The 72,089-nt window shown below is 42.9% G+C and overlaps 2 protein-coding genes across 6 annotated transcripts in view; one reads left to right on the top strand and one right to left on the bottom strand.

The window, feature by feature from the left end:
* TAC1 (tachykinin precursor 1) overlaps positions 1–477 on the top strand; it is a 9,274-nt gene extending 8,797 nt beyond the window's left edge. For all 4 annotated transcript variants that reach the window (XM_054018858.1, XM_054018859.1, XM_054018856.1 and 1 more), the window contains one exon: positions 1–477. This exon is cut by the window's left edge and continues 165 nt beyond it. The gene's annotated coding sequence lies outside the window, so the exon portion shown is untranslated.
* A 35,013-nt stretch (positions 478–35,490) lies between these two features.
* ASNS (asparagine synthetase (glutamine-hydrolyzing)) lies at positions 35,491–71,629 on the bottom strand. Of its 2 annotated transcripts, XM_054020380.1 has the most exons (13): positions 71,485–71,629; positions 59,651–59,845; positions 57,892–58,187; positions 50,704–50,941; positions 48,267–48,452; positions 47,833–47,934; positions 45,035–45,162; positions 43,810–43,936; positions 42,176–42,282; positions 40,650–40,750; positions 38,326–38,407; positions 37,897–38,052; positions 35,491–36,570 (listed from the first exon to the last, which is right to left on the bottom strand). In XM_054020380.1, the coding sequence occupies exons 3-13, from the start codon at positions 58,138–58,140 to the stop codon at positions 36,361–36,363; spliced, it is 1,686 nt and encodes a 561-aa protein (XP_053876355.1). In that variant the 5' UTR covers positions 58,141–58,187; positions 59,651–59,845; positions 71,485–71,629; the 3' UTR covers positions 35,491–36,360. The 2 variants fall into 2 exon arrangements, with proteins under 2 accessions (XP_053876355.1, XP_053876354.1); XM_054020379.1 differs by lacking the exon at positions 71,485–71,629 and having other exon boundaries at positions 59,651–59,915.
* Between the last annotated feature and the right edge of the window lie 460 nt (positions 71,630–72,089).

The following is a 72,089-nucleotide window of genomic DNA, read 5'->3' as shown; positions in this document are numbered from 1 at the left end:
GTAAATTCAATAAAATGATTATTTTTCATAGTATGGCAGTGATACATGTTGTATAAGTGTGTTGTAGGTCTAAAATGAAGACGCCCCATGGAACCGAAATCAGTGACATTTCACAACAAAGCACATTATTTGAAATGACCTATAAAGATATGTTCACCAAATAACAAAAAAAGGAAATAAAATTTTGTTAATTTAAAGCAATCATATCAGCTTCACTACTAGTGCAGAACAGAACTAATGTACAGTCTAGTGCCTCAATTTCTTTTCATGGTTTAAAATGTACTGTAATTTTCGTATCAAAAATATATTTGTATCATTGCAGCATGTTTTATGTTTCGTGACTGTGTGTATATATATATATCTATTTAAACAAAAGAGGTTTGAATGTGAATCCAAGGTCTTCAGTTCATAGTCTGAAATTTTATGATAGTAACATTTTAAATAAAAAATACTTTTGGGATTTTGCAACATACCTTCCTGGGGTAGAGTGATGGAATTATTTCAAACCCAGAATCATCTGAAATAAGATGCAAACTGAAGAAAAGATATTGGGCTCTAGAAGCAGAAGAAAGCCAGTTATAATTACAGTACTTCATTTTGCAGGGCAAAATATAAGCTTTCTAATACTGGGGGGAGGGCTTAAAACTTTGAGGATTCTTTCTAATTCTGTTTTTAGTGGTAGGGCCAGCCACCTGCCCCTGAGTTAATCTATTATGGGCTCAGTCATACAAGGTGCTGAGACCCTTCCAGGGCCAGCTCTGGCTTTATTGCCACCCCAAGCAAAACAAAAACAAACAAACAAAAAAAACACCACAACCCACGGGCGGCAAAAAATGGCAAAGCAAAAAAAAAAACAAAAATAAAAAAAAACCCTGCGGTGCGGCCGGAGCCAGGGTGCAGGGGGACTCCCTGTGCTGCGGGGGGGAAGGGAGCAGGGGGATAGAGAGAAGGGGGGCGGCCAGGGCTTCAGTGGGGCACTGCCACTCGGCCCCTCCGGCCGTGCTGCCTGCCGGGAGGGCTCTGTGCCGCTCCCGTGGGCTGGGAGGGAAGGACGTAGGCTGCCCTGCTGGGCTTGCTGCAGGGTGCTCCCGTCCTCCAGGCCGCCAGCCCCACCGCTCCCTACAGGGCAGCTGGAGCGGAACACACACTAAAAAAAAAAAGCGGCCATGCAGCTGGCCCTAGGATTGGGCGAAATGCTGCCTTGAGCAATCTGCCGCCCCAAGCACCACCTTGCTCGGCTGGAGCCGGCCCTGGACCCTTCAATTTCTATTGAAGTAAAGCTCAGTACTGTGTAGGATCGGGTCCTATGACCAAACTCCCCTGGATTCTGCAACTATGGAGCCACAGCATTGTTCTGTCCCAAGGGCCTAACCAAATCAGAAACTGTAAAATTGTGAATTATACAGAGGAAAAACGGCTATTTGGCTCTCTCAAGTGTTCCTCTTCTCCAAAGCACTCACCTTCCTCTCCACAAAAGCAAATGCTGAAAAGCCACTCACATCAGGGAAAACAATACACAGCATTTTAGTTAGTGTTCTACATGTTCAAAGTATTGTACAGCCAATAACTAATGCCACCTTATAGAGCTGGTCAATCATTTTCTAACTAAAGGTTTACGTGTTGGAACATTATTTAAATTGAAACATTGCACAAGAATGTATCAATTTTGACAAAATTTGAGTTTGAAAAAAATTGAAACAAAGCATTTTTGATTTTTTACTTTGAAAAGAAACGTCACCTTCTGAAATATTTTGTTCTTTTTCTATTAAAATAGAATATTAAAATGGAAGAAAAATGTTAAGTCAAAATCAAAATGAAACATTTCAATTCTGTCGATTCAATGTTTCTATTGATCTGAAACAAACTCTCTTTTTTAAAGTTTAATTTATTAGGAAATTTTTAAAAATTGACATTTTTTTCTGATGCTGAATGAAAACAAATTTTGAAATAATGGAATTTAGGATAGTTGGAAATGCCATTTCCCAATGACCCCTGTCACTAGAGAGGTGGGTAAGTAATATTTGCCCCAGGCACCACAGTGAGTCAGTGGGAGCAGTAGGAGATCCTGATTCCCAAACCTGTGCATATTCCTCTAGCCCAACATGCTTCTATCACATAGCCTGGAATCTGGTGTCTTGATATGCCTTTCAAACATAGTGCCGTGGTAACAAAAACTGTCTCCTGGATTTCTGTTTACTCAAGCAGGTATATACAATGATCATTTTGCTTCTCTACCACTACCATCAGCTAACTTATTCATTAGTAGTAGTAAGTGAAACAACGGGACTATACATTATCTGAAGCTTAATCTAAAGGAGAAGGGAGTTTTAAGTTTAAACCACATACTACCTGCTAGGCTAAACTGCCTATTGTCTTCACTCACCTTTACTGGGCAGCTTTCCATGTTGCTTTTAAACATAATTTGACTTTGGACAGAACTACTTATTGCTGCTGTCACTCTGTATGATGTCAGCTAGTGAGAGCAACTAGAGAGCTGTGCCTGTATTGCAGCGTGCTTTGCTTTATAATTAATTTCCTACTTTCTGCAAGACTCATGGCAATATACATAAAGCTACACAACTGTTTTGGGGGTGACAGGCTGCCATCGCCCAGGCAGAATTGGATAGTCAATAAAGCTTCAGCAAAGGCATTACCCAATAAAATGGAAACAAGCTAAGGAAACTAAAGAAAACTGTACAGGAAGGCAGCACTAAAAGAAGTCACTGAGTGAGAGTCAAAGTCATCCCCATTTTATCTTCTCATTCAACTTTGTGCAGTAAAATAAAAAGAAGAATTAGGAAGTTCACCCTTGTAAAAAGGCAAGTTGAGATTGGAACAAGAACAGAAATTGAGGCCTCATCATAGCATGTACAACTCAGAACTTCTAAATATTCAGAGTATTGAAGTCAAACTCTTAGGATTAGCGTGTCCCTGCCCTAGCATGGATAGATGTGGGGAATGCAAGAGTCTTTCTTCTCATCTTGAGCACCCTACACAAGTATCAGGAACAATCAGTTCCTGTAATTGGGGAACTGCAGGGACTGGTCCTTCTTTGCACTCCTCAGGCAAAAATCATTCTAAGGGGTCATAGCCAAAGAAAGATACACTTTGCACATTCTCCCTGCACACGGGGGAATTGGGAGCGGGAGTGGCTCTCTTGAGCAGGAGTGGCTCTGCAGACCCCCCCTACCCAAGACTGTGGCTAACTGCCACACTTGAGCCTTTTCTGTTTACCTGTTGAGTTTGTGTTTAATATCAGGTCTAATAAAAGGAGGGAAACAACACGGAAATGCCTGAGAGCTGAGGCAATTTAAAAAAAATTAATTACAAGAGTGATTTAAAAAAAAACGCTTGTTATTCAGAATACACATTGAATGGCTCAGTCTGAGCTGTTGAGGGCTATTGTACATTTGCATGCTCTATTTAAATTCTTTTTAAAAACTTTTGTTTATACACTTGGTGTAGCATAAAGAAATATTGTGTAAATTCCAAACATCTTAAAGACCAAATTTTGTCTTGATGAGCTTTAATAGCTCCCTTAACAGCAATATTGGCCATTGAGTTAACGAGCACTAGCACACATTTTAAGCTGAGCATTACTGACAATAGGTCATAGCAGCTCCTTCATAATTGTATTTCTCTGTTATGTATGTGCAGATATTAGAAATGCATTGTTTGGATAAAGCTATCCATTTGGTTATTAATGAATCACTCATACTCTTATTCAAAATAGGTGCTACTGGAGTAGAGATTGCTAGGGTAGGATCTTGCTCCTGTCAGCAGCAGCACTGATGTCCTTGAACCAGTCTACTTCTTCTAACAATATTGAGCAAACCTCCTCAAACTGTTTCCAGAATGTTTTTGAAAAGAGTGAACTGACGTGTTTGTCCAGAGAGTCTTACAAAATTATTCATTATGACATTCAATAAATATTATCATTTATGCATAACAAATTTGGCTAATAAATTTGATAAGAAGATTAAAGGAATACAGGCTCAGAAACTTTTTTTAACCAGATACTAGGTTACAGGTTCAAAATCAGGAATCCAGAGAGGGACACCGAGAAGAGAACCCTGGACAGTGCCCACTACTCCTCGAAGGCATCCAGGGAGCCAGTGGACATGGCCCAGAGGAACTGTGCCCAGAAACGTGACTGCAGAAAGGATTGGAAATAGGCCCTGTAACCACAGAGCACTCCCCATCCAGCTTCCTCCTCCTGGTATGCTGGAAGGCCCCCTGGGCCATTGCCAGGAAGAAGTTGACAAGAAGGCTTCATGACTTTGTAGGGCCACAGATGAGGTATGCATAAAAGAGGAGGTGAGGGAAAAAAATGCAGTCAGAACTGGAGGAGTTTTGGAGGAGCTGGAAGAGGGGCTGCAACCTCATGCACTCAATATTAAATGTGTACCATGGTCTCCCTCTCCCAGCAGAAGGAGCAGGTGTCAGGAGAGATCTTGTACCACGCCAGGTACATGCTGATGCTCACAGCCCCATTCTCTTAGAGTGGCAGCTGAGTGAGTAGCCCTGGTTTGGCTGCAGATTTGCCTCACAAGACCTTAGGAATATAATTTTCAGTGTATATATATAATGTCTTACACAATATCTGTCTATACATTTTGCAGTGATTACGTTGACCAGTGTGACATGGGCATTCATTAGAGACTTTACATGACATTCTTGGGATGAACACAGGGGATCCCTGTACCTCTGTCTAACCCTGGGCCCTATACAAGTTGGCATCCAAAGGTCCTTGGGTCACTGTACCGTACATCTACGGACAACAAGATAGTTCCTGCCTTTGTTACCTAGTGGTCAGGGCTTATGCCGTTTGACCTGCAGAAGGTGTTTTGGTAGGGAAGTCTGGGCCCACCCACTCCACCAGGCTCCAGCCCAGGGCCCTGTGAGGGCAACAAAAACACAATCTTCTAAGTTAAATAAAAGCAGAAAAAATAAAAACATAAACATAACTATCAGACAGTCTTTATAAATCATAAAGCTCTGAAAAAAGGGCATAATCCTAATTAAAATAAAATTCTGTGCAAGTTGCCTTTAAGTCTTATTTCTTTTTTACCTGAGAAATATCTGCAATGCTATGACTGATTTTTCCTGGTTTTGTTGGGCCTGTTGTCAGTCTCAGATTTAGAGCATGTTCATTGTGGGCTCTAATATCTGAAGGGTTGAATTTTTAACAAAAATAGCCCTTATCCAAAATGTTATTTAGCATTTAAAGTTTTGTGATGGGAGGTGAACAAATTCAGGGAAGGGTTGATGAGCTACTATGGGCTCAATCTGTCCTGCTGCCCTTGCCCTGCAAGAGCCATCATGCTTCAAGGCGGTGTTCAAAAGGAGAGAGCCAGTTCAATTGAGGGGAGGCTGGAAAGGTGAGCTGAAGGGCAGACAGGCTGATTTAGAGGGAAGGAGGGAGGGAGAGAGGGAAGGAAGGTGAGATGGACAGACCTGAACCCAGACCCAGACCCAACCCTAATCAGAGACTGTTAGATGTTAGAGCCTCCCGGAAGGAACGTAGGCCTGGTGTGGGCGTGTTGCATTCGCTTTGTTGCCTGGGAGTGTGTTCCCTTTTTGACCTGAGGTATTGTGTTTACTGTTTTACTTGAGACTTACACGTTATCTGAATGGGACTGCTGCAGTCGATTGTGCTGGGTCCTGAAAAGGAATGACTGCCCTCAATAAACCTTTGTTGGCTTGCTCCCTACTGGAGTCCATGCATTGATTTCTTTCCTGAACCCTGAAGTAACATAGTCACATAATTAAATAAGATTTAAGGGGACCAGATTTTACTTTGGTGCTCAGTGATTCCCATTTAGACTCCTGAATAAGTGACCATTGGGAACAATGGGAACTGGTGGGTACTTGTCACTTTTGAAAAGCTGGTAGCTTCATTTAGGTGCCTTAATGGGAGCTAAATTCTTCTACCAAAAATCATCTCCAACCATAGGTGCTGAGCTTTTCTGAAAATCTGACCCCTGGAAAAAGTCTGCCTAAAAAGCCCTTCCCCCTCAACTGCTTAACTTTCATACTCTTGTGATATAACAGTTTCACTGGTTTGCAAGTCACTATTTAGTCTTCCAGCTTAGACAAGACCTGAACTTCTAATGTAAAAAACAAGCAGAACAAAAACTTTAAAAAATATTCCATCCGTACCCTCTTTGTACAGCACAGAGAAACAAGAAAAGATCATAAGCCCCATTTTTTTTCTTTGTAGGCCACCTTTAATATTTTGACCACTTCATAGAATTGTAGGACTGGAAGGGACTTCAAGGTCATCTAGACAATGATGAGCTGCCAAAATCTTAGGAACCGGTTCCCTAACGGGTCTTCGGCAGCACGGCGGCAGCGGGTCCTTCAGTGCCGGAGCAAGTGAAGGACCTGCCGCCGAAGTGCCGCTGAAGACCTGGTAGGGAACCGCCCGGTGAGTACAAGCCCCACCCACCTCCCAAAACAGCCTATCCCCCCACCATCTGACCCCCATCCATGTCCTGCCCCCGACTGCTCCCCTCAGAACCCGCAACCCATCAACCCCCCCGTTCCTTGTCCCCTGACCACTCCTTCCTGAGACTCCCCCACCCTAACTGCCCCCCAGAACCTCACCCCCTACCCAACTCACCCTGCTCCCTGTCCCCTGACTGCTCCAACCCCATCCACCACCACCCCGACAGATCCCCAGAATTCCCACACCTACCCAACCCTCCCCCCGTTCCCTGTCCCCTGACTCCCCCCCCGAGAGCCTCTGCCCCCTCTAATCCCCCCATCCCCAGGACTCCCTGCCCCTTATCCAACCCTCCCCCCCGGCCCTGGCCTCCTACCATGCCGCTTACCCCTGCCTACCCCCTCTCCCGGAGCCTCATTGCGCGGCATCCAGGAGTGTCCCTGGACAGTACTGCAGTGGCGTGATGGCTCCACCAGGGTCTGAGCTCCCGCCGCTCAGCCCAGAGCTCGCAGCCCTGCCCCGCCCTTACCACGCGGTTCTGAGAGGGATAAGCGGCATGGTAAGAGGCCGGGGCCGGGGGGGTTGGATAAGGGGCAGGGATTCCCGGGGACAGGGAGAGGGGGTTGGATGGGGCAGAGGTTCTGAGGGGCGGTCAGGGGACGGGAAATGGGGGGGGTTGGTAGGAGGGAAGGCAGAGGCGGAAGCGAGGCTGGGGGGGAGTCTCAGATTCTCGTGGGGGCCCCTGTGGGGCCCAGAGCAAATTGCACCCCACCCCACCCCACAGGCAGCCCTGGAGTTCACAGCCCCCCTTACCTTGCCAGCGGCTGCTCAAAGCGGCAGGTCTGGGGAACTGAGCTGCCAGCGGCTCGGCACGCTGCGGCTCTGGGGGAAGGGGGAAGTGGGGGAGGGGCCAGGGGAGGTCCGAGCTGGGAGCTCAGGTGGGGGACAGAATGGTCCCGCGGGCCAGATGTGGACTGCGGACCAGAGTTGTTTGCTCACCCGCCCGGCCCTTTAACAGCCAGTTCTCCACCGGCGTCTAATTTTAGCAACCGGTTCTTGCGAACTGGCTCCAGCTCACCACTGCATCTAGACCAGTCTCCTGCACTCAAGGCAGGACCATGTAATAATTAGGCCATCCCTGACATGTGTTTGTCTAACATGTTCTTAAAAACCTCCAAAGACAGAAAATCCCTAGGCAATTTGTTCCAGTGCTTAACTCTGACAGTTAGGAAGTTTTTCCATTGTCCAACCTAAGCCTCCCTTGCTGCAATTTAAGCCCATTGCTTCTTGACCTAGCTTCAGAAGTTAAGGAGAATAATTTTTCACCCTCCTCCTTGTAAGAACCTTTTATGTACCTGAAAACTGTTATCATGCCCCCCCCTCAGTCTTCTCTTCTCCAGATTAAAGCCCATTTTTTTCAATCTTTCCTCATACGTCATGGTTTTCTAAACCTTTAATCTATGGACTTTCTCCAATTTGTCCACATCCTTCCTGAAATGTGGCACCCAGAACTGGACACAATACTTCAGCTGAGGTCTTATCAGTGTGGAGTAGAGCAGAAGAATTATTTCTCGTGTCTTGCTTACAACACACCTGTTAATACATCCCAGAATGTTTTCTTTTTTTTTTTTTTTTTTTTTTTGCAAGTGTTACACTGTTGACTCATATTTAGCTTGTGATCCACTATAACCCCCAGATCCCTTTCTGCAGTACTCCTTCCTAGGCAGTCATTTCCCATTTTGTATGTGTGCAACTGATTGTTCCTTTCCAAGTGCAGTACTTTGCATTTTGTACTTATTGAATTTCATCCTATTTACTTCAGACCATTTCTCCAGTTTGTCCAGATCATTTTGAATTTTAATCCTATCCTCCAAAGCATTTGCAACCCCTCCCAGCTTGGTATCATCTGCAAACTTTATAAGTGTACTCTCTATGCCATTATCTAAATCATTGATGAAGATATTGAAGAGAACCCAGACTCAGGACTGATCCCTGAAGGACCCCACTCCATATGCCCTTCCAGCTAACGACTCTCTGGGAACACTTTTCCAACCAATTATGCACCCACCTTATACTAGCTCAATCTAGGCTGTATTTCATGTTTGCTACCCATTAAGTACCATACTTTTGATTTAAGGTGTCTATTCTTAGTGTCTCCACTTGAACTTGAGAAACTGGGGAAGATGCAAGCAGCGTCTCACTTACCTGTCATTTCAAATGTTTTCAGTAGAAAAGATCATTTTATTATCAATTTGTGTATCTAGACCCAAGGCACAAAACTGCTTCAACTAGAAAGGAGGCAATTTACTCTGATGAAAATGGAGAGGGAAGACTTTTAAGCTTTATACAGATGGTTCTTCATTTGCAATAGCAGGATGAGTTTGGGCTGAAGCACCTTTTATCTCAAACTCTCAGTTACTGTCAGAGCAGTTGTAAAGATAACTCCCATTTACCAAATAAAGTTTTCTTAAAACATAAAAATACCGGGTTTCTGGTATTCTTCCAAAAGACATTAAACTACCCTTTGGTTAACATTGTGTAGCCTCTGTACTGGATCTCTGCCAACCAAATCTGGTCATTTCAAATTCCAAAATAGGCAGAAAAGCTTTGAGTGGTGCTTGCTTTCTTTAGAAAGAGGACAGTAAAGAAAGAAAGAGGACAGTTTTCCAGTCCCCTGCCAAGCAAAACAAATTTGTTATATTGTTTTTATATTCCTAAGGGTTCCAAGTACTTACCTAAGGAATTCTTTGGACAATGACAATCAGCATTGATGCAATATTGCCAATTCTCACTATATCTGATGTTTTTTCTTAAAGCCCCAGCTCCCAGAGTCATGTGATTATGTAAAAGCAGCAAGGGGTCTGTGGCACCTTATAGACAACAGATGTATAGGAGCATGAGGTTTCATGGGTGAATACCCACTTCTTCGGAAAGCTCATGCTCCTATACATCTGTTAGTCTATAAGGTGCCACAGGACTCCTTGCTGCTTTTACAGATCCAGACTAACACAGCTACCCCTTTGATACGTGATTATGTAAGACTCTCTTCTTTTATTTTTTTAAAGTACACTTCTAATCTAAATTATTACGAAGAAAAGCTTGAAAATATGAACCCTAAAGGCTCAAAAACCAAGAGACACTCCCCCCAAAATAGAGTATTTTTAAAATCTCATATTTAAATCAGTCTCGTGATTTTTGACACCTGACTCATACTTGGGATTGGCAACACTGTTAAATGTCTATTCTCATTAGAGGTCCATCACAGAAATTCAGGGCATAAATAAGTCCTGTGACCCACAGAGAATCACTTTCTTTTAACAGTGAACTTTATTAGAATAAAGAAACAGTATTATCCCTAAAAGTTCTACCCCTCTGATTCACTGCAGCATTTCTGCCTTGAACTTTCCACAGCCTTCCCTCATGCCTGGCCCTCTGTGTGTTAGAATGTAGCATAAAGCAACAAGGTTTCTTTTTCTCTAGACGATTAGTTCATAAGACTCATAGAACTGGAAGGGACCTCAAGAGGTCATCTAGTCCAGATCCTTGCACTCAAGGCAGGACTAAGTGTTAACTAGACCATCCCTGACAGGTGTTTGTCCAACCTGCTCTTAAAAATACACAATGATGGAGATTCCACAACCTACCTACGCAATTTATTCCAGTGCTTAACCACTCTGACAGTTAGGAATTTTTTCCTAATGTCCAACCTAAACTGCTCTTGCTGCAATTTAAGCCTATTGCTTCTAGCCCTATCCTCAGAGCTTACAGAGAACAATTTTTCACCCTCCTCCTTGTAACAACCATTTATGTACTTGAAAACTTATTATGTCCCCTCTCAGTCTTCTCTTCTCCAGACTAAACAAACCCAATTTTTTCAATCTTCCCTCATAGGTCATGTTTTCTAGACCTTTAATCATTTTTGTTGCTTTTCTCTGGACTTTCTCTAATTTGTACACATCCTTCCTGAAATGCGGCATCCAGAACTGGACACAATATTCCAGTTGAGGCCTAATCAGCGCAAAGTAGAGTGGAAGATTTACTTCTCATGTCTTGCTTACAATACTCCTGCTAACACATCCCAGAATGATATTTGCTTTTTTTGCAACAGCGTTACACTGTTGGCTCATATTTAGCTTGTGATCCACTATGACCCCCAGATCCCTTTCTGCAGTACTCCTTCCTAGGCAGTCATTTCCCATTTTGTATGTGTGGAACTGATTGTTCCTTCCTAAGTGGAGTACTTTGCATTTGTCCTTATTGAATTTCATCCTATTTACTTCAGACCATTTCTCCAGATCATTTTGAATTTTAATCCTATCCTCCAAAGCACTTGCAACCCCTCCCAGCTTGGTATCGTCCACAGACTTTATAAGTGTACTCTCTGTGCGATTCTCTAAATCATTGATGAAGATATTGAAGAGAACCAGACTCAGGTCTGATCCCTGAAGGACCCCACTCCATATGCCCTATCTGCTTGACTGTGAACCACTGATAACTACTCTCTGGGAACAGTTTTCCAACCAATTATGCACCCACCTTATAGTAACTCAATCTAGGTTGTATTTCCCTAGTTTGTTTATGAGAAGGTCTTCTAGTTCTGTCATCTCAAAAATAATGGACTAGTATAATTTTTATTGTACATTGTCATTCCACATTTTCCCATTGTCTATGCTGTTTCTTCAGTAGTTGTAACAGTTCAGACAAGTCCAGACACTTGCTATTGGTTGTAGACCCAGGTACATGCAGGAAATAATTGGATTTTCATTGTATGTCTGGAAGGAGGGTTTTGTCTGTATAAATCACTCTTGTACTGCTTTACCTTGTCTAAATTGTGCCTGAAAAGGAGTATGATTTTTCCATCATGTAGATATGTGCTAGTACATGTAACATGATATAGCACACTGTAAATGTTATGATTTCATATATGTCAATTCTTTATTTATTTGGATTAGTACAATAAGTAGTAGAACTGGTAGAAAAAATGGGATCGTTTTTGGGGGGGGGGAACTGACTGTTCTTTCCACTGAAATTTGAAATTTCAGAGATCTGAGGCATCTAGATATTCAGAGCAGCCTTGCCATAAGCTGCTGAAGAATCTTAACCAAAAATGGAAGAATATTTAAAGAACACTAGTTGGCCAGAACTTCAGTGTTGAGATGTTTTCTTGAACAGAGGCTGTGTGAGCACTGTCTTAGGGAAAGCAGCAGCGTGCCCTCTGCAAGGGGGGGCATTGACAATACCCACTAGTAACAGGCCCCAGCTCTTGTCAACTGGGCTTCACCAGCCAAGAAGAGCACAACGCATTCAAAGCATGTCATAATTCAGAGATCAAAATAGCAATGTATTTTACAGCACTGTATTTTACAACACCGTATCTTGTATCCTCAGAGGATCATTCATGTCACCACTATAAGCACATACCAGTTGAAGCAGCTTCCAACCATTGTTGAATTTAAGGAAATTTCCTGCACTTTTCTAAGGCTTAATATTTTATCAAAGCCCAACCATGCTGGTAGTCATATAGATACTCTATATATTGTCCCAGCAGGACTCCACAGAAGGAAAAGGAAAGAGACAAAACAAAGGAGGCCACTGGAAATGTCTGTAACATTGTTCTTGTTAATTTATGTGGCGCGGAAACCCTAATGTTCGAATTAAAATACCTTTGTTTCTGATCCACGTGGTTTTATACTCTCTCCAGGGAGCCTCCTGCACTCTGTTTTTTTTTAAATTTTGGTTTCATTCTATCTAGGCCTGGAGGAATCCAATAAAAAAGCATTTCTAAGACTATGGCTATGTCTACATTTAGGCCAGCGTACAGGCACTCCATGTGTAGCTACACACCTCAGTGAAAGGCAGGCTGTATCCACACCTGTCACTGTGGTGTGTAACTATATGGGGCAATGAAAGGCTCCAGTCATGGGGAGGCAGCGGAGAAAAGCTCCTCCAGCAGGACATTACACTGCTAAAACTAGCAAGCATAGACATAGGAAGCACTGCTTGGGCACGTACAGAGCCCATATAGGGTATATGCCCTGGGGTCCAGATGTGTATGACATTCTACTTACCTAAGCCATGCCTCAGTGCTATTTATACCTGTGCTAGGGAGCATACAGTGTCTGTACTCTACACACAACCGTAAGGGTAGACATACCTTATGAGTAGCAATAGGACTTTAATAAAAGGGCACCCTTTGGATAGCACGTTTCCTGGATTTTCTGAGTGCTCTAAGCCCTCCATTTCTGTCTGTTAAAATAATTTATCACAACAGAGAATTAATCTGAGCATGGTTAGTTACTGTTGATCCCTTTATTCCCTCTTCTGGGGTTTGAAGCATAAAAGCTTATAGCCCACCATATTTTCCTAAGTTTTGTATTGTATACATGGCCACCTACCTTGGTTAATATATAATATGACTGGCAATAGTGATCACTATCCTCTGCAATATTTCTATCCTGTAGGTTTGGGAATTGCCTACTGCAAAATCTTACATCACACCTGGTGAGTCTTTTATTGAACCTTGATAGCTGCGGAGAACCTTTTTGCTCTTGGAAAATGAGCTTGTGACACTCAGAGACTCAAAGAAATAAATCCTTATTTTAAAAATTTCTTCAATGATGATCTGTCTCTAAAATATTTAACTTTCACAAAAAATAGTTCTCATTCATTTTGAATTGTACTATACAGCTGCTTCATCACTCTGGATTGTTTTTAAAGCTCTTGATTTCTCATCTTCCATATGTTGTAGCTCTCTTAATTCAGAGCTCAGTCCTCCTGTTAACATCAATAACATGATTTCATTTTTTATATATATAAAGAAACAGGTTTGCCAGGGCTGCTTTTTAAAAGTTTTGTACCATGCTGACACTAGACCTTCTGCTGTGCAAATTGTCATCTAAAGACGCAGCATCTCCATTAGCTACTGACAGAAAGCATTGCCTCCAACAGTGCTGATTCACATAGCTAGGCACCTGCAAAATGATGATGGCAGTAGAAAACTTAAATGACAAGATTTTCAAAGCATTGCACCTTATCTGTGTGTGTGAAAAACAGAGAAATGGTGTGTGCAAGTGTACACAACGGCTGGAATGCATGGAAGTAAATGTGCATAACATTTTTCAAATCAAGGGCAAGTATACAAATGACATGTCTATGCAACATGTTCTTCACTGTTAAAAATGGGAGGGGAGAGTCAACAGTGCTACATATATTGCTGTTCAAGAGTATTTTTAACTTACAAAAGTTACATGTGCAATTTCCATTCCCACCACAGAACTTTAGACACATCCAACTCTTGACAGAAAACAGATTTCATAAAAGTGTTTACATTTATAGATTCCAAGGTCAGAAGGGACCATTAGGATCATCTAGACTGACCTCCAGTGCTGCAGGAATGTCTCTAATCACTCATTTTAGATGCTAAAATGTCTCTGGAAGAAGAAGCATTCAAACAAGGATCAAGAAGAATTATGCTATAGGGGGCAAATTGAGTCATAATAATTCACGGGAAATATCTTTTTGGACCTCACAAAGGAACAAGTGTAATTTTTTTTTTTAACTATTTAGTATTTCTGAAAGGGAATTTGAAAAATCAAACACACACAAGCCCTGTTTTAGCTGGAATGGTAAAAATTACATTGGGGTAAATTTCAGTAATAGGCTATGTGAATAAAACATTAACACCGAGGTGATTTTCTACAGGGAACTAGTATTGGTGTTCCAATCTCTTTCAAGACGAAGCAGTAAACCATTGTTATTTTTTTAATATGACAGGATAATTTTCTGACTGACCAGCTGCTCATTCTTGAGCCTTTCGAATTTGAGATGCAAAAATCATGCCAAGTTATTGAAATAATTTAATTTCTTAACAAGGAAAAGGAGCTGTGATATCACATATCATTCTGTAAAGGTTTGAGCAAGATTCCTATAATCTAACCAGCCACTCCCCACAAGTGTTACTTATGCCCTAAGGGTAGACAAACTGAAAACAAGGCCAAAAAAATGCATAGATCATCATAAGCATTTACATTGCTTTTATATGTATGTAACCCTTCTGCCAGGTGGGGCCAGCAGCAACAAGGGCCGGGTTCAGAATCTAGGGGTTCCTTTTCAACAATACAACACAAAACCGACTCGAGCTCCCACCCAGTGACCTGGGACAATTACACACCACCCCAGTGCACCTCTGAGAGGCAATACTTCCCCACTCGCAAGCACAGAATCTGAGTGTAGCAAAAACTTTTAATAAAAGGAGGGAAGTAACTTAGCATTAATTTGGGAAAACACCACAACCAGGATTCATAAACACAAACCATGAGCAAAAGACCCAACCTCAAGTAAGTTGGACAGTGTCCTTTTCCCCTCAGGGTCTTAAGTCCAGCAATCCAAAAGTCCCTTTAACATGCCCATCCCCTCTCTGTACCCCACTCACAGTTGCTGTCCTTGGCCAGTGCAGCCCCAGAGTTCACAAGTTCATCTGCAGAGTTCACCTCCCACCCTGTGCAGAAGACAGATGGGGGGTGGGGTAAGGAGGCACCTTACACGCTGCACTGCTCAGGCACTCGCTCATTGCCCCAACAACCAATTGCCACACCTCTGCAGGATGTTGCTGTGGTCCTCTCCACCACCTTCTCTGCTGCCTGCTCACCAAGATGTCTTCAGCCCCCCGCCCCCAGGTAACACAGCTCTCAGCAATTTCAGCTGTTAGCAGGGGAGCCTCACTGCTGGTACACACTGGGCAATGTCTTGCAATAGAGACACTGTCACAAAGTAGGTCTAATATTTAGACTTAGGTATCAGTGATTTCAGCTCTGCATCAGGTAACAAAACTCTCAAATGAGCCTACATTAGCTCTTTTATTATACCACAGAAAGAGACGTCATATGGTGACTAAAACCCTTAAACAGGGCCCACACCACCAAGCACACATACCTAACTCTCTTAACTCATTGGGCTTTGGAATCCATGTCCCCTGCCTAGCGAGTGCTGTTCAGTTGAGGATGAGTCCCTCCATTGGGATATGCCAGGTATAGTTCTGCTGCCCTCGGTTCACACAACAAGGATAACAACCCTTTATTACTCCTGCCCCAATAACAAGGGGGCTGGGGATCAAACACCAGCCACAAATGATCATTTGGGCAAGCAATCCCATCATGCTGAGCACCTAGCTAGGGAGGGTGTGTCCATGCAAATGAGATCAGCTTCTGAAGTCTTTTTCCACAGCTCACCACTAGATGTCAGGGGAGAGCTCATCCAGACTCTGCTTACATGTATATATCACATTACTTTATATATTAAATTAATGGAGATATCCTATCTCCTAGAACTGGAAGGGACCTTGAAAGGTCATCAAGTCCAGTCCCCTGCCTTTACTAGCAGGACCAAGTACTGATTTTGCCCCAGATTCCTAAGTAGCCCCCTCCAGGATTGAACTCACAACCCTGGGTTTAGCAGGCCTATGCTCAAACCACTGAGCTATTGAGTGTGATTTACCTTGCATAGAGACTCAACACTATACATGAAGAGTGTAAAACACTCGGAACGACTTTACTGTTGAATGCTCATTATGACTTCCATTTAAGGAGAATGTGGTGGCTGACAAAATATATTGCTAAAACAACACACTAAACTCAAGAAGAGCTAAGCATGTAGTATGGGCATAATCCAACGCACAGTGAAGTCAATGGCAGTCCTTCAGTAAATTTCAGTGAACTTTATATCAGGCCTTACATGCAGACGTACAAGTTTGCTCAAATACATATAGGCACGTGAACAACCTGCCTCTTACTGTACAACAGGAAGCCTTGTTCTCCTCCTTCTAAACCTGCTTTGCTCCTTTTAGCTGTCCTTCCCACAATAACCACTCGCCCCGGTCTCTGAGATAACCCTTTGATCTTGATCATGCTACAGAATGATCATTAAAAATTAAACTAGAGAAGACCTTAGACCTTCCAAGATGTGGGTCAAACTTAATTGTTTAATCACTTTGCTTTTATGCCACAACTGTTTCCTCCCACCCTCCTGCGTTTATATTAGCCATTCGGGGTACTATATTCTGGAAGTTGCTAAACAGCCTCAGATCCAGTTGAGCTCAACGAGATTTGAGAGAGCTCTCCATCTTGAAGGAGGAGTTTAGCACCTAGCAGGATTGAGTCCCTAGACCCTGGTTCTGCAAACACATATGCACATGAATAACATAGTCATGTGGATAATCTCAGTGAGTTCAATGAGTAACATTCCTATATATATTTGCAGGATGTATAAGTGGGATTCAAAAAGGTACTTAGGCACCTAATGCCCACTTAAATCAACAGAAGAGAAGGAGGAAAGAGAAAAGTGTCAGGAGGGAGGCTGATTTTATTTTTTAGTAAATGAGAGGGTGTGTTGGGACTTAACCCCATCACCTGCAAGGCAAGGGAAAGAACCCCAATTTGTCATGTTCCTCACCTTCAGGGTGATTGCCACCTAGCCAGAGGAGACGGAGCTAGGCCTTATAAGTAGATGGTGGGGGGACTGACTGCAGAGGAGACAGTGCTCTCTGGTGGAGAGAAGCCCTGGGCTAGGTTTTATCCAGACAGGAAACAATGGAGGAAGAACATTACAGGAGTAGACTAGCTCCTGAAGTGGAGCTAACAAGGGAATTGCTTTGAAGCCTGGAGGGTCGGGGGTGGAATGACTGTTAGTTTGCAGATTTGTTTGGACTTGTATTGGCCTTGTTTGTGCTACCCTGGAAGGGGTTTCAACTTTGATGTGACATGCCCAGAAGGCCAAGCCACAGAACACCCAGAGGGAGAGTCAGGAGAAGGTGCAGGCTGAGAGAGGCCACTAGGGGTCCGAGGGAAAGCCTGGTAGGAGTGTACCAGTGACAAGGACCCCTAAAACACTATTGTCAGGCTGTCTGGAGTGGCTCACAAACCTGGGTGCCTACCTCACGGCAGACTGTAAGAACCAGGGCACAAACCCCAAATTGGTTGTATGTTCTATAGTTAGATTTCACCAACCCACTAACTCATGTGAACTCCTACAGCACTATAACAATCTTACCATGGAGTCACAGACAGTCCCCTGGGGATTCCAGTTTATCTTGCCACTCAGGCAAGCCTGCATATGTGATAGATGATCCCTTACACACACACACAAAAATCACAACAATATTCAGATTACTCCCAGTCCCAAAGGACTGGTCACTTACCCCCATCATTTGCACCCCAGATCTCAAACCAAAGACTACACTTGTAGCCAATCCCCTAATAAACTGAAAGGTTTATTAAGTAGGAAAAAGAAATCAGAATTATTTATAAGGTTAAAGTAGGTAAACATACACACACACACACAAGACACAGTCTTAGGCTTCAAAAGGTAATAGTAGCTGCTATAATATGCAAGTTATATATGTCCTTTAGGGCTAACCCAGGCCAAGCAGCTTGGGGATCCCTTGCTTATGCTTAGAAATATTGCCCTCTCCAAATTCCAAGTGGCATAGTGATAATTTCTCCTTAACAGAGATTTTTATTCCCTTCCCCAATGATTCAAGCTGTAATGGGCCAACAGCTTGTATCCTCTTCAGGAATGTGGGGGAAGCAATCAACAAAGTCTTTTGTCCACTGATGTTCCACCATAGCCTGTCTGTGTCTATAGATCTTCTTTTGTTGGGAGGAGATAACACCTCTTATGGCAAAGTAGTATTTTGCACTTGGTAATGCTTCTCCTCTGACTCTGGGGGTTTCCAGTCTAACGCTATGTCTACACTGCAGCCTGTGGCAAAACTTATGTCGATCAGGGGTTTGAATAAGTTACACCAACATAAGCATTTGTGTGCACAGCGCTACGTCAGCGGGAGAGCATCTCCCGCCAACATAGCTTATGCCACTGATGGAGCTCTCGCCCATCAACACAGAGTGTCTTCACCAGACACACTTCAGCACTGTATGTGTAGACATACCTTTAGGCCAGGTCTACATGAAGAAAATAGCTTGGCATAAGTACGTCGCTCAGGGCTCTGAAAAATCCACGCCCTTGAGCGACACAGTTAAACTGACCTAACCCCCAGTATAGACAGCACTGTGTCAAAAGGATGGCTTCTCCCATCAACATAGCTACTGCCTCATGGGGAGGTGGAGTACCTATGCCAATGGGAGAACCCCTCCTATTAGCATAGGCAGCATCTTCACTGAAGCGCTACAGCTGCGTAGCTGCTCTGGTGCTGCTGCAGCGTTAAATGTAGACCTGCCCTTAGCAAACATTTTTATAGTTACAGAGCAAACACTTAAGGAATACCTTATAACATGGGATACAGATACTATAAGATTAATAATGCAGCATCCTACAAGCATGCCATAAAGTCTGAACACTAAACACGTTCTTGTAACTCTAACACCTACTTTAACAATACTACCACACAGGTGAGTCAGAGTGGTTTCCAGCTATGCATTTGTCAATGTTCAGTGAGGCCTGGGAGATTTGGGATGAGCTGGCACCTGGTCTGCCGGCATCACAGCTGTGCCCAGAGATGAGAAGGCACGCATGAGGTGAGGATGTGCCCCTATGGTGGGCTTATAAAGATGGCATAGAAAGGACAAAGTGAAAAAGAAGGCAGAGCTCTGAATTTCTTTAAAACCTGATGCTGGAGAGAGAAGCACAGAAGAAAAGAGAGAGAATGGGTGGTGAACTAAAGAGAAGACTCTTCAGCCCAGATCCTCAAAGGTATTTAGGTGCCTAATGCCCATGAAACCAACAAGTTAAGCTTCTAACTACATTGAAGATCTAAGCCTTCCTCTCTGCAACTCTTATTTCTCCCATGCCTGCTCACATTCTCTTCCTTTTGTTTTGTCTTTTCCTCTATGGCCAACATGAAAGTGATGGTTACCTCCTGCCTTCGTACTTTGGTCTATGAGCAGTGGCTTCCCTTCCAGCAAGGGAAGAGAGAGTTGGTGATGGCTTCCCTGTTTTTCAAGAAGGAGAATAGAAATATCCCCCTCCCTCCTCTGCTGAAAGTTTCACGCAGCTCTACAGCTCTTGAAGGCTTTGGCCTAAATCATGCCTACAGAGCACAATGGGGATAGAAAAAACTGGAAGGGTCAACACAGCATTTCCTACTCATTCTCCCCTGCAGAGTAAGCAGTGGGCATCAAAAATTCATTGTAGAGATAGCTGGAGTTTGGAGTGAGGGTTTGCTTAGCTACTTAACTCTCAGCTTCTCTCAAAGCTGAGCATCTGGAGAGGAGGGTAAAAAAGCAATGAGACTCCTTAGTGCCCCAATCTTGTAAGCATTTGTGTGCATGCTTAACTTTACTATTTGAATAGGCTTATTGAAACAGGACTGTTCATGGTGTGTGTTTGCAAGATCAGGGCCTAGCCCTCCCCCCATCCCTGCTGTCATGAGAACCTCTCCTTTGTTAGCTCAAAGCCCACCCTCAGGAGGGCTTCACATCATGGAGGGGACTCCAGGCAAAATATTGCTGGCTGTAATGAGGGATGATACAACAAAAAGTGGATTTTCACTGGGCATGTCCTGTAGGAAATGCAGAGCCCTAGATCAGCTTCCATGAATTTCAGGGTAGTGGGAGTTTTCTGTGCTTCTTAGGCACTTTGGACCTGTATTTACCAGGATTCATTCTCTCTTGGCATATTCCCATGGAATGATTGAGCCCTGAGTTTAGAAAACAAGCAATGCTGCAAGCTTACTCCAGGCACATGTTCAGGCCATGGTACTTTCAAACTCCCCAAACAAAATAGTTATCACTGACTTTGCCAGACTTAACAAGTGCTGTGACATGTAACTAAGCCACGCAAAGCACAGAGTGTCTAGCATCCTCAGAGGCTTTCTTCTCTTCAATTTGTCTCCAGTGTGGGACTGTTGAGACTTTTGATCCCTGAAAAAAACATGTCAGCATCTCCTAATCTTGCGCCTTGCCATCTATTTTTAACAGATGCTACACTTTAAGCACATATCTCCTAATACATATGAACTTTGCAAAATCTTTTCCATTATTCATCCAATTTGTTAAACATTATGTCATTGTTTGTATGTATGTAGATAAAAAGCAATAGGGAAGTTTGCTTATTTGAAATTGCACTTTGTTTTCAATTATATAATTCTCCACTTTGGGATAAAATACTATGTATTTAAATAGAAACTGAATGTATTAATATTTCTCTAGTCATTATAATCCAGACTTTTAAAACAAATGCTGGATTTAACGAGCATTTAGAATTCAAACCTATTCCATTAAACAATGATGATGGAGAATAATTAAGAAGTAAAAAATTCCATCTGTCTCTTCAATGCACTTTTATAGCACTTATCACCATGGTATTTAAGGACTGATTCTATTTAATAGTTTTATTTAAATATAAATGCATTTGGGGTGAAATTCACCTGCCTCGGCAAAAAATCAAGCAATCGAGTTTTGTGCATGGATATTAACTGGTAGAATTCTTCCTCTCTGACCAGAGGCAGAATCCCAACTGCTGGGGAGTGGACAGTTGAAAATGCTATCTAGGTACTTATATAGCCTTCATCCTTGTAATATCTGAACACCTCATAGTCAATGAGCTTATGCTCACAACATCCTTGTGAGCCAGGGAAGCATTGTCCCTGTTTTGCAGGGGGGACATGGAATAGATTAACCGATTTCCCCATAGTCACCTATAAAGCTTGTGCTTGAGGCAGGAATTAAATTCAGGTTTCCCAAGCCACAAGCCAGTTCCCAATCCACTAGACCGCCCTCCCCTCCCTAATCACAGGCTTTACTACGTTCTTAAGTTGTATTAACTTTGTGTGGGGAATTCTGCTGGAGGCAGGGAGGAAGGATGTGTATCTCCCCCTAAACCTATCCTTGACTTACCTACTCCTTGCCCCTTCCAAGTTCCAGAACTCCATCCCCATACTCTCTGAGGGCCGCAAGCTGGATATGGGAGAGAGCCACTGCCATCGTTGCATCTGACTCTCCTGTTCCACACAGCGGGAGCATACATAGATGCCTTTATCTGCACCTGGACTGGGGAGACATTGGTGGAGGGTATAATAGGCCAGGGGAGACTAAACCTCCCCCAATAGGATGCAGCACACCTCCCTTTGGAGGCGCGCTGCTGGCCAGCCGCCTGTGAAGCACCACTGCTGAAAGGGCATCCGAGCTGTGGCCCCCGGCCATTTTCTGCCCCAAGGTCCTGCTCCTGCATCCTGCTCTTCCCCTGTGGCCCCATCCATGCTGCTCCTCTTCCCGCCCCCAATCTGCCTCTTCCCCTGAGCCCCCCCCCACCGCCCACACTTGTCCACCCCCTCTGCTCCTGTCCCCCATCCCCTCTCCGCTACTTGCACTTCACCCCCTGAGAGGCAGAGAGGCGCAAGTGGCAGGGGGGCACCTCGGGGGAGGTGGCAGAGATGCATGGGCGGGGGGGCCTCTCATGGGGCTGAGTGGGACCAGGGCCTGGGGCAGAGTGGGGATGGATATGGACGGGGCCTTGCGGAGTGGAGGCCGAGGGGGGTGGGCCTCAGGGTGGAACAGGGGGTAGGGGCCATGGTCCAGGCATTGGTGGGCCCCCTTCACTTCTAGGGAGCTTCCGGCGCTCAGGCCCAGCCTCTCCAAATGCAGAAGTCATGTGCTGCCCATGTGTGAGACACAACTGGGCCCATCAATTTGGTTAATCAATTATATTATTTTTACAAATTTCCAGAAACTCAAGTTTGCTGAAACTTTTTTTTTTTTAATATAAGTTAATAGAAACATGCCAGTTTTGGTGCTTTCACTGCTCCCCAAAATATGGAATAAAATATATTTTGTAAAATTATTTTATGTACTTAAATAGTTCACAATGTTTACACCAACCTTAAAGTCATTAAGAAAAATGGTAACTATATTGTGTGCAATATATCAATTATAGAACGTTGGCTGCTGCACAGCAAATTTTTGTGCAACATATTTGTGTGTTTGTGTGTACAAATATATAATGATGATCCACATGGCTGAGCACTATGGTAATATAAAGAATTTTGAGGCTGCACTGACTACAGGATTGAGTTGTTACACCTTAGATCAACTATCTACTTATAATAGAATTAATGAGATTAAGCCTGTTCCCACTGAAGTAAATAGGAGTTTTGCTATGGATTTCAGTAGGAGTAGGACTGGACCCAATGTAAATAAATTACAGTGATGAATAATACTCTCTCCTGGTTGAAACTGATTGTATATGCTATGAGAATATCAAACTCAATACTGGGGTAACTGGGTAAAATTTAATGGCCAGTGTTATACAGGAGATCAGACTAGATGATCTAATGGTTCCTTCTGCTCCTAAACTCTGTGAATCCATGAGATTATTCTCAAAGTGTGAGACACTGATCCTCTGGGAACAATGAAATGATGTTTCTTATACAGTGTAATTGTTGTGGTTGGACAGTGGTTCTTTTGTCCGGAAAATGTTTATGCAGTGCATTTGCTCAATTTTATCATTATTGGATCCTTACTAATTTAGAGCCATTTGAGGTTCTGAACTGTTTGGCATTCCCTGACTTGCACAATTAGACCCTGTGAGAGCAGAAATTCTGTTTTCTTCAGGCAATCAAAGACTATCTCATTATTAAAATAGTCACTAAAAATCCATGCAGTTATTTTGTAAATAAGCAGAGTTCTGAGTGGTTAAAGTTTAGGTTCCACTGTTGCAGTCTGAACCACATCACACACCCTTGTGCCAGTAGGATGCCCCACTATTTTACTGGGATTCTGCATAGACAGCCCTGGGGCTATAATTTGCCTGTTTAAAACATTATAATGAATTGTAGTGCTCTTGGAAGGTGCCCCATTGTCAGCCCAGGAGATGGATGTCCTCTGTTTACCCACAGCCACAATACAAGCTTCCCCAACCCTTTTCTAACAGGAGAGAGTAGTTGCATCTTTAAGCCCATTCTTTCCTAGGCCTGTCCTCAGAGACTGCTAGAAAGAGCTCCAATTAGTGTCAATTGTGATGACCGGTCTATGTGCCTTTTTTTTTCTTTTAAACCTATCATCAGTCAACTGTCATTCATCTGGTAATTTGCATCTCTTTGGTATATGACATTTAAATATTTAATTGGTTTTTTAAAACCCCTTTCTATTTTTTCCAAAAATAAGGCTCATTTTAATAAAATGTATCTTGCATTAATATGTTATTTCCAAAGACTTACGAATGGCTCCAAAGACAAATGCCCAGGTATGCTAGATAAATAAGACAAATGCCCAGGTATGCTAGATAAATAATAAATATTCTACTAATACCGATAAGTACATATTCCCAAAATGGTGTAGAATGGCATTATTCCAGACTGGACTGTGCTGTCAGCAGGAAAGAGTTGTCTCCCCATGATGTGGGCTGGAGCATCTTTCAAGATATTTTTGGAGGGAAGCATGAGGTGGACTGCAGTGATTTTTAAAGAACGACAGCTATGTTTACCTCAGTACCATTTTGGAGCCAAGTGTGACGTGAATTCTGGGGTTTGCAAATGGATTTACTGTGCTATTCAGTGGATCCAACCACAGATAAATAGCATGCACATAAAAATATGTTTACAAGGCCAACTTACAATAGGTGAGAATCGGAACCCTAGATTGTTATGGCTGTCAAAATGAGTACATAAAAGACATCCTATTCAAAATGGCTAAAGATGCCATTATTATATAACTGATATATCAGAATGGCTAAGGGGTTCATAGATTCCTGACAAAATATCAACTAATTACAAGGAATATACTCAGACCCATACTGCAGTTGTCAATGGACTTCTGCATGCATAACTGCAGAATTGTACCCTTAACAGAAAGAGGAAACCATTTCAGTACTGTTAACTTTCTCTGAATATTGTGTTTTAAAACATACAAGAAAAAAATGTCTTTTCTTTTGAAAAGTCTCAGGGCATTTTAATAGATAAAGGTTTCTAACTGCCTCTTTGATTCAAACCTGTAACACCCACTTCTAGCAACTGTAGTCATAAGGGGAGAACAATAGCCCAAAACCTTTGCTGAAAAAATATTAAGTTATAACAAACTGGAAGAAGCCAGGGAATTCAAAGTTAAAAATAACATTTATCTTATCCCATTGTGTATTATCTTCCTCAACAATTTAGAGCCAGGACAGAGTACCATATATAACACTAAATTTTCTGTAATTCAGTATAACCCTATTTAGATTATTTTCCTAATTTCCTAATTTAATTAATTCATTAATTTAACAAGCCTTTTCTGTTTTATTTTTTTTAATTTAATCTAGCAAATGACACTAGTCTAATGCCTATTATGTTCCTTTCACCAAAGCCAGTGCAATAATCTTAATAACGACTGTACTTGAGAGAACATGAAAAAAAAAAACAGAAAAAAAATCGCATTCCTTCCATGTCAACCATGTTCCTTTTAAACAGACAAATTATTAGCTACTGCCATCTGCAGGCAACTCACAAAAATCATTTGATTTCATACTTACATTTTTCAATAGAAATCCACAAAATACTGACTCAAATATTAACATGTTGCAGAAGCAGTGCACTAAACACCTACTGAAAACATTTGACGACACTCTATTTCCCTTAGTTACATTGTATCAATTTAAATCGTTACGTTAATAGCACATGGTACAGTACACAGAGCAGCAATGTACAAAAATACAGGACTCACCAGCTCTGATTTCTTAGCACAGTTCCAACCTTGGTAGCGCTGAAGCTGTTCCCCCTAGGCCCCTTAATAAATGAGGATGCATTAAGCAATTGATGTTTCTAAGCCACCTGCCAGCAGCTGCAAAAAAGATATGAACCTAAAGACCCAGGTGAAATAAAAATGAGTTGCAGTGGTTTATAAATTCCCCTGATAGAAAAGTCTCGAGGCTACTGATTGAAAGGGGGCGCAGAATGTGCAGGTCCGGCCTTTGGGCAGGCAATCAGGGAAGTCACACTGGGCACCAATTTAAAAACCAACTGTGGCATGCCCAAATTAACTTCTGGGGGGAAAGAAGGCACCACAACACTCGGCAGCTTGTGGGGGGCACCCTCGGTGCCAAGTCCTAACAAGATCAGAGCCCCTCCTGTGCTAGGCATTGAACAGATATGTGCTAAGGGACAATCCTTCCTGTAGATCACACAGGAAGTCTGTGTCCGAACCAGAAACTGAATACAGATCTCCAAAGTCCCAGTCCAGTTTCTTGTCCATAAGACATCCTTCCTCCCAATTATAGGAGAGGACTCTGTGCTCTGAGCCTTTGACTAGAAATTTGAGTGATGCTTAAGCTACCTTTGTTACCTTCCCGTAAAAGAGGAAGGTTTGTTTTCATCCTCTGGCACTTTATGCATATCCTCTAAACAGTGTAAAATTATAAGGATGTTAAATGAAACTAAAAATTTGCTAGAAGAACAGATTAAATCAAAAATAAAAACCTTAAACTTCTGGAGAGCCATAACTGGGCAATAACTAATCTACATGCACCATAACCTTACAATTGCATAACAAGAAAACAGGAAATGAAAATGCTGCAGTCTCTCAGCATCTGTTTCAGTAGCCCAGACGATCATGAATCTCCCATATTCTCTCTATCAAATGTAAATCTATCCAGCATGTCGGAGACCCATTCCTATAGATCTTCCTCTCTGTGTGTCATTTCCAAATCTCCAAAGTCAAAGGAGCAATTTTGATCACTATCTTACTAGCCAGGAAAGCATCCACAATACTAGCATTGCTGCAATGAAATATTCATAGTTGTACATAAGATTTCAGTCTATTTGGTATGGCCCAACCCAGTCTGGAATGAAATTATAACATACATTGAGTAGCTGTTTTTCTGGGCAAACAATTTTGATTCCTGGGTGGGTGAGGTAATATCTTTTATTGGACCGACTTCTGTTGGTGAGGGGGATGAGCTTTTGAGTTTACAATAAGCTCTTCTTCAGGACTGAGAAACGTAATCAGAGTGTCACAGCTAAATACAAGGTGAAACAGATTGTTGAGCATAACTAGTTAATGCATATTTCAAGGGACCATTCAAGGTGAACTGGCCCCTTAACACCTCTCCAGTCATAGGGATGGGGAAAACGGGGGGCAGGGAAGGCAGCTGTGCAGATTGTTAGTGGGTTATAGATTGTTGTAATAATACAAAAATCCAGTGTCACTATTCAGTATATGATTTTTAGTATCTAGCAAAGTTATGAATTTATGCATCATGGCTCATCTATTCAAAGTGCTGTGCAGATTTCCTTTCAGGATGAGGACTGATAGGGCAGATAGAGAGTGGTCACTTTGTGAAAAGTGTTCATCCATAGGTGACAAGGTGGTTTTGCCTTTTACCATTTTCCTATGTGAGTTAATTCAAGAGCGCAGTGATTGGTGTGACATTACACCCCATATTCTTCATGGAAATATGGTTATGATATGAATATGGTGTAACTAAGATATAGGTTATGCAAGATGGGTCTTGTAAGATATCATTGGAAAGATTATGATTTACTGAGTGTGTTTATCCAATCTGTATACATGTATCATTTTTGCAGGGCCAGCTCCAGGTACCAGTGAAGGAAGCAGGTGCCTGGGGCGGTCAAATGAAAGGCTGTCTGTTGTTGGGGTGGTACGTCTGGGGCGGCGGCGGCAGTGGCACTTCAGCGGCAGCTCGATCGGCCCACTTCAGTCTTCGGCAGCAATTTGGCGGCGGGTCCTTCACTTCCTGTCTTCGTCCCCGGCGGCACTTCGGCAGCAACTCAATCCGGTTTTTCTTTTCTTTTCTTTTTTTCCCCCGCCACTTGGGGTGGCAAAAAAGCTGGAGCCGGCCCTGCATTTTTGTATCTGAAGCTGGGAATACACACAGCAAAAAAGCTTTCCAGCAAGTGTGGGGAAGATATAAAAGAAGGACAATGACAACATGAAGTGTCCTCACTTTCCTTACAACACACCTGAAAACACTAGAAGAACAAAGACATGGTCCCAGGCTAAGATCTTTAGCCTGTGTAAGAAAACCTGGGAAAGCCAAAGCAACTTGTGCCTTAAGAATCTGCCAGCCTGTTTATCACTCAGGGTGAGAATTTGTTAATTTGTAACCTACCTATCCAGTGTGTTAAGCTCAGTCTGTGGCTTTTGTTTATTTACTAAAGTAATCTGCTTTGTTCTGTTTGCTATCCCTTGAACCACTTAAAATCCATCTTTTGTAGTTAATAAACTTATTTCTTGTTTATAATATAACCCAGGTTATACAGTTCATAATTGGGGGGGATAAGAGGCTGTGCATACCTTCCTCCACATTGAGGGAGGAGGCAGATTTCATAATATACCTTTGGGTCTGCACTCCAAGGGAGGTGGACACCTGAGCACTGGGGCAAGTCCCTTAAGCTGAGCCTTCCCAGAACTGATCTCAGTGTCTGTTTTGTTCCACAGTTGGGTGTGGCCCTACCTGTGTGTTTGCTGGAGGAGGCTTAATAGCCTAGCTCAGCAAGATAGGTTAAAAGGGTGCCCAGGCTGGCATAACAGGTGGGCTCAGAGGTATCCCAATACATCAGGTGGCATCCTAATGGATCCAACCCATCACAATTGGTTTCACCCACATGGTTGCTATTAGGACATTTAGTGCACTGGATGAGGTACACCTCGTGTTGTAATAGGCATGTGTAGGACTCATGGGATCTTGAAAGGTGTGTTGTGGGGGGTGTTGATCATTGTGGCATTGGAGATATGTCTGCTGGTTTTGCATCTGTTGTTTTGGCAGGGTCTGGTGCTGCTTTGAGTTCATAGAATCATAGAATATCAGGGTTGGAAGGGACCTCAAGAGGTCATCTAGTCCAACCCCCTGCTCAAAGCAGGACCAATTCCCAACTAAATCATCCCAGCCAGGGCTTTGTCAAGCCGGGCCTTATAAACCTCCAAGGAAGGAGACTCCACCACCTCCCTAGGTAACGCATTCCAGTGCTTCACCACTCTCCTAGTGAAATAGTGTTTCCTAATATCCAACCTGGACCTCCCCCACTGCAACTTGAGACCATTGCTCCTTGTTCTGTCATCTGCCACCACTGAGAACAGCTGAGCTCCATCCTCTTTGGAACCCTCCTTCAGGTAGTTGAAGACTGCTATCAAATCCCCCCTCATTCTTCTCTTCTGGAGACTAAACAATCCCAGTTCCCTCAGCCTCTCCTCATAAGTCATGTGCTCCAGACCCCTGATCATTTTTGTTGCCCTCAGCTGGACTCTTTCCAATTTTTCCACATCCTTCTTGTAGTGTGGGGCCCAAAACTGGACACAGTATTCCAGATGAGGCCTCACCAATGTTGAATAAAGGGGAACAATCACGTTCCTCAATCTGCTGGCAATGCCCCTACTTATACAGCCCAAAATGCCGTTAGCCTTCTTGGCAACAAGAGCATACTGTTGACTCATATCCAGCTTCTCGTCCACTGTGACCCCTAGGCCTTTTCTGCAGAACTGCTACCTAGCCATTTGGTCCCTAGTCTGTAGCAGTGCATGGGATTCTTCCATCATAAGTGCAGGACTCTGCACTTGTCCTTGTTGAACCTCATCAGGTTTTTTTTGGCCCAATCCTCTAATTTGTCTAGGTCCCTCTGTATCCGATCCCTACCCTCTAGTGTATCTACCACCCCTCCTAGTTTAGTGTCATCTGCAAACTTGCTGAGAGTGCAGTCCACACCATCCTCCAGATCATGAATAAAGATATTAAACAAAACCGGCCCCAGGACCGACCCTTGAGGCACTCCGCTTGAAACCGGCTGCCAACTAGACATGGAGCCATTGATCACTACCCGTTGAGCCCGACTATCTAGCCAGCTTTCTATCCACCTTACAGTCCATTCATCCAGCCCATACTTCTTTAACTTGGCAGCAAGAATACTGTGGGAGACCGTATCAAAAGCTTTGCTAAAGTCAAGGAATAACACATCCACTGCTTTCCTCTCATCCACAGAGCCAGTTATCTCATCATATCTCATCATCAGGAGTTGGTGTGTCCTGGTCTGTGCAGAGCTTGTTTCTGATGATGAGCATGGAGAGGTTGGAGGAGTGTCTGAAGGCCAGAAGGGATTCAGGAAAGATTTCTTTCAGGATGAGGTGCCCATTGAGTATGGGTTTTAATTGTTTGATGATAGCCCATATGGGGTCCGGTGTGCACTGGTAGATGACAACTTGGAGTGTATGATCAGAGGAGGTTTTATTTCTGTATTGAAGCAGGCTGTCTCGGACTATTTGGGTGGCAGGTTCCATGATGTGATCTACTTCTTTGGTGGAGTGTCCTTGTATGGTAAGGTGGTTATGAATGTATTAAGGTGTCAGGACTGAGATCCCCACTTTGAACTTTAGGGTACAAATGTAGGGGCCTGCGTGAAAAACTTCTAAGCTTAACTACCAGCTTAGCTCTGGTTCGGCTGCCACCATCAATGGATTCCCTCCCTGGGAAGCCTTGAAAAACCCTCACCAAATCCCTGGTGAAAACAAATCCAAAACCCCTTGGATCTTAAAACAAGGAGAAATTAACCATTCCCCTCCTTCCTCCCACCAACTCCTGGTGAATCAGTTCCAACCCCCCCCTGGGATCTACAACAGGGAGAAATTAACCATCCCCCCTCCTTCCTCCCACCAACTCCTGGTGAATCAAGATCCAAAACCCCTTTGGATCTAAAACAAGGAAAAATCAATCAGGTTCTTAAAAAGAAGGTTTTTAATTAAAGAAAAAGGTAAAAATCATCTCTGTAAAATCAGTATGGAAATTAACCTTACAGGGTAATCAAACTTAAAGAGCTCAGAGGACTCCCCTCTAGTCTCAGGTTCAAAGTACAGCAAACAAAGATAAACACTCTAGTAAAAGGTACATTTACAAGTTGAGAAAAACAAAGGAAAACTAACACGCCTTGCCTGGCTATTTACTTACAAGTTTGAAATAGGAGAGGCTTGTTTAGAAAGATGTGGAGAACCTGGATTGATGTCTGGTCCCTCTCAGTCCCCGAGAACGAACACCGTCCCAAACAAAGAACACAAACAAAAGCCTTCCCCCCCCAAGATTTGAAAGTATCTTGTCCCCTTATTGGTCCTTTAGGTCAGATGCCAGCCAGGTTACCTGAGCTTCTTAACCCTTTACAGGGAAAAGGATTTTGGAGTCTCTGGCCAGGAGGGATTTATAGTACTGTACACAGGACAGCTATTACCCTTCCCTTTATAGTTATGACATAAGGTATCCCAGATTTTCTCCTTGGAGCATATTCTGTGGTATCTGAGTGCCCGGTTGAAGACAGCAGATTCCTTGGTGTGGTTGGGGTGGTTACTGGAGCTATGAAGCAGGGCAATAAGTAGGGCAGGGTGAGCAGGGCAGCTGACCAGGGTGCAAAACCAGCAGGTGCAGAAAAATGGGGTGGCATCGGATCAGGCCCAGTGGTCACCCCCACACACAGTATTAGCTGGAGCAGAGGGTGCTCAGCTCCCCCCAGTATCAAGCTCATCAGTATAAACTGGAGCCCAGGGTGTTCATTGCCCCCCCTCCCCACAGGATCTGGGCTCAGTGACCCCGGTGGGAGCAGACTCTCCCCCCAATGCTAGCAATGTGGCAGTGGCAGCAGGAAGACAGGGCACTGAGCACAACCAGCCCTCCCCACCCCCCAGGGTGGAGAAAGAGGCCCGCAGTGAGGTGCTGACTGCCAGGCTGGTGCTGTGTCCCAGGCCCGCACCAGCCGCCCTGCCACCGTGCCAGGGAGTACATTACCCCCCACCTCCTGTGGGTACCCCTGCCACAGGTACCTCATCCAGCACCCCCCACACACACACACCCTACCAATACACACACACACCCCTCCAGCACTCCCCCAAATATACCCTTCAGCACCCCACAACTGTACCCCCCCCAACTCTCCCTCCCTCCAGTGGTGTCCTCTATTTGAATATGGTAACCCTAGTGAGGTTGTTCCATTCTCCCAGCCTTAGTTTCCAGAGCTGATGTGAGCGAGTCTGCGCTGCCAGCAGCAGCCACCTGCCCCCAGCACCTGGGCTGGATGCCCGGCTCAGGCTGTATGACTGCAAGCTTGGCAGCCACGGAGCTGGGGCAGGTCAGCCAAGGGGAGCAAAGGGCAGTTCTACCCCGTGCACAAGGAGTGTGGTGTGACCCTGCTGCAATGGCAGGTCCCCAGGCAGCCAGTGGGGTGTGATCAGGCTGCTGCGAGGCAGGTGCCCCAGGGCAATGAATACTGCAAGGAGCATCTCTGGCTTCAGGGGGCGTTGCCAGCCGGTGCTGGGCTCCTTCACAGCAGAGGCAAGAGCATGTTGGGGGGCAGCATGGAGCTGTGTTGCTCACCCTGCCTGGAGAACAACTGGCCACGCAGGGATGGCCTGGCTCAGGGAGCAAGGCAAAGAGGGCTGCCAGGCAGACAGCCAATGGCCTGGCTCCCACAGCATGGAGAGCCAGGGGTCCAAGCAGAAGAGGTGTTTTGTTTTGTTTTGAAACTTGGAAGTGTCAGTTAAGCATGCGTATCCTTACATAGGCCAGTCAGGTTAAAGTTCTTTTCCACAGAAATGGTCCTCTCTGCCAGAAGGTGGTCTGTATGTGCGTGCCCTTGCTTAAGGAAGACAAGCCAGTTTCCTCTCTTTGCTGTGAATTTTAAAGAGACCCTACTTCAAATAATTTATATTTTTATAGAATTTTAATTTATATCACATCAATTCTTGACAAAGGGGGCCCAGAAGGTCTGTCAGCCTCTCTGTTGGGTTCCCCATATTCACGACTTGTCTGCCGGCTTTCTGCAGCATCCCTGGAGAGCCAGTCCTAGCGATGTTTGAACTGTGCAGACAGAGATGGTGCCCTTTGTCCGGATGGACTTGGCTCCTGGGGCTATGATAATAAAAACAACAACTGACAAAGTGGTGAGACCCTCATTAAAAGTAGGAGGGAGAATTGAAGAGACTGGCACCCCTAAGTTACTCTTACATTCCCTCTAAAACTGGCTCTGCCACCGTGTTACTTTCCCCCAGAAGAATATAGCACTCACTCTTGACAGGAAGCCCCACAGCAGCAAATCAGCAACTTGATATTACAGTGACAAACACATTAGAGTGATAGTAGACAAACAACTTCTCTTTACTCTAGAGCTTCTTCTCAGACAAATGCTGCCCCCTCTGGGTCAACAGTAACAGGGAAAACTTAAGAGTACCAGAAAATTCAGTGAGCAGTGCATCTTTCCTTTGCATCCCAGTACATAGTCAAAATGCTTAACATCACCACAGTCTGTCACACCTGTTTAACATGGTGTAAAACTGTTTCAGAACCCATTGTGGGTGGGTCCTACAGAAACTTCACTTCTAGGCTTATGGAAGATGGTAGGTAGCAGAAGGCTTAAACTGTCAATTTCAGTTAAATACCTTTATTAAAAAGCAAAGTGATGGTAAACCATACTATGAATCTGTTACAACATAAAATAGTTTCAGGACCCTTGTTATGCAGAGGCCTATACTCAAGTGGTTCAAGTAACAAAAGTCCATATTAAGGTAAAGCCCGATACATGAACTTCTGAAATTACAAAAAGGTTAGAAACAGACTGGTACAAACTGAATTCCTTAATTAATTATTATTATTATTTTTAAAGGCAATGCTAAGCGGTCTTCAAGGCTCTGGTAAAGTCATAGGTTGGCATAACAATGATCTGAATGAACCTAGAACTGAGAGAAAACGTTTGTAGTTGAAGTCACCAAAATGTGCTCCCTTTGATTAATAATCATGAGATGAGGTTTTCATCCCCTTTTTGGACATTTAAATGGGAGCAGCAAAATGTGTGGACTGGAAGGAGTGAGCTTAACCTTAGCCATCATCATGACTGCAACCCCCACCTTCTCCTGAGACCTTGGAATCCATGGTACCATTAGGCCTTCATCATCCTGATCCCACAAGGTCTCCTGACCAGACTGTGCCAGAGCAAGTTCCACACGACACTGCCCCCTCCTCTGGCTTCAGCTGAATCTTGAATAGCACTTGGAAGATGATATTTGGGTTCCTACAGTCACCCTCCCTTACACAATTTTCCCATCCTACTTTATTGATTCTCTTTTTTAACCCATCTCCTTTTGCCTTCTGTCTACTAAGAGTCTGGCTTAGCCAGCCAAGACAACAGCATGCCCAGCAAAGCATCTGAAAGCAATGTCTTAAGCAGCCTGACATTGCCAATGCCAGCTCAAGTGGCTGGTTAGACCATGTACAGAACCTACGTTTCTCTAGCAGCAAAGGCCGCAAGTGAGGATCAGCACCACAAACTGCATCTTCCATCTTTGCTTTTTTTTCTCCTCCCCTTTTGTCTTAAAACAAAAATCAAAACAGGACCGAAGTTTAGCAACAACAACTCCAAACCATCTATCCTAAACTTTTCTCTTTCCCCCCAGTAATACTGATAATACTATCTTTAATACCCTTTAAGATTACCAACTAGGGGATCCCCATATTAAAAAACAAACAACCCAACTGTACAGTGAAAGAGAGAGGAAGTAAGTAAAATTGTTACAATAAAAACTTCAGTCCTTTACATTTCAATTCTTTAAGTGTTTTTCTTTCTTCCTTCTGTGTCTTTAATAAAATATTTAAAAGATGGTAATGGTGGCTGTTAAATTAGTACTGATGTACTTCCATTGGGACATGAAAACCTCATGCCACACTTAACAGTGAATAAGAGTTTAATTAACTTCTTACCACCTGTTGGGTCCAAGATACCCTTTTATCAACACAACATCCCCTTTCTCCCAACTAGCCATAAAGAAATGGAGGGTGACTGGCAATCCTTAAATTGAGATCCATGTTGTAATATAACTGCTATTTGACAAAAAATATTTTTCACCGTAGCATCTATCAGAACTCCTAGATGTTGTGAATCTGCAGAATGTTCCCTGAGAAGAGCACACTTTTTTCTGAAATGAAGCTAATAGGTCCCTTATGAAGTCTCACAACACAATAATCTTATAAACCATATAATCTTGAGGTGTATGTGTGTCAGCCAAAACACAGCCATGTACATAAAGCCACCAGACAGTTGTTCATGGGCTCCAGGGTGCCACTGTGGTATTTCAGTACAGATTTCTGAAGAGAAATTGAGCACTGAAAAAAACAAGCACACACTCAGACATTTTACAAAGGACCCTAGTGCTTCATTTTAAGCATTCATTTTTCTCTGATATTCTATGCAATATCAATAGTCTTTTAGTTAAAAAAAAAAAAAATCAAAAAGTTGTGTCTTAAGAGCTTTTCTACATTTAGTACGCAATTTGGAGTTTGTCAGCTAATCCATAAACAGTGTAGTTATTGATTGCCATTATATAAAACCCATTTTTAAAAACATCCCATTCAAATGATCTACTAGTGGAATAGTGAGCTGTGTAGAAATGCATTTGCTATGCTACAAGGGTATGTAAAAAAAACCTGATTGTTTAGGAAGAACTAAATTCTCTTTCAGAGAAGGAATCCAATCCTGAAGTCCTTACTCAGGTAAAATGCCCATTGAATTCTAGGGAGTAGGATTCTGTGTTTTGTCTCCAAGAGGTCCAGTACATAAAGCAAAGCATAAAGCAAGGGGACCCTTCTGGATTCTGGGGTGCTGCTCTGGCACTCAAAACCGAGCCCAGCACAACCTACAGCAGCTTTAACTCACTGCAGCCTATCCTAGGCTGCCTGTGGGCTCTATGGACCTGTGCACTACGGACCTACCCCCAATCCACCACTATACCAGGCCTTGGGAAAGGGGCGGAATAGGGCTGCTTACTGGTGAATTCTTCTTTGACCAGTTGTGGCTCCTGTACGGCCACTATATGCTGTTAGAGTAGCATGAGAGCTGAGTAGGAGCCAGAACCTATCGCAACGTACGTGTTGTGCCTGAGAAAGGAGGTCAGGGTGGATCCAGCAATATCTCAGAGGTTCCACTTATTTGCGCATTCGCTTGCAAGTGACTTTTTATTCTCACTCCTACATTTCCCCAAATGTTGTGCAGGTGTGTAGCCATTTGACTCACATTAGAATCAATAGGAATCATGAAGTTAAAACCCCATACAGCTTTCAAAAAACAAGCCCTTAAGGTAGAAACAAAAGGATGTAACTGGCCAATTTTATTCCATGCTTCAAATTCTCATATCAAACCTGTTACCACTATATGTATAGACAGGCCAGATCTACAAAGATATTTCAAGTATGTCGACACAGGGATAAAAGTCCCACGGCACGGCCACGGTTCACTGGCGGGGACTGCGGGGCTAAAAATTGCTGTGTGGACATTCCGGCTCAGGCTCCAGCCCGAGCTCTGGGATCTTCCACCCTTGCAGGTGAGAATGTATTGGGATTTTCAGAAGTGCCTACGCAGGTTAGATCCCTACCTTCCATTGACTTTAGTGAGGCACCTAACTTGCTTAGGCACTTCTGTAAATTCTACTAGGTGCCTCTCTGTACCTGTAGGAATTTGCAAATCTCCTTAGATCTTACCCAATGTCTACAGTAACCGCATGAATGCTACAGTTTTTAAAGACCGGAGCCTAGACAGAATGTCCAGTCCATAAATGCTTATTTTATACCCCCAAGGTGAAATTCGGGCGAACGCACATCGTATGAGCCATTCAAGTCTTCCAAGGAGGCTTTATGTTAAAAATACATGTATGTTTGTAACTGAAGTCAGCCAGTCTGAGTATGAACAAGGGGCAGAGCTGCTAAGCACGATGGTGCCCTTTTCACACAGTAGTTTTTCAGACCAGAACTGCAGTTTAAGTGAGGCAGAGGTCCTTGTGCAAGCCCTCTGCAGTGGGGTGAATTTCACACTATTATACTGGCTATAAAGGGCTTTCATCTTAAATACCATTGTCCAAATCCATTTTGAATATTCTTTTAGACTATTGGGTTGCATGCCCAGCTTTAGTGCAGATGGAGCCATTTGGCAACAAGCAATTTCTGTTTCAAAATTACTGGAACGCTTATTCTTTGGTAGCTGACTTGTAATGCTTCAATGTGCGAGCAGAAGGATCAGTAGCTTCAATCCATCTTGGCATCCAGTAATGAGAGAGCCAACCAGCGCGCCCGGGGTAGTGCTTCTCAAAGATCTGACGGTAGTAGTAACCTTCTTTAGTCTTAGGAGGATTAAAAGGAAATTTCTCTGCTGCCTTTTCCAGCAGAAGATCATCAACCTATGGACAAGCGCGAAATAAAAATTAAGCTGTGAAGTTGCTTTATAAATTATTCACCAGATCCTTAGCTGCAGTCGAAATCCCATCATCTCAGTGTAGAAGGATTTACCATTAACTCCACCGTTTCTTAAATTCCAGAAAGAGATTAAAAGCTTTCTAAAAGGTGAAATTCTGCTCTATGATGTGCACATGGGTGCCACTGAGCTCAAGGGGAGCCTGATTTGCACAACTTTATTGAGAATTAGTCCCATAAATGGCCCTATTAGTGAAATATTGTTTCTGGCTCCACAGTAAGGGTCAACTTTTTTAAAGCTAAAATTCTCTTTTCTAGTAAACTTACAAAAGTATCTCCCCATTTGCTTCCTGCCTCTCTCTCTTTATTGAATGATTCTGAGCAAGCTCAGGCTATGCAGTTATCTGCTTCTTGATAGGTTCTCTCTTCTGCCTGCGTTCAATGGACCCCAATTCATTCCAATCAGCACAACCCAGTCTGCAGGCTTCCAGTGGCAGAAAGTACCCCAGGAGCAGGAGTGCAGAGGTCAAGTCTCCTGCAGCCTCCATTTCACCCAGGGCAGCTTTCCCTGAAGTACAGGGGTGTAAACTGCACTGGCATCAGCAGAGGTGACTCTCACCCACAGGCTGGTGTAAGGTGGACATTATGTCTTACACTAGTGATCATTTACACACAATCCCCTGTGCTAAGCAAGTGTAGCTGTAGTTACACTGCCTGGCTCGGTAAGAAGAGATTTCAGCTCCAAAAAGAGCCTAGCTATGCTACAACCAAGTGTGGCTATCAAAAATTGACACTGTACTAACTCTGCAACTGGGAACAGCAGGTAGAGGGGATATAAATGTATAAACTACAGCAGCTGCCCTAAACTGAAGGATTTCCCACAGTACCGCAGCTGCAGCATTCATTTCTCACATGAACCTCAGAATCAAGCAAGTTTATCCATAAACTAAAAACACACATATATTTTTGCAATCCAGCTATTTCCTTCACTTAAGCATATCAACTGCCTTTCACAGTCCTTTTCATGAGATTTTATCGTTCCTTTCCATCTAAAATTTCACCTCACACTACAACAGTTTTCATACTCTCAAGTACTTTCATTTCTTAAAAGCAATCTTGCTCCTGTAATATTCTTGAACAAATGGCAATTCGAGAACTTCACAACTCAAATATTTATTTTCTGGACTATGTGCAAACTCCACCTTTCATTGGCTGATGCAATTTCTAATATACCTGCAATGGCTTTAAAACATAGAATGAAAGCATATGGTACTGTAGATAACAAGCAGTAATTTTAACATGAATAGGTGTACCTGGAGATCAATATGCTCTTGGAGAATTGAAAACCAAGACTTCTTGAGAGATGTTATACCATCACTGAAGGCTTCTTTGGGTCTCCAGAGTATTTCTTTCGGAAGCAAGTTGGAATCCTGAAACGATTCTCTCAAGAGATGCTTTTCAATTCCATCCTATTGATAGGACGCATAACAATGCTGTGAATGTTAGGAACGTAAGTGTAACAAACCCTACAAGACAATTTTTAAGGCTAGGTTTTTAAAACACATCTTCCCCTTTTGAAGCCCATTCAATAAAAAGATCAGGCCATTGGCACCAATCCAGCAAAGCAATCAAGCATGTGAACAGTACCATTAAATTCTATAGGATTACTCCTGCTTAATGCTCTGCTGGATCACAACCTTCATCTCCAATGTGCCTTCTGCGTGCTGTGTAGGTTTGTATACCTTTGGGATTCGGAGTTCTGCTGGCAGGGATAGGTAATAAGAAGTAAACCGGTGATCCAAAAACGGGACTCTCAGTTCAAGACTAAAAACAAAACAAAAAAAATTAAATTAGAAAACATACTACATCAACCCCATGACACGTTAGTTTAGAATTCCATAACTGTTCACATCCATTTATTTTGAACAGCAGAAGGAATACAAGGCTTGGTGCTTTAATATATGAATATTTCACTTATGCTCAAAATTTAAATTCCAATTAATCAATTCGGACAATCCAGTAAATTACCTGCACAGTATTTATCAACCAAAAAAGTCCAAGAATTTTGTCACGGTGTATGCTGCCATCTATTGAAAGTTTATGATATCATGCACAAATGTAGGAATTCCTACAGTAGGTTCCACAAAGACCTCCATAAAACAATGCATTTTGCATATAAACACTGAAAAAAAAAAATTCTATAATTCTAAAAGATCTGTCAAAAAACAGCAAGTTGCCTGTGAGGAGATGCATTATTTTCACCCTGAGTTTGGCTTTCAAACATGATAGCAATAAAGATGCATCTGCGGAAACCATAAAGACATTTCATAGTGATTCTGCAATGCTCTCATGCAGAATTTCCATTAACTTCAGCAAGAGTTCCATGTGCAGAAGCACTGAGCCCCTACTGCTTATGTTCGGGCCCAATATGTTGTGGAGCCAGATAACTAATATCATTTCTAAAACTTCATATTTGAGGTGACAAATGAGTTGATAAGAACTTTGCCTTTGGAAGCGAGGAACTGCATCAATCACTCCTGTACTTGCAGCAGGGCATATTAGTTTAAAGCATGTAACATAATGGGCCAGGACTTCAGCCGGTGCAAGTCAGTGTAGCTACACTTAAAATCAGCTGGGGAAGTGGTCCAGTGTAACTTGGTGCATTCCAAACCTGAGTTTATTATTCTTAGTTTTTCTCCTCACAAAAAAAAAAAACAAACACCAACTGCAGATAATGTGAAATACACACTGCCCTTGGAGAATTACGGTTCAGTAATATTTGAGTGCAGAGGCTTGAACTTCCTACCCTTGTATACTGAGTAAGAGGTTAGGGCTTTTCAGTTTCAGCCAAAGATTGTTCAATGTGCATAAACGAGAATCTGCTGCTATATATTTTCTGCAGGTGATAGGCATCTTTGACTGTTTATACTTCTTTGCCCCCAACCCCTCATACTGACTGTTACCCCTATTTCTCACATCACATCTACATTTAACTATAAGTTATCATAGCAGGGACCTTGTTTTCCAATTGTTCTATAAAGCATTTCACAAACTTCTGTATAACAGTAAAAGGCAATTGCAGCTCTTCAAGCAAAACGCAATTCAAAGTGTGAAAATAAACAAACCTGAATAAGCAGCCAGTCGTCGGCGCAACATGCATTCTACCCATTATTAAAATAGAGAAACTGAGGCACAAGGTTTACTTGCTCATGGTTACACAAATCTGTGGCAGAGCCAAGAACAGAGCCCCGATTTCCTGACTGCCCATGTCTCGTGTTTTAGTCACAAGACCCTCCTTCCCTTCATATCTATCCAGCTTCTTTATTAATACTTTATCACTTTGTCTTGTCAATTTCCTTTTTTTTTCTTCCAGTTTCCATTCCTTAATGTTCAGATGCATCCCTGTTGTTTATGCCAGAGGTCCAAAATGTATATAAACATATTGCCTAAGCTCTTTAGTTATTTTTAAAACTTTCTGGTTTTATCTTGGTCACAAAGGGCCATTCCCCCCCCCACCCCCACCCCAAATACTAATATTTCTAACTATAGTAAATATTTTGTACTGCTCACAAGAAAGATCATTCCTCCTAGACAAAAGCCTTTCCTGCATCAATTGGCAGAATAACAACCTGGTGCATTTGATATGATCAGTTATGCACAATGCTATGAATGTGCCACCTAGATTCCTTCAGGATACAAATCCAATTTAATCTTGGTATGTAACTTTATACTGTTCTCCAGCCTTCTAGCTGAGATTTAATGGGTATCTTTTTCTGTTTGCTTTTTCTTACATGAAGCCACAAAAAAGGATATTGCTTTCCTGCTCACACGAGCTTTTAGGGCCAGATCCTGGTCCCACCAATAAACAGTTAACACATTTGTCCCTTAAAATATACTGAATTATAGATGAAGGCAATTGAGGGTAATATTTCCCACTACATGCTACCAAATGCACCACTGTTTAGATGTTTGTAAGAGGACAGCAAGATCTTTCAGATTCTAGTTTACTTAGGTTCTTAAACTACACTTATAACTGTGGTCTGTGGGAGCCTAAAACAGGCCTTACCCATGAGCCGCAGTAGTTCTGTCTGCACGAAGTACATCAAACATGTAGAGTTCTCTCAGAAGCCTCTCGCTCTCTTCCATAGCTTCTTCAGGAGACGGGGCCTGTAACATACATGCATATGTAGTGCACACATATATATTGCATGGTTGTATTGCTACTTTGAGAATTTTCTGTAGCATATATGGATTTCCAGTGATCTCTTCGCACGGAAGGAGAAATTGTACTCTGCAGCGTATTCCATAGTACAACGATACGCTACACACTTTTAGGGCAGGAATGTTAAAGCAACCTGTACACTAATTTACACTGCAGGCCAACTTATTTCACAATTTCCAAACATTTGAGGAGAATACATACAATTGGATGATTAGGACTCCTTTCCCCAACCTTCCTCACTTTTATAGAAACATGCCACATGCATTCTCATACTCATGGGCTTACTCCAATACTGTACAAATAGCATGTGTCCCGTGTATTTTCCAAAAGCTACAACACATTCTACGGGGAGAATGCCAAATTCTCGTGATTTGGACAAAACTGCTCCAGTGTCTTCTTTCTATTCAAATTTCTCAGGAATCCAAGTAGGACATAAGCGATCTCAGAACAGGGCCCTAAGGACTCAAATAATGAACCTCCTCAATAAAATTTGTTTTGGAAGCAGTTACCTGGAGAGGCTGAATTTAAAAGATTGTTTAAGATTGTATATCTGTTACTATGACAGTTCTCACCACAAGCCAAGAGGATGTAAGTGATATCTGTTGCACAAAAAGTATAAAATGTTTAGGCCAGATTCTCATCTAATGTAAATCAGCATAGCTCCTTTGACTTCACACTTGGCAATCTCAAGTACAGAGGCCAAGAACTGCAGGGAAAGAAGACTGAACTGTTTTTTTACCCTTAGAAGTGGTATCCGCAGGTCAGTGTTGGCACACACATTAGCATGACAGTTTGGGGAAAACCTGCACTATGACAGGACTGTCCCTATTCCATAAACAAACAGAGAAATTAATGAGAAGATCCTCAGATGGTGGAAAGTGTCAGAGCTTCATTGAACTCAGTGAGCTATGACAATTTACACCACTGAAGATCTGTCCTTCAGTCTCCAGCTGGCACCTTAACGAACTCTAAATTTGCTTTAAAAATATAGAAGAGAAAAAAAATGTTTGAATTTAAAATTACAAAAATGTGTAATGATCTCCAAAAGGAAGATTCTATAACAGGAGGAAAAAGGAAACGTCTGGACCCTGGACACAGCTGGTGACGTTCTCTTAAAACTCTATTATTTGACTTCAGTGGGACTACTCACATGCACAACAGCTTGTGTGCAAGAGTGTTTGCGAGATGGGGTTTTGAATACTTACTTATTTATCCACTTTAATACATTGTTAACTTGTAAGTGGATATAAAAGTACCAGCACCAGAAAGAATTAATATATTCCAAGGACTCTTTTCTGATTATTGTGGCCCAATATGGGCATGCACAAACAAGAATCCTTTTTCCTTTGTGAACAAAATGGTGTTGTTACCTTATGGAAATAGATATAGCCTTGTGTAAGCTCATCTGATCCTTCCCCTGAGAAAATGACCACACTGTCTGTCTTCTTGCGTATGTGTTTGGAAACCAGATACATACCTAAAATAATAAAATCAGATTTACAAAGTTATTGTAAATTCAGTTATAACTGAACAAAATTCTGACTTCAGAAGTACAGCCTGCACAGTAATTATTTTGATTTAGTGTTTCAGCGCTTCTCTTACATATTAGAAATGAGGGGGAAACAGTTGAAATCCACAACAGCAGCAACTCTTTCCGCTTTTCAATGCCATTAAAATATCACTAACCCATATCATTTTAGGTATATTTTCTGTATCTAAATTGTTCCCCTGGTGCATGCTTTCCTATAACTAGTCCTTAAAACTCAAACAATTGAAGGGAAAAATATATATAAGTGGCCTTGATTCAGGAAAGCTAAGTCCTAGTGAAGTCAGTTAGACTTAAGTACATGCTTAAAGTTAAGCACATGCTTGAGTGCTATCCTGAATAGGGATGTTTTCCTGAATTAAAGCTTATATTTGTAAGAATAAAAATAACCAGTCAAATATTTATTACTGCTGTAAGTTTATCTTAACAGTTATACTGTATAGTCCATTTCATTTCCAAAGCACTCTACTAATAAATTCTCTCTATTCTCTTCATATACATACAATGAATTCAGCCTTCTCCCCATTGAACCTTTCCAAATGATTTAGTAATAGAATAATTTTGGTGGGTTTTTTTTTGTTTTGTTTTGTTTTTTCATTTTAAGAGAGTTCATTAACAGGTGTTTATTTCAAGGAGTTCTAATACACAGTCATACTAAAATCACATATGAATGCAAACAAAATGTGAAAAAAATTCCATATTTGTTATGGCAAAGTAGTATGTATATTTTGAATTCACAAAACTTTGCCTGCCTTTCTGGAAGATACGCTTTAGCCAAACGTGAAGTTTTTGTTTCAGAACAGGAGTAAATGGATGAGATTCAATGGCTTGTATTTTACGGGAGGTCAGACTAGATGATCTAATATTTCCTTCTGGCCTTAAAATCTGAACATCTGTCTTTCATTTAAGGATCTCAAAGCCTCAATAAACCTCAAAGGAATGTAAATGTTGTTATACCTGTCTTACCAGTAAGACAAATAACTTGCCATGGTCCCACACTGAGGACTTGTCTATGAAAACATTTAGTTCACCACAAACTGTAGACTAATTCTAGCCTGCGCTAGCCTACCACAAAATAAATAAGTGTCTGCACGGACCCTGCTGCCATGCATTAACAGTTCCCTAGTGACCTCGGATTTACTCCTGTTTCAAAGAAGAGTAGATCAAAGACCACTAGGAACTGTTAGTGAGCGGCAGCAGGATCCACACAATTAGTTCACGGCAGGCTAGTATTGAGTAGATTTACACCCCAGCTTGCCATGAAGTAAGTGTTTGTGCAGAAAAGCCCTGAGACAATGACAAAGTTGGAAATAGAAATCAGGGTTCCTGGCTCCTAGGTCCCCTCTGATCATTAGACAGTATACAAGGACCTTTTGTGTAAAACAATACATCAGTACTAAGTAAAGAGTATATTTAAAAAAAAAAAAATTAAAAATAAAATAAAAAAAAATATCTTACCAACTGAAGCTCTTACTGTTGTAATATCATAGGTCTCCAAGCTAAAAATAACCTCTTCTAATGCCTGAATTCCTTCTTCAGAATTAAATATTACTTCATGATGTTCACTGCCAATATAGGCAGCTACCTGTTTATAACAGATTACATTAGTAACCTGCCTTTTAACCCAAAGTGCTTTGCAAACATCCACAACACATCACTAAAATGCCAGAGTTCTTCTGCAACAAAAATTACATAACTGATTAAGACAGGAAGAAAATAAAATGGATATCCACTATAAGCCGTGGTGGAAAATATTTCCCAAATTATAATTTATTCTAACCCCAATGTTTACACAAAGTACAGTGGAATCTGTAATGGCTGTGACATTTGTTTTTTTAAGTATGACATGACCTAAAAGACAGCACAGTGCCCCCCAAAAGATTTGTCTAAACTACAAGTTCATTGGCAACTAACACATTCGCAGATGCTAGACGAGACACTTCCAGTGGTTCTTCCAAGATCTAAAAGTTTAGTGGTTTAGCCTTGGACTCAGCCACAAATGGAGGCAGAATTGAGGAATCTTTGAAAGCATGGCCCTTGCAGCAGAGCCCTGCGTGAGACTATTTTTTTAATCCTGCTCCCATACCTTCCCGCAATACCCACTCCCACATTTTTTCTTGCATTTTTATCCTCCTCCCACCCGCAAAAACCTTAGATCCTGCAAGAAAGACAGATTCCACCATGCTACCAAAAAAAGTTAATATTTTTATATATTATAAAAATAATTTTTACCATTAAAAAACAATAAAACAAATCATGCTTAAAACATTTTGTCATGTCCCACAAATTTCCGCAGTCTGGTTTTTTTTGCCCACCCAATCATGCCTGCAACAAAAATACATTTTACCCACTCCTGGAATTATGGCAGCAGATCCTGCAGGACTCCCTGGATCCATCCCTCGTAGTAATAACGCAGTGACAGTTTTGGTCACAAAAAGATTTTTCAAATACATAAGAACAAACAAATAAAACCAACCTATTTCTGTAATTTAATTAAGATTTAATTAAGCAGCAAAACCAATGCTGTACAAACTTGGTTTTACTACAAATTCTGATTCCATACAAAAGAGGATTAAGACTACATCCAGGACACATTGTGTCCTTATACAGGTACTGTAAAAGCAGTATTCTCTATTCAGCTTGAGCACACTAACTGTAACTGAAGACAAAAATATTACTATACCTTTCTGGCAGCCAATAAATCAGGACTGTCTTCCATTCCAATGGCAAAGGTTTGTAAAGGGTAATTGATGCTTGATTCTTTCATCAGTTTCAGGAGCATCGCAGCAACCAAACTGGAATCCAAACCCCCTATCAGCAAAACAATTTATTTCGTTATGTTTTTAAGGCACAAGCACCTGTACAATGGAAACATGATTTACATAGGTCTTGCTTTTTAAATTGTGTGTGAATCCAAGACATGGATGTACAAATGAGGGTGGAACAGAGCTTTAGAAGAAAAAGACGGCACTGTACAATTTCAGTGGAACAGCTATAGTAGCAATTACTAGTTTATGTGCTGTTCAGGAACCGCAACAAATCTTTTTTTAATATACCACCATGGAAGATCTATTTGTGCAATGATTCTAAATAAACATACCTTCTCTCTGCCGATCCTGCCAAGATTGGACTGATTCCCACCCACCAAATACAAAACTGTACTCATCTCCTTCATGACTATGCTTCTACCTACTGCTAACAATCGTTCTCCCTAAGCTTTGCCAGTTTTGGACTGCTCACAGTCCCCAACTCTCAGCTTCACTATCCTTCTTGCCATTTTAAAAGCAAAATGTACAACTCTTCATGCCTATCTCATTTACTGCAACATCCCTTGGTAAAACACACTGTTGAAACTGCATGCACAGGGCAATAGTTGTATAAATAACACACAATTAGTGCGTACCTAGATTGTAATTATGGAGATTTGACTACGCTGCTGTAACTTGAGAACTTTACATTTTGAAATAGTTTTGGCTCTGGGTTTTTGGTTTGGTTGGGGTTTTTTGGGGGGGGGTGGGGGGAGTGGAGGGGATGGACACTGTCCCATCCCCAGCACCACAATACCCTTCCCAGCTTTTATGTAGGTAAAGGAAAGGAGTTAGCAGCACTTATCAAACTAATAATGGCTTCTATTGAGCCCTGCCTCATTCCAATGCAATAAGATACATAGTGAACATGTGTCATTATGCCATGCATACACACATGCACAACCTACCTTAACTCTGTCAGTAAGAACTCCTAAAAAAAAATTGTAGTGAATCAAATGTCAGACCCAAGACTAGACAGCAGATACCTGGATTCTACAGTAAATGCCTAACCACCAGAAAACACTGCCTCCCAGCCAAGACACTGAACTTCCTTCTGGACTTTAGATTACCCCCTTGGAAAAGTTAGTATTAGTTTTGGCCCAGATACCCCTAAGTCAGTACACACAGGATATGCCTTCTCCCTCTCTGCCCCCACAAACACACGGCAGAAAAGAAATCATCTCCACACCCAATTTTCCAACTCCCCCTCTTTTCTGGAGTACACAGAGGCCTCTCTATAGATTTACCTTGTTATTACAGTGATGTCTCATTTTTATAAGATATTTACCCTCACTAAAAAGCCCTATAATGGTATGAGTACATTGGATTAGCACTGATTAAAGTGTTAGTTTTGGATCTTTAGTGAAAAATGGCCAGGCACTCTGCAATCCAACCTCACAGCTCAGGTTCCATTAAGTATAATAATATAGTAAGAGGCTCAATAAAGACCATAACAATTTTCAAAAATTCCTTCAAATTTCTGTTAAAATTTTTGGTAGGTAGAAAAAGTGCATTAGAAGTCCTGTTATTCTAGATGCATCACAGACAGACCAGTGTAAGTAAGCACTTTATTTATTTATTTGGGGGAGGAGGGAGTGGAGGAGCAGGATTTTAGAATTGTACTATGAGAATTAATGTATGATTTGACTTTACCCTGTCAGCCACCCTTTTTGAATAGCAGAAAGGAATGACAGACCAGAACAACTAATTATGATCACCCTTTTGTTTTAGGATAAGTTATAATGTCTACTATGGTTTCCTATAATTATTACAAATTAGGCACTCTACTTAAATATACATTTCTTTGTTTTAATGTTTTAGTAAGTAAGAGACAGGATCTTGTATTGTATCTATGTTAAGGAGATTAGAAGAAATGATGAGGGCCTGAAGCCCCAATATGAATTGTTTTAGTTATAAGATTTAGCAAGGCTTGATTTACACTGTATTCTGCTGAATATAAAATGCTGTCTGTATACCTTTGAAGGTTTCTGTAAGAGAGATTGTTTGTGTGAATGAGGAATGCGTGCATCAGGAAAAAGATAAGGTGTGAAAGCCATCACAAATGTCCAGATGGTCAAAAAAAGTGAGAGACTTGGAAAGACCAGGAGACAAATCAGAAAACATCCATTGTATCCGATGCTAGCAGCATTGATGACCTCAAAAGGTGAGGCAGGCACTCCCGAAGGTGAAACAACAAATAGAAGATAACGATGGGAAGCCCGACAATAACCATCAAATGATAACAGCAGAAAATCCCAAGATTAACACCACTTAAGGACTAATGATTACAGAATGACATTGCAAAATGAATGGACTCAAATGGGAATTTGCAACTATAAAGCTGGGATGTTTTGCTATGGAACTTGGGTTCAGTCCTGCAAAGCCTCGGAGCATCGGATCGTGACCAACAAGAGCCCAGCTCCTCACATGTGCTCAAGGTAACTGGCTATTAGATTGACTCAAGCTACCACAGACTGGTACCTATAAACATCAACTAGCAGAGTGAGAGAGAGAGAGAGAGAGAATATGTGTGGCAGCATATGCTACCTGTTGTATTTTCAATAAATGTGGCATATTTGCCTTTGCCTGAAAAGATCCCGTGTGCTTTGTATGAGCATAGCAAGAGAAGAGAGCAGGGAAGAAAAGTATAATCATTCTAAGTTTTGCTATTTACCTGACAAAAGACAGCCAATTCTTCGGTGACTCATTAAACGTTTTTTAACAGCATTTTCAAACAGAAGCCGAATGTTGCTTTTCACCGTTTCGAGATCCAAACCTGCCACAAAAGGAAACAAGCAAATAGCTTTGTTTCAGGGGTTTCCCTTAAGGTTTTGCTGGACTAAACTAAATAAGGATACAACATTCTTTGCTATCAAATGAATTTCAGACAAGGATGCAGGAGCTCCAATATATTCGCAGGCAGTCACATACAAAGAGAGCCCCCAAGTGTCACACCCATACAGTATAAGGTTTCTTTTCAGCTCTTTGCCAAATAATTCTACCACTTACACCACACAATACAGGTTACGTGTTCATGAAAAATTAAGTAATGAATTATTCTGATTAATTTAAAACAAGGTTATAAAAATCAGTTCTTTGCTGTGTTACCTGCAGGCAGATTTTCCACTGTATCATAAGCAGCATGCAGAGGTTCATCTTTACAAGTATGAAATTTTACCAGTTCCACTGATGCAACTTTGCCAGATGGTTTTAAATCCAACACTTCATAGTGTCCCGGAAGAAATGGCTCCACTTTAGGACAAGTGGACATGGAATGCTTTAAGTTGATAAGACCTGCAGACATGAAAACATGTGGAGAACAAATTTTCAGGAGTTTCTGAGTATCTACCATGCCCATCACCATGGTCCCTGAGCTGCTTAAAAGTAGAACCAAATATTTTTCTCCAGATTATCTATTATAGTCTAATTCTGCCCTGGCTGGTACAACGATGAGGAAAAAAAAATACGCTGCTTGAGCCCTCCTCTGGTGCAGGAGTCCTGCCAACAACAGATTGGGTTGAGACATGTTTTAGAGTAGCTGCAAACATAGACAGGGTGTGCCCTGTAACTAGCCCTTGCTGCTAACAGCAGCATGCAGCACATGATACCTCCATCTAGCTATGATCAAGCCACCAAAAAAATAGACAACAACCTCATTGGGTCATGGTTCAGAGGCTACCATATTATCTTTTAACTCTATGGCGAAACCCCTACCTACCTTGTTGCCTGTGTGGGGAAAGAGGCTCTTCACACTCACTTCGTCCCCTAATTCACCAAAGGGTCTGGTCCTGTGCTTATTGAAGTCAATGTCAAAACTCCTATTGACTTGCATGGCACAGGATCAGGTCTCAGTGCAGCACAGGGCAAACTTTACTATAACTCAGCTTCTAACTGCTAAGTAGTATTTTACTACTGGGATGTTTTAGGGGAAAAAATGGCATAATTGAAGACAGTGACAGGGTCAAGTGCAGTACATTTACTGCCTGTGTGAGCTTGAAAGAGAGAAATTAACAAGTTTACATATAAAACCAAAAAGAGGTTAACAAAAATCACTACGTGGCCATAGTCACTAAATTATAGACTCAGAACCTGAATGTGTTGTTTCTAATAAAGGCCTCAGAATCAGACTTGCACGAAAATTGTCAAGGGCCATATTTTATTTTAATTCTACACATCAAACTTCTGGTGAAATCACAGGGAGTATTTTGCAAAAACTGAACGGGGAATGTCCCACATGGTTATTTGGATGTAGCCAGATGAATTTCAAAACATCAAGTTATCTCAGCAATGATACAGAAGGGAACTGAGAGCTGAATCCAGGAGTCCTTATTGAGAAAAAAAGATACCATAGGCAGTTAAGCACAAATAAAAAGACTGTAGGATTGAGTCTCTGAGATTGCATCATTACAATGGTCGAGCTAATTGGATGCAATAACTAAACATACATACAGCAGTTCAAGGATAAATGTGAAGAGACAAGAGATTTATTTGTATCTTGTTCAAATAAACTCCCTTCCTATCCCAGTTTGATAATTTTTATACATATTAATGTCTATGGTTCCAGCATTTCATTGTTTTTCTAAAAATAAAGAACGGGTGGAAGTAGGGTGACCAGACATCCCAATGTTATCAGGACCATCCTGATATTAGGGCCTTTGTCTTATATAGAAGGTGTGGCCAAACTGTAGCTTGTGAGCTGCATGCGGCTCTTTTACAGTTAAAGTGTGGTTCCCAGAGCCCCCCCAACATACCCCCTCCCCTCATTCTCCGCCTATAAGACTGGGCAGGGGGGAGCTCGGGGCTTTTACCCTATGGCAGGATGGTGGGACTAGGGGCTTCTGCCCTGTAAAGGGGGGTCTAGGGGCTTTAGCCCAGTGGAGGGTGAGGGCAAATCAGTGCAGAAACCCCGCACCACAGCAGGCACCGCCCCGCAGGTCAGGTTGTGCACGTCTTGCGGCTCTCTAACCTCTGAAGATTATTGTATACAGCTCGGAGGCTCAGTAAGTTTGACCTCTCCTGTTATATATGCAACTATACCCCTCTCCCCAGTTACACACAAGGAAAAAAAAAAAAAAGAAATGTCCCAATTTTTCACACTTGCTATCTGGTCACCCTAGGTGGAATTATCAGGTCTAATTGACATTGACTTCACCTGACTCCTGTATAACTGATCAGAATCAAGACCTCAAATATTATCTGAAATCAGATAAAGATACCTGGCAGTCATAACTATGTAAAAGTAGATAACTGTGTTTAGCTATGTTAAAAGGCCATTCAACTCTAAAGTCTTCCTATTTTATAAAATGTCTAGAGTTCTATTTACATTTAAAAACAAAACAAAACAAAACAAAAACAAATTGGAACCACATGATTTTATTTTATACTGACCAGATTCAATTACCAATAATTTTGTTGTTCATGTTTATATATCCTTAACGATTATCAAGAGAATGAAATTTGTGTTCCTCCAAGACTTTTTATATTTTGACGCAACAGCGGTGATGATGAAGTTGATTACTAAATTACTGAACTTTATTGATTTTACCTTTTGCCTCAGAGCAGACACCCAAGAATCCATCTTCAGTCAGCACCTTAAACAATGGCCTGACTCCATATGTATCTCTTCCCAGAAACACTTTCCTGTTTGCAGTGTCCAGCAGGATGAATGCAAACACACCATCTAGCATGCAGGCTGTTTGCTCTATTCCTCCTCTGTTGTAAAGATGAAGGATTACCTCGCCATCTACTAAAGTTTGATATTCAAATCCAAACTGCTTTTGCAGCTAAAGAAAATAATTATTAGAAAGAAAAAAAAAGAGATTAGCATTCACAGACACTGACTGCATTCATTTTTACTTAAAAAAAAATAAAAGGGAACATTTACTTACTTGTAATTAAAAAAAGAATATAGATGACTTGGTGAATAAGAGTTTGAAAACTTTATAGATGTTTTCATACAAGCAAAGGTAAGGATACATTTGTATTTCAGATCTGATCTGGGTTCTATTTGCAGCTCTGCCACTAACTTCCTCTGCAACTCACTTCAGGGACAAAATTTTCAAAGGTAGCTTAAAATTGTGTGCGCTTCAGTTGCTGGGTGTAAAATTTGAGACACCCTGTGTCTGATTTTGAGAGACATTGAGCTCACCTAATCTAAAATTAAATCTCTTAATGGGAACAATAATACTTATCTACCTTACAGGGGTGTGGCGTTGCTTAATTCATTAAGATTTCTAAAGCCCTTTGGAAATTAACTGAATTTGCTTCAATTATACAATACAGTAATAATACTTTGACCTGAGAATTTCATTTTGCCAGTTTAACTGGAGGAATTAAAACAAACAAACAAACAAACAAATGTTCGTTCGGTGAAATTTAAGATTCTTTCATAAGCAAAAAAAGCAGTTTCAGGTGCCAGAAGTTTCAGCAGCCATGACTCATGAGTAAGCTTCATGCCCTTGTTGTGCTACTTTTAAAAATTATTTCTACCATCTACTGGATGGTAGAAAATCATCTAAAAATAACCTGTAAGACAGCAACTGTAAAAAAGGATACTATCACTATATTTCTGATAATTTAATAATACTTTTTAAATCATGAGGTGAAATCTTGGCCTCACTGAAGTCAAAGGGAATTTTGTCATTGGTCACCATGGAGCTCACCTATGGTTCTTTAACAAATAAGCTCCAAAAACATACTTGCCAACTGGAAATCAATCTCTTTACTTAAATTGTTTTTAAACCACATCAGTGCACACATCATTTTAGGTTTTGCCTGATTAACAACTGCCGGGTTAGACTTATGTTCAGAGTCTGTTTTTAGAAAGCAGTAAATGCTACTGAAAATGACCATAACATACTGCAGAACACAGCAAGTATTGCAGACTGCTGATACAAAGGACTCAGCATTGCTTTGCTCTGCAGTATGTTATGGTCATTTTCAGTAGCTTACAGCAAAAATCAGACACTGAAAAAGCCACACTCTGCAGCACTCAGTTCATCAAACTGCCAGTGACATCAGTGGGAGCTTGACTGAGTTAGCATTACAGAGTTGGGCCTTTTGCTAACAATCACAGCTGTTACTTACCCATATGTTCCATATTTAAACATGCTGCTGTGACTGACTATATATAGGCCTGGATTCAGGAAGGTACTTATAAACGTGCATAACTTTAAGGATATGGGTAGAACCAGACAATAAATTAGGGCCACAGTGCCAGGTTTTCAAAAGGTATTTAGGTACCTAAAGATGCAGATAGGCATCTAATGGGATTCTCAAGAGTGCCTAAGGCCTGGTCTACACTACGGGTTTAGGTCGACTTTAGCAGCGTTAAACCGAATTAAGCCTGGACACGTCCACACAACGAGGCCCTTTCTTTCGACTTAAAGGGCCCTTTAAACCGGTTTCTTTACACCACCTCCGACGAGGGGATTAGCGATAAAACCGGCCTTTGCGGGTCGGAATTGGGGTAGTGTGGACGGAATTCGATGTTATTGGCCTCCGGGAGCTATCCCACAGTGCTTTATTGTGACTGCTCTGGACAGCGCTCTCAACTCAGATGCACTGACCAGGTAGACAGGAAAAGACCCGCGAAGGTTTGAATTTCATTTCCTGTTTGCCCAGCGTGGAGAGCACAGGTGACCACGCAGAGCTCATCAGCACAGGTAACCGTCATGGAGTCCTCCCAGGATCGCAAAAGAGCTCCAGCATGGACCGAACGGGAGGTACGAGATCTGCTCGCCATATGGGGAGATGAAGCAGTGATAGCTGAACTCCGTAGCAGTAAAAGAAATGGAAAAGTATTAGAAAAGATCTCCAAGGCCATGAAGGACCGAGGCCATAACAGGGACACACAGCAGTGCCGCGTGAAAATTAAGGAGCTACGGCAAGCCTACCACAAAGCCAGAGAAGCAAACGGAAGGTCCGGGGCAGAGCCGCAAACTTGCCGCTACTACGCGGAGCTGCATGCGATCCTAGGCGGTGCAGCCACCACTATCCCAACCGTGTGCTATGACTCTCTCACTGGAGAAACACACAGGGAAGACGGTTCGGGGAACGAGGAAGATGACGATGGAGGTACTGTAGGTAGCTCACAGCAGCAAGGAAGCGGAGAAACCGGTTTCCCCAACAGCCAGGATATGTTTGTGACCCTGGACCTGGAACCAGTAACCCCCGAACTCACCCAAGACCCTCAGGGCACACAGGAGACCTCTGGTGAGTGTAACTTTGTAAATATTTGTAAACATTACCAAAAAAAAGCAAGCAAGTCTGTTAACGTGTATGGGGATGGAGCGGAAATCCTCCAGGGACATCTCCAGAAAGCTCTCCTGGTTGAAATGGGGTGATTTTATTAAGGGGGACATTCAGAGGCGCCCGTTCCTGCTCTTCTGACCAGAAATGTTCCCCGCTGTTAACCACGCGGTGGGGGGAGAGGTGAAGTGATCATCCCAGAGAATCGTGTGTGGGGGGGGGGTGGTTTACTTGTGTTTGTGCCGCATGTTAACCGGGAAACCGCAGCCCCCTCCTTTTACATTGAAACCCCATTTTAAATGGACAACCCAATTCATCCTTGATATGGGAAATGCGCTGCTGTTTGCAACCTTTCCCGCATGTTAAGAAGGTTAAAAAAGCCAAAACACTGTGGCCTACGATGGCTGCCTGCAAGCCGAAATATGCGACCTTGTAATGAAAGAGTGTACCCATTGTTCCCTAAAATGTGTCTTTTTTAACCACCTCTCCCTTCTCCTCCGCCAGCTGCAAATGTTTCTCCTTCGCAGAGGCTCGTGAACATTAGAAAGAGAAAACGTAAGACGAGGGACGAGATGTTCACGGAGCTGCAGATGTCCGCCCAGGCTGATAGAGCACAGCAGAATGCGTGGAGGCAGTCAATGTTGGAGATGAGAAAAGCCCAATATGAACGAGAGGAGAGGTGGCGGGCTGAATCGCGGGAAGAACAGAGCAAGTGGCGGGCTGAAGACGATAGGTGGCGTCAGCTTGCAGACAGACGGCAAGAGGCAATGCTCCGTCTGCTGGAGCATCAAACTGATATGCTCGAGCGTATGGTTGAGTTGCAGGAAAGGCAGCAGGAGCAGAGACCGCCGCTACAGCCCCTGTGTAACCAACAGCCCTCCTCCCCAAGTTCCATAGCCTCCTCACCAAGACGCCCAAGAACACAGTGGGGGGGCCTCCGTCCACCCAGTCACTCCACCCCAGATGATCGCCCAAGCATCAGAAGGCTGGACTTCAATAAGAGTTAAAGTTTTAAAATGCAGTGTGTCCTTTTCCATCCCTCCTCCCCCACCCATCCCAGGCTACCTTGGCAATTATCCCCCTACCTCTGTAAGGAACTAATAAAGAATGCATGAATGTGAAAAAACAATGACTTTATTGCCTCTGCAAGCGGGAGGGGAGGGGAGGGTGGGGTGGGGTGGTTGGTTTACAGGGAAGTAGAGTGAACCGGGTCGGGGGGGGGGGGGGTTGGAGGGTTCATCAAGGAGAAACAAACAGAAGTTTCACACAGTAACCTGGCCAGTCACAAAACTCGTTTTCAAAGCTTCTCTGATGCGCACCGCGCCCTGCTGTGCTCCTCTAACCGCCCTGGTGTCTGTCTGCGCGTAATCAGCGGCCAGGCGAGTTGCCTCAACCTCCCACCCCGCCATAAAGGTCTCCCCCTTACTCTCACAGATATTGTGGAGCGCATAGCAAGCAGCAATAACAATGGGGATATTCTTTTCGCTGAGGTCTGAGCGAGTCAGTAAGCTGCGCCAGCGCGCTTTTAAACGTCCAAATGCACATTCCACCACCATTCGGCACTTGCTCAGCCTGTAGTTGAACAGGTCCTGACTCCTGTCCAGGCTGCCTGTGTACGGCTTCATGAGCCAGGGCATTAAGGGGTAGGCTGGGTCCCCAAGGATCACGATAGGCATTTCAACATCCCCAATGGTCACTTTCTGGTCCGGGAAGAAAATCCCTTCCTCCAGCTTTCGAAACAGAGCAGAGTTCCTGAAGACGCGAGCATCATGTACCTTTCCCGGCCATCCCACGTTGATGTTGGTGAAACGTCCCTTGTGATCCACCAGGGCTTGCAGCAGCATTGAAAAGTACCCCTTGCGGTTTACGTAGTCGGTGGCTTGGTGCTCCAGTGACAAGATAGGGATATGGGTTCCGTCTATGGCCCCGCCACAGTTTGGGAATCCCATTTCAGCAAAACCATCCACTATTGACTGCACGTTGCCCAGAGTCACTACCCTTGCTATCACCAGGTCTTTCATTGCCCTGGCAAATTGGATCACAGCAGCCCCCACCGTAGATTTGCCCACTCCAAATTGATTCCCGACTGACCGGTAGCTGTCTGGCGTTGCAAGCTTCCACAGGGCTATCGCCACTCGCTTCTCAACTGTGAGGGCTGCTCTCATCTTGGTATCCTGGCGTTTCAGGGCAGGGGAAAGCAAGTCACAAAGTTCCATGAAAGTGCCCTTACGCATGCGAAAGTTTCGCAGCCACTGGGAATCATCCCATACCTGCAGCACGATGCGATCCCACCAGTCTGTGCTTGTTTCCCGGGCCCAGAATCGGCGTTCCACGGCATCAACCTGCCCCAGTGACACCATGATTTCCACATTGCTAGGGCCTGTGCCTTGTGAGAGGTCTATGTCCATGTCAATTTCCTCATCACTCTCGTCGCCGCGCTGCAATCGCCTCCTCGCCTGGTCCGGGTTTCGCCTTGGCATGTTCTGGCTCTGCATATACTCCAGGACAATGCGCGTGGTGTTCATAGTGCTCATAATTGCCGCGGTGATCTGAGCGGGCTCCATGATCCCAGTACTAGCTATGGCGCCTGGTCAGAAAAAAGGCGCGAAAGTAGTATCTGATGGACCAGGAGAAGGAGGGCGGGAGGGAGGGAGGGCCGAGTGACGACATGGCGTACAGGTACAGGAACAGGGAGAAACACAAACAACTGTCACACAGAATGGTCCCCCCAAAGATTAAACTGGAAACCCTGGGCTTAGCAGGCCGTTGATTTCACGGAGGAAGGGGAAGCAAATGAACACAGAACAAATCTATTTTTTTACATCTTAAGACGACGGTGCAGCGTGACTGATAGCCCTCGGCATCTTTCTGGGTGCTTGGCAGCAAATACGGGGCGGTGTATGACGATGGTCTTCAGGCCTATTGCACAATCGGCTGCTCAGGGAAGACTCTGCTAACGTACGATGACCCGACTTGTAATAGGATGGCTAACAGTCGTAATACACCATTTACTGCCAAAAGGCAAGCCCCACGGCTGCCAGCACCCAGATCGCCGATGAAGGCTACCAGTCTACTGCACCGTCTACCACCAAAAGGCAGTTAGCAGCTGCTGCTGTGTAGCAATGCAGTCCCACGTCTGCCGGCACCCAGAGGACATATGGTGACGGTGAGCTCAGCTGAGCTGAGCGGGCTCCATGTTGTCTGCACAGGTAACCCAGGTAAAAAGGCGCGAATCTATTGTCTGCCGTTGCTGTGACGGGGGAGGGAGGGGCCTGACGACATGTACCCAGAACCGCCCACGACACTGTTTTGCATCATCCAGGCATTGGGATCTCAACCCAGAATTCCAAGGGGCGGCAGAGACTGCGGGAACTGTGGGATAGCTGTGGGATAGCTACCCATAGTGCAATGCTCCGGAAGTCGACGCTAGCCTCGTACTGTGGACGCGGTCCGCCGACTAGAGCACCTAGAGCATTTTATTGTGTGGACACACACAATCGGCTGTATACAACCGATTTCAATAAAACCGGCTTCTATAAATTCGAACTAATTTCGTAGTGTAGACATACCCTAAGTTGAGTACCCAACTCCCAATCATTTCAAATGAGATTCAGGACTGGTCTACACTGGGAACTTACATCAGCATAGCTACATCATCACCGCTGAGAGACGCAGCTATGCAGACCTAAACCCTGGGTTATGTCAAAGGAAGAATTCTTTCATCAACCTAGTTACCACTTCTAAGGGAGACGGATTAACTACAGCGATAGGAGAACCCCTCCCGTTGCTACAGTGCATATCTACACTGATGCAGTACAGCTGCATCGCTGTAGCACTTTAAGTGTAGACATACCCTTAGACACCTAACCTGTTTAGGTGGTTTTGAAAATTCTACTAGATCCCTATTTGCATTTTTAGGTGCCTAAATACTTTTGAAAATCTGGCCCATCATGAACACTGTATTGATCTATATTAAAAATAATTAAGACATGTCCTACTTCATCTAATATGAAGAGATTAAGCAGAAACATAAATAATATACAACTAGGACAGTAGAAGAGCTCCCCCAAAATAATCTGCAGAATACCAAATTTAAGATGACTTTATTTATTTATTGGGGGGGGGGGGGGGGGGAATTTTACTTTTTTTTTTTTCCTTTCTAATTCCCAAATTCTTTATTAGTAAGCACTGACTATGCGCTTACCCCTTGGAAGCTTAACATTGGAGTAGATTTCTTTACCAAATAATTTTTCCTCTTTCCATTTATACACAGTCACTATTTACTGTAAATATTTGAAGGACTATTGTATTCTGAGTATCTCTCATATACTTATGAATTGACTCCAGATTTTCACCCAAACAGTTTGTTTTTGAAGTTGCATCATTTGATTATTTGCTCTGACATTCTAGTCCACAGTGTTTTAGAGAAGTTCCAAATCTTCACCGGCACTGAGTTACTACAGATCACAGTTGTTTTTTTTACCTGTCTGAAATTGTAGATTTCTCCATTGTAACATAGCCATAAATATGGAAACTTCTTCACCCGAATAGGCTGCATGCCATATAATTGATCAACAATCGCCAGACGATGGAAACCAAAACAACAGTTGGTGAAGCCATTGACGTTTTCAAAACGAAATGCATCAGGACCTCGGTGAGCTATTTTCATGGCACTTAGACACTGGACAGAAAGGCATTCATCGCTTCCAAAAAGGGCCCAGATACCACACATTTTGAAATCTCTTGCAGGCTGTGTCACAGCTACTTAAAATGAAGAACCTGTTAACAGAAAGATATGTGTTTGGGGTTTCTTTGTTTTTTAAACAATTACCAAGCCTATGGCCTTTCTCGCTCAGGGGTGTGAAAAAACACCCCTGAGCGCTGCAAGTTTCGTCGCTGTAAAGAGGCAGTGTAGACAGTGCACCAGTGCTGGTAGCTACTTCCCTCGTGGGGGTGGTTTTTTTAGAGCACTAGGAGAGAGCCAAGGCAGCGCTTTAACGTTGCTAGTGAAGACATACCCTATTTTAAAAGGGATAAACTGAAAAACAGAAGAACGTGTTTTTCCTTATTTACTTTGTGTATTTGACAGTACTAATGTTTTCACCGCTCAGCTCTACATAGTCAATTTAGCTGTTTCACTATTTTGTATTTCCTCTATTGTTTGCATGGGTCTTCCACATAGCAAGAGGGGAGGGGGGGTAGGATTGTGAACAGAAGAAGTTGCCAAGCCACAAAAATTGGCAGACATACTCAGAGGTAGGTGTAGGTACTTCAAAACTACTTTCAATTTATTTTTAGTTGACTAGATTTCAAATAGGCAGTGTCTCTTTAACACTGCAGGGCAACTTTTTTCAAATGTTTTGACCATGGAGTGAATTTATGGGGGACAGGAGGTAACCCCATTTCATTCAGCAAAATTTCATCTAAAAACCCTCCTTTCCCGAGTAGTCTCAACGGTGATACGCAGCCCAAGTAACACGTATTGCTTTATTCATATCCTCTGCCTGATGCAATACTGGTGTCTTCCTCTAATGCAATTCTTAGGAGTACAGCTTTGCACAGCAATGAGTCAGTAAGCCTCTCCTCTTAAGGACTGCATAGCCCACATGAAGCCCAGCGGCTGAGGTTCCATGTGGGCAGAGGAAACTGCCCGCACAAATCAGTTAACAGGATCCGGACTTTAGTCCGCAAACTAGAGTAGGGGCCAGTGTCTGCCTGTGTATTCGTCACCTAGCAGAATGGGGCCCTCAACCTTCGGGTCTCCTAGGCACTAATTCAACACATAGCAAGGCCCCATTCCTCCAGGCATGTGCCATCGGAGCAGTCCCATGTGTTATAAGCAGGCGGGTAAGAGTTTGTAGGATCGGGGCCTACAGGAGAAGCTGGCAAAAGAAAAACATTAACATGCTGCACGCGAGTGACCAATGCCACCATCAGAAACCGCTTTTACGCCCAGCTGCCCCTGGGCGTGCGCCATTCCCCGCAGCTGGAGGGCGCGCTCCGGGAGGGCAGCCAAGCCAGTAGGCGGGGAGCAGCGCACACCCCGGCCAGGCACAAACCAGGAAGGAGCTCGGTACGGGGGAAGCAGCGCGGCGGGCGGCAGCAGCCCCCACCCACACCAGCCGTGCGGCGATAGCTCCCCCCGGTGCCCTGCCCGCCAGCCACGCGGTGCGCGCCCTCCCCGGGGAGAGCCAGCGGCTGCCGGGCACAGCAAACCGCCGCCGCCCTCCCTGCCCCGTTACCTCTGCTCCGCCTCCGGCGCCGGGCGAGGCTCCAGCAGCCCCCAGCCAGATGCTGCTAGGGAGGCTCCTGCTCCAGAGGGTCAGGATGCTGCTAACCAGACAGACAGACGGAGGCAACAGTCTTCCCCGCCACTCCTGACCTGCCGCCCGCCGAGCAGCGCCGCTGAAACCTGACTCCTCCTTCCAGTCTTCCTGCTGCTGAAACACAGAGCGAGGTTTCATCATGCCGCAGCCCTTCGCTGCTCCGCCCCATTCTCACCACCAAGCACAGGGAGGCGCTGCGCTCTGCTCTGCTGTACACCTGGTGCTTCACCGACTCGAGATTTATATTTAACTCAGCAACCTGCCGCCAGCCATTTCCTGAATCTCCTGCGCCTCCCCGTAAGGCGGGCAGAGCAGGGGAGCCTGTCAATCTGTTCACAAGGAACGTTTCTCCAGAAAGAAAAGACACACCTCCCCCCCCCCCCCCAAGCAAACAAACACACACATGTTCTGTGCCAGATTAAATACAAATATTAAAATAGTAGTGTCAAAAATGTCCTTGCTAGGGTGCGATACACTGAGCATAGTCAGCTAATGGTGTCTCCAGTTGTGAGGAAAGCAGGGAGGCTATAAATATTCCAGCCAGAGCCATATGGTATTATACAGCTATCAAAGCCATTTCCCAGTATACACATGAGTAGATATCATTAAAGATGATCAGAAAGCACAGTCATACCGTTATCCCACTAAAACTACTTCCAAAGGTCTATTCTCCATCACTTGTTATTACTGGCACCCCGGTGCAAAGTGGTATAGACCTGAGAGCCTTCCAAGGCAGCTGCCAGTTAGAGGAAAAATTACTGACACAGTCTGGGTATAATCTTAGTGCAACTTGTTTATTTTACACCAGTCTTTAAACAGAGTTGGTCAAAAACAGCATGCACGCAATCCCCATTTTTATGGATCTCAGCCCAAATACCAGTGTCTAATTCCCACCAACACTACCTCAAGCATAAATTCCAGTTGGAGAGGCCTAAAGCAGAGACCAAACTCCCTTGGGGTTTGCCACAGCTCCTCCCAAAACTGACAACACAGCATTTCTTCCAAGACTAAATATTTACTCACAAGCTAGGAAAAGGAACTTGAAAGAATATGCGACAAAGAGTCTTCGAGTTGGCTTTTTAAATACCTTCATGCTGTTTCACATCTGATACTCATTGATGAAACGTAGGAGCTTTGTCTTATAACAGGCTTATTCAAAGAGATACAAGCTACAAAAGTTAGGGTTACCATACGTCCGGATTTTCCTGGACATGCCCAGCTTTTTGGGCCTCAAATTCCCATCCGGGAGGAAATCCCAAAAAGCCAGACATGTCCGGGAAAATAGGGAGGGAGGGGCCGGCGGTGCTCGGCCGGGGGCCGGAACCGCTGGGGCCAGCAGTGCTCGGCCGGGGGCCGGAGCCGCTGGGCCCGGCGGTGCGGGGCCAGGCCAGGGTGTTCGGCCGGGGGCTGGGGCCGGGCCAGGGGTGCTCGGCCGGGGGCCAGGGCCGGGCCGGGGCCGGCGGTGCTCGGCCAGGGGCCAGCGCCCCAGGACCCGAGCCAAGCCGGGCAGGAGATGCCAGGGCCAGAGCCTCTTGGCCTGGGCCAGCCGGCCGCCAGAGGGAGCTGCTCAGCCGGGGGAGCCAGACTGGGCCGTGCCTCCTTGCGCCCCCCCGCCCCAGCCCCAGCTTACCTGCTGCCTGCAGGAAGCAGGGAGGGCAAGGGGCGGGGGGGAAGCATTCAGGGGAGGGGCGGAGTTGGGGTGGGGCTGGGGCGGGGCCAGGGCCCTGTGGAGTGTCCTCTTTTTGGACACTTAAAATATGGTAACCCTACGAAAGTGAGATCTTGGAAGAGTGTTGCCGTTTTCATAATGTAATAAAAATACTGCAATGTTAAATAATAGTTGTTAAAAAATAGTGTGTAATAAGCATGTCATAAAAACAAATTTTATATTTCCAAGATCACTGTTTTTATAATTTATACTCAGGTAAAGGAGAAAATCCCTGGAAATATTCATTTTCAGAAGGGGGTTCACGAGACTTGACATTTTAGTGAAAGGGGATCACAGGTTGTTAAAGTTTGGGAACCACTGCCATACAGCAGTCAGATCCAGTGTCTCCTGTTTGCTCCATGCTGGAGCTCATTTGCAATTCTGGGTGGACTACATGGTCACCTGTGCTGCTGAGCTCACCACGCTGACCAAACAGGAAATGAAATTCAAAAGTTCCTGGGGCTTTTCCTGTGTACCTGGCTAGTGCATCGGAGTTGAAAGTGCTGTCCAGAGCGGTCACATTGGAGCACTCTGGGATAGCTCCCAGAGGCCAATAACATCGATTTGCGGCCACACTACGCCAAATTCGACCCAGAAAGGTCAATTTTAGTGCTACTCCCCTCGCCGGGGAGGAGTACAGAAGTCAATTTTAAGAGCCCTTTAGGTCGACGGAACAGGGTTGCTTGTGTAGACGCATTCATTATAAAATCGACCTAATGCGGCTAAATTCGACCTAACCCTTTAGTGTAGACCAGGGCTGAGTTTAGTTCCTTAAGTCTAGATGATCCAGGACTGTGGACCCACTTGAGCGGTAGCCTGAGGGACTTCCTTGTACTGCATGGGCCACAGCAAGTGAAAAACTTCATGTTCCCCAAAGACAATGAAAATAGAAGTTTCCATCAAGTGAAATCCTCAATGGCAACAAAGTGGAGATGCCATGGCTTATGTACTCAAAAACCCAGAATGCTGCGTACTGCTTTTGTTACAAACTCTTCCAGTCTAATATTCCAGCCACATTTGGTTTCTACAGGAACAAAGGACTGGAAAAATCTGGCTAGAAATCTGGCATGCCATGAGAAGGCAGCAAATCACCAGAGAGCATTCCATAGGTGGAAAGAGTTTGAGATGAGACTAAGGTTAAAGGCCACCATAGATGATCAGCATCAAGAGAAGATTGCATCAGAGTCTTTTTACTGACAAAATGTTCTGAAAAGGCTCATTGCCATTGTGATAATGCTTGCTACACAAAACTTAGCACTGCGTGGCACTTCAGATCAGCTGTATGTGCCAAACAATGGAAACTTCCTTAAAATCGTGGAGCTGATGGCTGAGTCACCACCCAAGAAATGTACACGCACCACTACCTTGGAAAAACAATTCAAAATGAGATCATACAGTTACTGGCAACAAAAGTCAAAAAGAAGATTGTGGCAGATCTGAAGTCAGCAAGTTATTACTCTGTTATTCTGGACTGCACAACTGACAGCCATATGGAACAAATGACTTTAATGGTGTGTTTTGTAACAACAGTACCTAGTGAAAATATCCCTGCAATGGTGACTGTCAGAGAGCATTTTCTAGAATTTATTGGCATTGATGATACTACAGGAGCTGGTATGACAAATGTGCTTTTTAAAAGGTGGAAGATACGGGAATTGCGATGGCTGATATGAGAGGTCAGGGCTATGATAATGGTGCCAACATGAGAGGAAAGAACAGAGGAGTGCAGACACAGATCTGAGAGATAAATCCTCGAGCTTTTTTTGTCCCATGCAGTTCTCATTCATTGAACTTGGTGGTCAGTGATGCAGCATCAGCTTCTAGTGAGGCTGCTGAATTTTTTAATGTAATTCAAAGCATCTATGTATTTTTCTCTGCATCAACTCATCAATGGCAAATTTTGAAGCAACATCTGGGAACATCCTCTCTGACACTGAAATCACTGAGTGCCACATGATGGGAAAGTTGAGTGGAGGCGATAAAGCCTATCAAACACCAAATTGGGAAGATAGATGATGCCATAATTGTCATTGTGGAGGATAATGCTATTACAGGAACTGTTCATGGGAGAACAGTGGCAGAGGGAAATGGAATCACCAGAAACATACATAACTTCAAATTTCTGTGGCTTAGTGTTGTGGCATGACATACTGTTTGAAATAAATGTTATAAGCAAGAGACTCCAAGGTGTTGACCTTGATATATCTGGAGCAATGGAACAACTGGACAAAGCAAAGTCAGACCTACAGTCTTACCGCTCAGATGAGGGATTTCTAAACATTCTGAAGAATGCACAGAAATTGGCAGAGGAACTTCACACTGAAGCTATTTTCCCACCCATTCAAGAATACAAGAGTCACCGAAGAAGAAGGCATTTTGATTATGAGGCACCGGATAATCCCATAAGAGATCCCAAACAACAATTCAAAGTTGAATTATTTAACCAGGTGCTAGATGGTGCAATACAGTCAGTTGAAGAACGTTTCATGCAGCTCAAGGAACATAGCAGTATATTTGGAATGTTGTATGATATTCCAAAACTCCTCACTTTACCTGAAGACCTACACCTGCAATGCAGGGACTAGAGACAGTGTTGACACATGATGACATGCGCGATACTGATGCGAGTGATTTAGGTCATGAACTGAAAGCCCTTTCAAGATACATTTCAGCAGGATCAACTACAAAGGCACAAATAAGATGTGCTCAAATAAGATGACCACCCTCTTTCCAAATGCTTTTGTTGCTCTGTGTATACTTCTAACACTTCCTGTAACAGTTGCCAGTGGAGAACACAGCTTCTCCAAGCTGAAGTTAATAAAAACACATCTACGCTCCACGACAAAGGAGAGGCTGGTTGGCCTTGCAACCATCTCAATAGCTCATGAGCTGGCCCAGACCTTCAGGAAGCAGTTCAAATCTTTGCAACCAAGAAGGCATGGAAAGCACCACTTTGATTATTCACACCAATAAAAATGCCAGTGTTTACTATGCAGACAAGAAAAGTTACATTTGCTGTTCAGGCATTTTGTTATACCAACAAAATAAAAAAAATGTTATACCAAAAGAATAAAAACCAGCAGGATCTTATTAAGAGGGATAAGGCAAAGATGCCACATCTATTGTAAATATACTGATAAAGCAAAAGATAAAAGTAAACAACGTTGTTTGACTACTTATTTCTTATACACACACACACACACACACACACACACACACACACACATATAGAGAGAGAGAGAGAGATTCATTCACACAATTCATTCATTCAAGTTCTGTATAGGTGTTATAGTTACCAGCCTAGAAGTTGCTCATGCCAAGTTACTGGCCAGGTATCTTGGTCATGAGGATGGAGCCGAGTCCATGTCAGGTGCACCTGATGCTCCTGGAGGCTGGCAGCAGAACCAGAGCCTCAAAGTCATCAGTCTTTAGAGTCTATTCTTATAGGAATTAATTCCTATATTAGTCTATGGGAGCTGTTTCATCCTGCTGTTGCTGACTCAATCAGCAGATGGCACATTCCTGTCCAAAGTGGCACATTCCTGGTAGCTCCAGACTGTCCAAAGTTTGTGTTTCTCATCCTTCCAGGTGACGGGGTGGATCCCAGTTTACCCTCCCAGGGTTTTCTGGTCATCCACTTGACACATTCTTCGGCCGATAGATACTCCCTTTCTAGGCTGGCACCTCCCTAACCATCCATGTATATCAAGCTTTCATCAGCATACATTCCATACCTTAACCATATTTTAATTTACTGTCTCCACCACTTTCAGGGTGTGTGCTAATTCATTTGAGACTCCCGGCCCTTTAATCACAGAGGGTGAGGGTCTGTCCTAGGAGCAGTTGAATGAAGTGAAAGTCACTTAACGGCTTATAGTGTTTGTTTACCTTGTATCAATTACTTCAAGAACAAAGTCAGCTAACTTGTTTGTAAGTTTTACATAGTAGTAAAGTATTTTTCACAGGATAGATATAATCCTGTCTACAGACAGTAGCTTACAAGTTTTAACAGAAGACCCAAGAGATTTTTGTACATGGTGAAACTGTTGGATTTTAAAGTGTGGGGGACAAATTATGAGGGGGTCACTGTCACTTGGAGGAATCACTGTTAGTACCTTCTTTTATATCCCTACATAATCCCCCTTTTGACACTACGATATTTATATAATCGTTAGTGTCACTTTCTTTTTAACCTATTTAAGAGAAGGTACTGTGAGGCAACATGTGTTTGTGATTCCAATTTAGCGTACATTCTTTTTATCTGAAAACACATGCCACACATACCAATTATACAAATACAATTTAATATCAAGACTACTATCAAGGGGTGTAGCATTACTGATAGGATGCCAGTGGTAGTCGGGGACCATCCAGAGAATATATCATACCAGTGGTAGGTTGCAACAGAGGGTCCTGTGGCACCTTTAAGACTAACAGAAGTAAGGTAGGTTGTAATTTGTTTCTCTGCAGTGGCAATTCGTAACATGTCCCCATTGGCATGTATAATATGAATAGTCCGATTTCCTACTTGTTCATTTGTCTGTTCTAAAAATTTGGTCACTTCTTTGCTTTTAATTAGACTATCAGTAAAATCTTGCCATCTAATTCCAAGGTCAATTGAGAAGTCGGCCAGCTCAGCTGTTAGTGTTAGCTGGGACTTCTTTGGCCGCAGTAAATAGTAAGTGTGATTTCTAGTAAAAACAGTACTGACATTGCATTTACATTCATCTACTGGGGGGTTGCTAACACTCCCATCCTCCCAAAATACTTCCTCCCACGAGTGGATACATACACATTGTCCATTGTACAATACTTTAGTGTCATTGTCCAATTCATCCCACATACATGATCCCAATAAAACATATTTACTACAAGGCTCTGGAGCAACAGGTAAGGTGAGGCATACCCACTTTTGAGGAGTCCATTCGGTACAACCTCTAGTGTCCAATAGTTTTCCTCCCTCCCCAGCCCACTGGTTTGAGGTCCGAGGCAGCCAGAATGATCCCACGTGTAATATGGGGAGTGGGCTAACCTTCCATACCTTTGCCTCCAGAGACTGTTGGTGTGCTATTTTCACAATTATTTCCCCAATTAACAAGTCTGATTTCACAGTGCTGGAAACATACTGCATCCAGTCATATTGGTAAGTATCAAACAGAGATCATTTCCTTTGTTTTAACAAATGCATTAAAACCTTAATATTACCCAAAATTACCCAAAACATTTAATGTTCCAAAGTAGATAGGGGAAGTTATGGGGGCCCAAGAACTACCCTTCAGGGCTTGGGGAAGTAGAATACAGAACGCATAGAGGAAAGTGTGGAATTAACAGCACAAGCAAATGTAACTAACAATACAAATGTATCAATAACAAAAATTAACAACAAAATGACTATTAGAGAACCTAACAAAAAATAAACCTGATGCATTGGGGACCAAAGTCTTTTGGACACAAGTGTGATTGATAAGTTGGATGGATATGGGGGAAGTAGAGAGAAGAAAAGACATTTGTCCTGTCTAGTGTAGTATCCCCTCTTTCTTTGGACCCAATGCTAGCACAGGACACCACTGGAGACAGACACAGAACATGCAACACAGAACACTGAACACAGACTTTGTCGCGACACTATAACCATGGTATTTTATAACTCTTCAGCTGGTACCAGCTCTCCTGATGTTCAGAGCCTGAAAGATAGAAGCTTGGAAACAAATTAGCACAGTGCTCCCATCATGGCAGAACCTGCTTAGTCTCTGCCACAGTGTGTTTGGTACTCGGGGCTGCACAAATGCTAATTAAGTGGTGCATTTCTTTGTGAGTTAATTTTTTTTTTCTTTTCTTCATTTTAAAATTCCCAGCCACTTTGCCATGGCCTGGAGGTCTGAGGCAGAAGCAGGCACTGTTGTTACTGTTGCAAGGGCATTCTGGCCCTGGGAGAAGGAATTTACCCAAATATCTCCCTTCCTAATCTCCGAGGGGTCCCAAAAATCTGCCCCTTCTGGGGTCTTAAATGTTCCTTCTTCTGATGTTACTGTTGCTGTAAGATTTGAGAGTGCTGTTTTAACTCTCTGTACCCAACCTTAAGGACATCTAACTGGATTTGGGTACTAATGGACATACATTTTATTTCTCTGCTTTTGCAGCAGAGGCTTGTAAATCTTGGTGCAGTTTTTCATTTTTGCATTTAGCCAATTGAAGGAATACCTTGTTACAGATCTTCCATAGAAGCCAAACTGCAGCTGCTTCCTTTTGTTTTTACAGAGTTTTCATGTACCCTCGTCAAAGTGACAGTCTGATTACACAGAGCCATCTTAAGGCTCAGTGTTTCTAGCAGGTTTCAGAGTAGCAGCCATGTTAGTCTGTATCCGCAAAAAGAAGAACAGGAGTACTTGTGGCACCTTAGAGACTAACAAATTTATTAGAGCATAAGCTTTCGTGGACTACAGCCGAAAGCTTATGCTCTAATAAATTTGTTAGTCTCTAAGGTGCCACAAGTACTCCTGTTCTTCTTTTTGTTTCTAGCAGTGCTTCTTTTTGTTTTGTGCACTTTACCCCTGCTGTTGCTTCAGAGAGCACTGTTAATTTCTTACTCTTTTACTATAGCTCTCATCTGCTATTTTGTTACACATTAAAAACAAAACAAAACTAATTTATCTTAAACCTACAAAACAGGAGTTTTACAAACCAGATGTGTTGGTTTAGGTTCTTAGAACCTTACATATTTCCACAGACAAATAGATATATATACACATTTTCTTTTCCTTAACATCTCTTCTATATTGCTGTTTTTACATAGCTGTACATAGATTATATCCCCTTCATACATTTGGGTCAGTTAAGTTCCAACAGAATCCCCTCATGTTTTTAACAAATTGTCCATAGTCAAATTATTTCAAATACCTGGATTATTTACAGACATTCCTTTGGAAAAGGGCCCATTTTTCCTTCAGAATGGCTGCAAAGAAACCAAGAATTCCTTTTCTCTTTAACATGGTACTTTTTAACATTTTCACAAAGTTTAACTGCTTAATTCTGTTCAGCCTCTGTAGAGTTAACTTTTCACAGTCTTTCCTTAAATTACTGTTTATCTCCCAAAATGACACCTTTATCAATCAGATTTTACCATTTTAAGTATTGTTCCAGGGATTCATGCTTGTACTTACTGCTTTCTTACTCCTGTCACTATGCCCTTAAGGCTTCCAACCAATTTTCCAATTTCTTTATCTGTTGCTTGCCTGCTTGCCTGGGCCTGATCCTGCTTTTTCCAATTAACCTTTCCTTCCCACGGGCACAAGCTTTGTTCCACTACCAATTTAGCAAGGAGGGTGGGCTTCTCAACCAGCCCCCACCCTTCCTGGCCCCTTTCCTTAAACATTTTTTTAAAAATTGTGAAATGACCACAATATCATTCTCAAAAACAAACAAACACCACACTACACTGCCCAAACTCCTATGTTCTTCAGAGTTTGGTTTAACAGAACAAGATTTGTATCTTATGATTTTAACCCACTCTGGGCCAGAGGGAGAGACACTAAGCTTCCCTCTGTATTGCTCGGGCTTCTACCGCCGAGGGTTCATACACCAAATATAAAAACCCTTTCCAGGGGCAGAGCAAGAAACCCTAAGTTCTCCTCTTATGCTCAGTCATGCTACGACTGAGGGTATATGCACCTTTTCTTGAACATTTTTAAAAGCTTGTTCAAACTTTCCTGTTGCTCCTGACATCGTTCAGCGAGTGACAAAGCCTAGATTTTGAAATCATAGCTTATTAAATTCCCTCGTCACACCTGACACCAGTCAGCGAGCGACACAGCCTAGATTCTGAAATCGTAGCTTATATTTGTTATTTTCCTGCTACTTATCCGGAGGCCAGCAGGTTTGGTTAACCAGATTGTATTATGCTAAATTTACTTGGTGGTGTGCACACCAATGTTTACAATAACTGAGGCATTTTACCAATATTCCCCCTTTCGCAATTTTCCACCAAAATGTTATACCAACAGAATAAAAACCAGCAGGATCTTATTAAGAGGGATAAGGCAAAGATGCCACATTTATTGTAAATATACTGATAAAGCAAAAGATAAAAGTAAACAACGTTGTTTGACTACTTATTTCTTATACACACACACACACACACACACACACATATATATATATAGAGAGAGAGAGAGAGATTCATTCACACAATCATTCATTCAAGTTCTGTATAGGTGTTATAGTTACCAGCCTAGAAGTTGCTCATGCCAAGTTACTGGCCAGGTAACTTGGCATGAGCAACTTCTAGGCTGGTAACTATGACACCTATACAGAACTTGAATGAATGATTGTGTAAATGAATCTCTCTCTCTATATATATATATATATATATTTATATATGTGTGTGTGTTTATAAGTTAGGTGTTGTTACGCTGAGCATTGCAACACCTAAGTCCGTTTATGATCTGGCCTTACTCCTTACTTGCTTATGTTCCTTCTGGGTAAGGGATTCTGGATTCTGTAAGTAGGTAAACTATTACTGCTATCATATAAATAGTAAGACAAAATCTAACCCATCATTACTCTTCGGTAGCTAAAAACCAAATCAATATAATGTTTTCCAAAATAACCAGCCTCACCACTCTTCATCAGTTTCATCACACACCATAAACCACTTCTAAAATAATTCAAAATGCAATGTAAGTGGTTAAGGGCTAAATAGTTAATGTTTGGGAAGTGTTGAGTAATAGCAGGCCATATTTTACTTCTAATTTATATTGAGCAGTACCTCACCCATATTATTATGTGCCATCTTTAATGACAGAGGGATTTATCGTTAATATAAAATAATTCATGAACTTAAACTCACCAATTTTTACACAGATTCAACATTTAAGTTTCTGAATGTTTTAATTTTAATCTTTCATAGAAAGATCACACAAGATTTCCAAATTCAGGCCCGATATCAATTTCTCCAGAATTAGATCACAAGATATGGTGCTAAAACAACATTATTTTGAACCTTATCTTAAATGCCATAACTCCATGCATAATCCCACTACATAACTTGTTATTAATTATATTATTAATTATATTGTTATTTATAGTTAATTATTAATTATTATTATTTTATTATGCCAGGGACATAGTAATCTGTCCAAAATATGGAATAGCCAGACAAAGGAATGTACACGCAATTGCTGGAATTCTGGGCCCCTTCCTGCAATGCTTCTGATGTGTGGTTTTACAGGGGCTGCTAGAGCACAAAATGTGCACCCTCTGCTTCCCTTCCTAACTACCTTTTTTTGTTTATGCATATGAAGTACAGATGGCCTGAATTAGACCCATAAGTAATCCATTACAGTGTCATGGATACATATTAATAAGATGCGGAATATCAAAAGATTCAGATTTGTTCAGATACGTGTGTAAAAGTGTCTGAGCCAATCTGGTCTGCCAGCCTCTGATCCAAAACCCACTGAATTCCATTGAAAGATTGACTGTAATGGGTTTTGGATCAGGCCTATAACTGGGATGGAAACATTCTGAGAAAAAATTATCATGTGAGGGTTACCAAGCTTCAACTGGGTCGTATATATTATACTGCATTCTCATTGATATTTCCAGCCTACGCCAAAAACCAGGAAACTCAGGAACTGCCAAAGTACCATATATACTCGAGCATAAGCTGGTTCGTTTATAAGATGAACCCTCCCCCCCCCCCCCCCAGATGGATACGTAAAAATAGAAAATTTTTATAACCTGTTCATAAGCCGACCCTATAATTCAGAGGTCAGCAAACTTGGCTCCCGGGACATCAGGATAAGCCGCTGGTGGGCCGAGATGGTTTGTTTACCTTGAGCGTCCGCAGGCATGGAGGTAAACCTAAGTAAACAAAGTGTTCCAGCGCGCCAGCTGCTTACCTTGACGGGCGGGGACAGCAACTGGTGGGGAAATTTTTTGGGGGGGAGAAGCTGGGAGTCAGGGGAGTAACCCCTGTGACCACCCTGCACATGACCCCACCCTTAGCCCACCCCCACACTCTCCCCATCCCATCCCTTCCCACCTTATCTGGGGAGAGCCAGGGGAAGATGTCTCTGGCCTGGCTGGAGGGCCAGACCGGGCAGCGCAGCCACAGCATGTTCCAGTGGGCTGGGCCAGGTGGCATGGCCGCAGCGTGCTCCAGCGGGCCGGGCGGTGTGGTCACAGCCTGTTCTGGGGGGCGGGGCTGAGTGGCATGGCTGCAGCCTGCCAGCCCCGGAGCTGCAGCGGCTTCGGAGGCTGCGGGGAGAGCAGCGTGGCCAGAAGTGGAGCAACTCTGGCCCCGCCTCTTCTCTTCTGGCTGTGCTGCCTCTCCTTGCTCCCTCTGTTGGGGGGAGGGGCTGTGTCCCACCTCTCCCTCTCTATACCTGTTCATAAGCCGACCCCCTTTTTTACTAAAAAAAGTTGGCTTATGAATGAGTATATATGGTAAATAGCAAACAAAAGGCTAATTACGTCAAACTTTAAAAGTTCTTGCTTAGTCCCTCTTTTATCCAGCTCTGTTTGCTATATATAATTACATATATCTTGCTAGAAGTCTAATATATAGCAATGAAATATTTATTCTAGTACACAGATTATATCTATCATAGTTTTGGCACACACTAGGTATTTATTCAATACTCCACA

The sequence above is a fragment of the Malaclemys terrapin genome, chromosome 2, assembly GCF_027887155.1.
Source record: "Malaclemys terrapin pileata isolate rMalTer1 chromosome 2, rMalTer1.hap1, whole genome shotgun sequence".
In the NCBI taxonomy this organism is placed as follows: domain Eukaryota; kingdom Metazoa; phylum Chordata; order Testudines; family Emydidae; genus Malaclemys; species Malaclemys terrapin.
The sequence above is the reverse complement of the archived record's forward strand: the minus strand, read 5'-3'. Positions and strand labels throughout refer to the sequence as shown.

Coding starts and splice junctions, on each gene's coding strand:
- ASNS (XM_054020380.1), bottom strand. CDS start 58,140: ATGTGTGGTATCTGGGCCCTTTTTGGAAGCGATGAATGCCTTTCTGTC. Junction 38,408..40,649: donor AGAACTACTGCGGCTCATGG/GTAAGGCCTGTT, acceptor TTTTGTTTTTAG/TCTTGAACTGAGAGTCCCGT. Junction 38,053..38,325: donor CAGAACTCCGAATCCCAAAG/GTATACAAACCT, acceptor TCCTATCAATAG/GATGGAATTGAAAAGCATCT.